This window comes from Cricetulus griseus, chromosome 3, assembly GCF_003668045.3.
Source record: "Cricetulus griseus strain 17A/GY chromosome 3, alternate assembly CriGri-PICRH-1.0, whole genome shotgun sequence".
In the NCBI taxonomy this organism is placed as follows: Eukaryota; Metazoa; Chordata; class Mammalia; order Rodentia; family Cricetidae; genus Cricetulus; species Cricetulus griseus.
In genome coordinates, this window is record NC_048596.1 from 246047973 (window position 1) to 246108920 (window position 60948).

Below are 60948 nucleotides of genomic sequence, written 5' to 3' on the forward strand. Positions count from 1 at the left end.
GCTCTCCTCAACATGGCTAGAGACTAATTCTGTCATGAGACCCTTTGCTTCTTCCTTTTATACCACTCAAATCCTGAGATTAAATGCACATGATCCCAGGTGCTGAGATCACCTTTGTGTGAGCTGTTTCTCTTTAGGACTGGATCAATTTCATGTAGCTCAGTGTGGCCTTGAACTAACAGAGATCCATCTGCCTGTCTTCTGAGTTCTGGGATTAAAGGTGTGTGCCACCACTGCCTAGCTCTATGGCTGCTGGTATTAAAGGTATATATCACCACTGCCTGACCTCTATGGCTTGTGGCTAGCTTTGCATTCTGAACCCTCAGGCAAGCTTTATAAATCATAAATAATATGTCACCACATAGATGTACTAATACATTTTTTTCTTGGTACCCAGATGTTTTTTTACATGCAGCCATGCTATGAATTTACTTTTAGTTCAGATGATGGAACCAGATTGACTGGGTTTAAAACTCATGATGGGTTTGGTCTGGCTTGGTCTTGCACAGGTATTTTGTGTTGCAATGGCTGTTTAATTACATGACTCCAGATGTTTCCTTGTGTTCATCTACTGCCCCTAGCTCTTACCCCCTTTTTCCACCTCCTCTTCTGGAACGATCCTTGAACCTTGGGATGGGGTGCATTGGGTATGTATATTCCCTTTAAGGTTAAACATTCTGTAATTTCTTCCTCTTTGCTCTTTAACCAGTTGTAGGTCTGTGTTAATTACTAGCTATTGCAAATAGGAGCTCTTCAGGGAGTTGAGAGATGCATTGTTTTCTGTGTTTTCCAAATGAAACAAACATATTTGAGGCTCTTTTTGTATTTCAAATGTGCTTGTGTTTAATGTCCATATATGCACAGAGGCCAGGGGCCAGTCTTGGGTGTCATTTCTCAGGAGCCATGCACTTAAAAAAATTTTTTTTAAGATTACATTTACTTATTTACTATGGCAGGGGCGGGGGGTGGGAGGGAACTGGCAGAGATTCTCCTGCCTCTGCTTTGTGAATGCTGGGATTAAAGGCTTGTGCCTGATTTAATAGTTTTTGTTGTTAGTGGTTTTTTTTTAAAGATTTATTATGTTTCCTGTGCATCTGTGTGTAGGTGGGTGTACATGAGTGTCCAGTGCGATGTAGGTCAGAGAAGTCTCTGTGGAGCTATAGCTATAGATGGTTGTGAGCCACCTGAAATGGCTGCTAGAAAACAAACTTATGTCCTCTGCAAATTAAGAACAGTATGTGCTCTTAACAGCTGTGCCATCTCTCCAGCCACCAGCAGTACCTTGTTTTGTTGAGGACTGTACTTAGCCCCCAGAAGTCACTGTGAGCTAACTATGGCATAGCTAGTCTGTGTTCATTTACAGACATCTCTCAAATCTAAGAGTAGCCGGTCACAAGGCCAGTAAGCTTTGAGGCAGTGTCTACTGTCCCCTGAGAAAAACAGCCCCCAAGGGACTCCTGTTTTCTGCCTTTACACTGTGATGTTGGAACTATTGCAACTATTTCAAAGTCATGAAGCACCAGGAATAAGAACTGACAGAGCAGGAGGGAGGAAGGATGCCAGTTAGCAAGTTGCAGTGTGACTCACATTGTGACTCACATTCTCACTTCCAACTTTCATTTCTTCCTGTGGTCTGCTCTGCAGAGAAGTCATGATTAATCTGCTTTGGCACAACATTCCTCTGCAAAGCCACTCACTGTCTTTGTAGATAGTTTAGATATTTCACTTAGGGCAAAGTGCGTACTTGATTTTGTGCTAAGAACCTTCCAAACAGAGAACCAACCGTACAGGCTTCCTTCTCATCATATAAATGATCCCACTGTTGGGTTTGTGGCACACAATTCCAGACTACTGGCAATGGTGACTCAGTGATAGGAAATGGTCCTGAGATTCACAAGTCACAGGTACTTCGTGTCAACTGCTGCCAACAGTCCTTGATTCTTTGTTCCTGTCCATGTTCCAGCTTCTATTTGTGACCCACTAGTACCATTCCTTGGCATCTCTTACTGCTTCCTTATGGACTTCTAGGAACCCTTTCCTTTTTCTCTCTCTCTCTCTCTCTCTCTCTCTCTCTCTCTCTCTCTCTCTCTCTCTCTCTCTCTCTCTCTCTCTTTCTCTCGCCTCTCTCTACTTCTTTGTCCTTATCTTCATTGATTTTCTCCCTGTGTCAATGACTCTAATATTCTTTCTCCATCCCTGGGTCTTCACAACCATCTTCTTACCTTCTGTCCAGGTTGCCTGGTTGCCTTAGCTTCCATTCTGTACCCCCACTTTCTCATCCCCATTTATTTTTTCCCAGTAGTGCTGAGGATCAGCCTAAGGACTCAGGCTCTACTTAGGAAGTTGTAACCTCAGCTCCACCCCCACTCCCCACTCCCTGCACTCTCTGGGAAATTTCACATCTGTAAGGCTTCCCCTACTCTACTGATTCATTCTTCATTTATTTTCAACTGTGCAACAGGATCTCGAAGGGCGGTCATCCCTGGTCTGCACTACACACACTCAATGGGACTAGTATCATTTCAAAAGAATGAGCTGTGTGTTCTGAGGCCCCATCCTTTCTGTCAATGTTCATAACTGCTGCATACCTAACATCAAGTTTCCATTCCTGTAGCTACCCTAAAACTGTTCTCTAAACAGTCAGTAGTGACTTCTGTTTAGCTGACTTCACACATCTTTTCCAGCTTCCCGTTCTCTTTTTAGTGATAATTAGTAGTAGTATTCAGATAGGTCTCACATAACCCAGGCCAGCTTCTAACAACATGTAGATGGAGATGACCTTGACACCTATGCCCACCTCCCAAACGCTAGGATTACATGCATGCACCACCATATCTAGCACTTATTTTTCATTTTCTCTCCTTTTCTTCTTCTCTGCCACAGGCTCTTATGCTATGGATCAAGATGGCCTGGCACTCACCAAGCACATCAGGGTTGTCTTGAACTTGTGGCAATCTTCTTGCCTTAGCCTCCCAAACTCTGGTGTTACAGGAGTGGGAACTACTATTCCTGGCTCCAACCATGTATATTAAAAAACAAAGTTGTGGATTGGGCAGATTGTGAAGGAGACAGCTAGGCTCTAATCCCCACAGCTCTAATCACAGGTAGGTTTGGGCTATGTGACAGTGGAGGCTGAACTCCTGAGAAGGCTCCTCACATGCATGCCTGGCATTTGTCTGGGACTTCATGGATGTTAGACGGAACACCTCAACATATACATTCCAAGTGTATGAATACCCTTCATCCTGGTGGCTGGATTCCAAGAGTAAACATCTTAGGAGACAAAAGGGAATGTTACCAGTTTCTAAAGGCCTGGCCTAAAAGTTGACAGTTGTATCTATGGATTAAGCTTTCTATTGAGTCAACATTCAGGAGCAGGGAATAGGGCCCCACTACCTGTTGAAAGGAGTGGTGGCCAAAAATTGGGGGGCTATCATTAAAACTGCTGAAATCTTTAACGACTGGGGTAGACTTCATGATCCTCCTGCCTCTAGCTCTCAAGTTCCGGGATCACAAGCATACCCACCACTCCTGATTTTATTTGGTACTGGAAATCCAACCCAAGATTTCTTGTGTCCTAGCTACATCTCCAGCCCTGTTATAGCATAATATGTATCCCTGTGTAATAGAATTGTTTATTTTAAACTTATTTTTCAGACAAAGTCTCACTTTGTAGTCTATACTGGCTTATAATTTACTATATAGCCCAGGCTGGCCTCAAACTTGAGGCAATTCTCCAGCCTTGACTTGCAGAATGCTAGAGTTCTAGACATGAACCACTGTGGCAGGGATGGTAGCAGCAAACGCTCTTTGAAGCTAAATGTAGAGACCCTGTCTCTGAGTAAATATATCAGTCAGCTCAACTATCATCCTGCAAGTATTGTAAACACCAATTTCTACAGCTTGAGATGGAGAAGTTAGGGTGAAACTGAATGGAGAAACCCAGGTTTCCCAAAAGGCCATCGAAGGTCTCAAAGAGAATTTAGTTATTCTTTCTGCCTTCTGTTTGGTAGTCATGTGGTCATAAGGAGCAGGGAACATCACTGTGTGTTAGAGAACTTACTAGGATTCACTCTTGTTCCTGTGATTCCACTGGGAAATATTCTATCACTCTTTCACACGGAAAAGCTCAGGGTTGCCATCTGGAGACATGCTGGCACTGATGCTTTTGGGACCAAACTTTGCCGTCTATAAGCAAGTTAGTCTGTGCCTAGACTTGTTTTGAATAGATCTTTATTGCTCTTATTTAACTGTTAATCATAAATAAGGTCCTGCCTGATCAACTTCAGATAAGAATGAAGGGACAATGCGTTTGGGTGTTCCTGAACAATGTGGTAACTGTTGATCATAAATATGAAATGGAATGAGAGTATTATGAAACCCAGATTCTGTAAGAGGAGAACAAATATATGTTTGAAAGGTGACAAGGCTGTAAATACTTTTTATTTCCTTTTGTTGTTGGTCTTTGGTTTTCACTCTGTAGGCCAGAGCTTCAAGCAGTTCTCTCAAGTGCTGGATTAGGGTGAGCCTGCTGTTGGTAGTGTGGCTGTCATGTATTTAGTTAATGTAAGCACATGCAAGAGTAACCCTTTCTTAATTTGGTATAAAATCAGGAGACTGGGCTATCCAGTGCTGGTGTTCCACTGGGTCAGAGGGGAACCTAGGAGTGCTCTTTTAGATTGGTCTTAATTCTTAAAAAAAAGAAAGAAAGAAAGGAAGCAAGGAAGGAAGGAAGGAAGGAAGGAAGGAAGGAAGGAAGGAAGGAAGAAAAAGCTGGTATAGAATCTTTACAAGGTGTTGCTACAAATGTAACTTCTTGAAGCCTAGAAGAAAGAAAGAAAGAAAGAAAGAAAGAAAGAAAGAAAGAAAAGAAAAGAAAAGAAAGAAAGAAAAGGCTGGTATAGAATCTTTACAAGGTGTTACGACAAATGTAACTTCTTGAAGCCTGGATATGATGGTACTGCTAACACTTGGAAAGCTGAAGTAGGGGGACACTTGAACCCAGGGGTCCCATGACCCCTTCTAAAAGAGAAAGAGTAACCCCTTTTTATGCTATCTTCATTTCCACCAAGGAAATTTCACAGTTTATCTGGTGTTATAAATGAAAACTCTGAGGATGTGGCCACACACTCCTTTAATCCCAACATTAGAAAGGCTGAGGCAGGAGGATTACCTAGAGTTGGAGACTACCTAGGCTTCATAGTAAGACTCTATTACTTTAAAAAATATATTATTTTATGTGTTTGTTTGCCTGCATGAATGTCTGTGACCAGACACCAGAAAAGGGTATTGAATCCCCTAGAACTGGAGTTAAAGATGATTATGAGCCACTGTGCAAGAACAGGCCATATAATCCAGATAAGCCATCTCTCTAGCCCCAAGACCCTGTTTCAAATTTAAAAAAAATTATTTTCTTTTGCTTGCCATGTCAGTTTTATAACATTTGTATAGTTAAATAACATGGGCCATCTTATCTAAAAAATATATTCCAGAAGATAAACAGATATTTTTCCTTTTCTTATTTTGTTTGTTTCCTTTGGTTTTTTAAGACAGGGTTTCTCTGTACATTCCTGGCTGTCATGGAATTAAATTACTCTGTAGACCAGGCTAGCCTTGAACTCACAGAGATCCACCTGCCTCTGCCTGGCTAAACAAGATGCCACCATTTTGCCTTCACCAATCTTGTTGTTTGAAACATCCTCAAAATAGGTGACTTCTAACATAATGAAGTGTACTTTTTTTCATAGTTGGTGAATCTAAGTCTTTGTTGTTGTTGTTTTTTTTTTCATCATTTGAAGTGTGTCTTTCATATAGTCCTCGATGACTTCAAACTCATGAGGAAGCTAAAGATGACTCTGAACTCCTCAGCCTCCTGTCTTTACTTCTCAAGTGATTAAAGTACAGGCTTGAGCCATTCCTACCAAATCTTATTTACTAACTTATGTGTGTGTTGGGGGGTATATGTAAGGTTACACATGTTTCAGGTGCCACTGGATGTCCTGCTCTGTCAATCTCTGCCATATTCCCTTGAGATGATGTTTATCTGGAGCACAGCAAGCCCGATGCTGTTTGAAGCCACCACAGTGCTAGGGTTATAGGCACACTCAGCCATGCCTACATGATGGGGATTTAAACTCTGGTGCTTGTGTGTGGACAGCAAGCATTTTACTTGCTGAGCCATCTTTCCAGATTCCCTAGAAATTTTTGAGTTCTTAGCCTTTTAATTTCACTGGAGAGCATTATGGTCAGAGATTTCATTTCTTTTCATTTCCCTTGATCACTCTTTCTATTTAACTGCCTATCCAAGCTTCAGAGAAAATTGAACCAGAATGGCTTTCCCCCTTTGAGACACATTACTTCTATTCTGTGGTTCATTTCACTAAGAACTGGCTGAGTTGCACGGCACAAAGTGTAGAATTTGTTCAGCTTGTAACCAATTACCTTTGAAGGAACCAGCTTCCTTTTGGCAGCCATAACAGCCGAACACGTGCTTGCCATAAACCTGCCTTGGTCACGTAGAGGTCAGATGCCTGTCTTGTGACAAGGAACCAATCAGAAGTTAGCTGGTGGCGCTATGCTTTACGACCCTGGGTGTGCTTTATGGACAAGCGCACAGCAATGACTTAGAGAGCATAGCAACCACCCTGGGAGGGCCTATGGGCCATAACAACCAGTTGACCAATCAACACAGGGCAAGCCCTCCAAGCCTGGAAGCACACCAATCGTGAGCCTGTGCGTACCCCTAGACACTCCCCTTACGCTGCCCTATAAGATCTTTTGGGAGACCCAAGGAGCCATCTTTTCTAGCCGTCCACCATGGCAGGTGGTTGAAAGACCCGAGCTAACATAGGGTTAGCTCGTTAAATTACAATAAAGCCTCGTGCAGTTTGCAGCAAGCTCTCGAATCCGCCTGGTGATTGGGGTGACCGCGAACCTGGCCTGAGACCCCGGATACTTGAGTTTTCGGGGGTCTAACACCTTCACTTCTGAAGCTAAAAAATAAATTTTTCATTAACATCTCTTCATCTTGACTTCGTTTTGCTTTTGATACAAGGACTCTATATTGACCTCACTTGCTTCAAACTCTTGGGTTCTATGTGATCTCCCTGTCTCAGGAACCTACCCAGCTGGCTCTCCCTGTCCATAATTATTACAGCAGCATAAAAATTCTTCATTGTTCTTAGATATGACACCCAAAGTACAAATATAAGAAAAAATAATGAATTTTTTGTACCATTAAGGATGTCACCAAAAGAAAAAATACAGGAGAAAATATTTGCAATGTATTCCTATACTTCAATAAGAAATTTTAAATAGGTAAATCTCTGAAGAGACATTTAAGACAGAAAAATGACCCATAAATACATGAAAAGTACACAATCCAGACATTCTACTTGACTACTAACCAAGAGAATTTGAAGAGCCATATGTATTTAAAACTCTTAAGCAAGCATTACTAACAGTGGTATAACAGCAAAAGCAGAAACAAGTTTAATGTTCAACAGTTGAAGGGCAGGCCAAAATAGAATATCTGCCTTAGAATGGAGTATTATTGATCAACAAAAAGAAGCTAAGTATTGTTAAATTATGACTAGATCTTAAGGGGGCTGAAGAGATGGCTCAGGAGAAGAGTGTGCACTGTTTTTAGAGAGGACCAGAGTTAATTCCTAGCACCTACATCTGGGGACTCACAACTGCCTTTAATTCCAACTCCAGGGAATAGGACATCTCTGGTTTCCATAGGAACTCGTTTCTCGTGTGCACACATGCACATACACATTTTTCAAAAGTTTATAAACTAATTACAAAACATCACATCACATACTGCATTCCATTTATATGAAATTCTAGAAAGGACAAACCTAAAGAAACAATATAAATTGGTGGTTTCCGAGGGTTGGGAAGGGAAATGACTAATGAATGGGGACTAGGTCTTCTTGCAATGAGACTGTGACGGTTACTCTACTCTGCAAAAATACTAAATACCATCATTTCTATAAAGGCCTTTAAATTCTTCCATGAAAATGATGTGTATATATTATTGCTAATATCATTAACTCTGAAATAGTTTTACTCAGTTATGTGATTGTGAGGATAAATAAGCAAAGGAATATTGCATGCTTTACCACATATATATTTTTTAATTGAAAATTACATTTATTGTACATAATGGTGTGTGTGCTCATGACATGACTCGTGTATGGAGGTCATAAGACCTCTCACTGTGTGAGACCTGGGATCTAACTCAAGTAGGGTTTGGCAGCATGTGCCTCTATCCACGGAGCCAGTTCCCCTACTTACATAGTCCTGGTTGGCCTGGAATATGTTATATAGACTAGGCTGACCTTGAACTTGTAGCAATCCCCTTGTGCCAGCCTCCCCAGCTCTGGAACCTGTGTTTGGTTTTGTTTTAGCGGAGTTGGAGGTGGAGGAGGTGGTGGCAGAGACAGAGTTTCTATGGTATTCCAGGCTGGCCTTGAATTTTTGAAGGAGGGTGACCTTGAGTTTGCAGCAATCCTCCTACTTCTACCTCCCGAGTGCTGGCATTACAGCCACTATGGCCGACTCAAATTTAATTTTGTAAAGGTCAGGAATAATTTGGGAAGACCAGGACTCTCATCCTTGGTTTGGAAAACTGAAGGATGGGCCTTAGTAATTTCTTGGGCTTAGGGATAAAGGTGATTATAGCTCGTACATCTTGATTTCACAAAGTGAAAAGCAGCTACTTAGGAAACTGGACTTCTAAATTTTCATCCGAGTAGCCAGAAATGGGGCACCCAGGCTTTGCTCCGCGTGGAGTATCGACCCTTCGCTGATTAATTACACAAGTTTTATCACAAATCGCTCCCAGAAACCGAGTCAGCGCTCTTTGAGGTCAAGGACGGCGTGAATCAGCGGTAAATGTTCCAGTGTTCTCTGTACTGTTGAGGACAGAGAACCAGAAGAGGAATGGGATGTAGGTCTGTCTGAGGTGCTCGGGGATCCCTGTTCTCACCGGGGTGGAGAGTCGAACTTCGACTTCGGCTGCCTCTCCGATCCCAGCAGCAACCCAGACAGGACGTCTCTTACCTTGCTTAAAGCCTGTCTGCGCTAACTCGAGACTCGCTGGGCTGTAAGCAAGCTCTATTCCAGGCACTCGAAATGGAGTCTTCGTCGTTGCAAGTTACCAACAGGCCGACTCCCAAGAAAAATACAATGAACCTAACACCATCTCGTAATCTTCCAAAGCACTACCGGGTTCTTTCCTCACCCAGCCCCTTCCAATGCCCATTTTCCCGCTCACTTCCTAGGCTTTGGCTCTTGGGATTCTCTAGAGCAGTGGTTCGCAACCTTCCTAATGCTAATACAATTTCTCATGTTTGGTCGTCCCAACCGTAAAACTATTTCCGTTGCTATTTCATAACTGCAAATTTGCTGTTAGGAATCGTAATGTAAGTATCTATGTTTTCCGATGGTCTAAGGCCCCTGCGAAAGGTCCTTCGGCCCCCTAAAGAGCCCCTACCACACCACACAAGTTGAGAACCTCAACTCTGGCGGAACTCAGCCTCCAAGTCCAACCAACGCTGCCCAACAGAGCGCGAAGGGAGAGCGACACTTCCCCAATGCTTCGTCATGAAGGGCGTAGGGGCGTGTTTTTATGACGTAAAAGGGGCGGGGCAGAGGCCAACGCCGGAGACCGGGACAGCCTGACCGAGGGGCGGGGGAGGCGGGGGCGGGGGGAGTGGCGGGAGCCCCTTTCCACGCCTTAGGACTTTCCATCTTGAGGAAGAGGGGAGTGTCTGTTCTCAAATCTCCTTAAGGAAAGAAATATTACATGGAAACCTTCATTTCACAGCCAACTACGATTGCAAAAGAGTTTTATATATCGCATCTTACTGTATATCTGCACTCTAGCTTCATGATTGTGAAAACCCTCACACTTCCTTTCCGGTTCTCCCCCCCGCACTGCTGCACGTGTTAGCGCCCTGAGTGCGCGCAGGCGCAGAGCGCTCGGGGCGGTGCCGCTGAGGGGCGGGTGACGCAGCGGCCGTGCTGCCATTTTAAGTTGTTTGTTCTTGTTTCTTTTCCTCAAACGCGACTCAGCCCCGGACCCGGGAGGTTCCCGAGGCAGCCGCCGCTTCTGCAGCCACTCCGGTGCGGGGGAAACGAGGCTGTGGCCCCGCGGACGCTCGCCATCCTCCACGTCGGCTTTTCTACCCCATTCCTCGGGGCTCTCTTGGACTATCTTCCTGAACCAGACTGTTGGGCGACGTAGGCCTCGGGAGCCGACGCTTGAACTGAGACAACTTTGCCGAGCTCACTCCGCGGACAGGCCGTAGCGCAGGGCTCCCCTCCCTTCCCCGTCCCTCCCGCACGCTTTCCTCCTTCCTCGCCGACCCCCCGCGCCGCGTCCTTCCCTCCGTCCTCGCCCGGGGCGCCGAGCCCGACTATGGGGCCCAGGTGGGGGCTGAGCGGCGGCAGCAGTGCGCGCGGCCCGGCCACAGAGCGCAGCGCAGCGGGCATGGAGGGGCTCCGTCGGCCCGTCGTGTTCTCTTGACATGGCTCCCGCCCGTGCCACGAGCAGCGCCCCCGCCGCCGCCGCCGCCTCCTCCTCCGCAGCCGCCGCTCCGCCCGCAGGCTGCGGCTAGACGGCCCTCCGACGGTCGGCCTACGAGTCCCGCTCTCCTCTCCGCGGGGACCCCGCCCTGCCGCCTCGATCCCGGCCTCTGCCCCCTTGGGAAACCACCCAGCCGCCCCCCTTCGGGAAACATGGGCTGTTGAACGGGAAAAGCGAATCCAGAACCCGGGAACTTCATTCCTTTCCTTTCCTTTTTTTTTTTTTTTTTTTGTGGGTGGGAGGGTGGGCTTCCTTTAAGAAGTAATTCTTATTAACACGATTATTTTCTTCTTTTCCCCTCCCTACTGATTCTTCCCATTTAACTCTCTTTCCGCCTTCTCTACCCGGGCGGGAATTGTTTCCACGGTGAAATGAGTGAGAACCCGAGTGATCCAGTGTCTCCCGTGGTGCGAGTGAGTCGCTGCCGCTGAAGGCGAGAGGTGGGGGTGGGAGCTGGGGGTCGAAGGCAGGTGATCCCCGGGCCCGGCCTGGGACGTGGGAGAACCCGCCACCTTTGCCTCAGCCATGCTCACACGAAGATAATCGAACTCCCCACCATCCCGAACCTGAACGGGGTCAAATTTATACAGAGGGCTCCCCGGGGAATGTAGAACCCACCTCAGGGCTGAGGGTGCTTGGATCCCGGGCATTAATCAGGGCTAATCACAGAGCCGGAGTAACTTAATATCGTTTAATAGATCCCCCTTTCCCTCTGCCATCATGGTTCTCCTTGGCAGCAGCGTTCGCAGCCGCCTGAGGGTGAAAACGTGGGTGATGGGGAAGTTGGTAATGACTCCGCTGTTTTTTCTCTTGGCTCCTTTGGGCAACAGCTGTCCGCCCCCGGTATACACTGTAGTTGATTGCAGGGAAACCCTGTACCTCTCCCCTTTCTCTGCTGATTTTGCACTTTTCTCTTTGCTCACCACCAAGTGTAATCAATAGCAAAGCACTGACAGTACATAGCAGTAGTGAAATCTGAAATAACTAAGAATTAATCAGGTACTACAGCCATGGATTTGGCTGGGTAAAATCCAACTGGGGATTTCAGTTTCATTCACCTACCCTGTTTTGGTGGTTTTCAGTTTTTTTTTTAATTTTTGTTTTTTTTTTTCTTTTCTATATTTGGGAAGCAACATCACAATTTTCCCTTCTTTTTCCTTAATCCCTTTAAAAGGGGGAAAATCCGGATGGATTTCAAGGATTGGACTGGTGTCAGCTGTGTTTTATTGCACACCTAAATCCTGATGATAGGTTTTTCATTTTCCCCTCAAAGCCTTTTATTTTGGCAGTTTAGCCAAATGTGTTTTTCAGAAAGTTAGTTCGAAGTTTTTTCTCCTCTTTCTTTCCTTCCTCGCCTTCCCCTTCCCCGACTCTTCCCCTAAACATTATTGTCCAAACATGACTGGACAGCAACTTTTGTTTCTTGACCCTGTGGTATGACAGTCTGCTAATATTGCCAGAAGGTGCAGTTTGGGGGTTACAGTTGTGATTTTAGCTATTCAATCATATTAGCAGGAAAAAAATGACTTGTTTCTGTTGTACTTGAGTCTTAAAGAAAAGTGCCCATAGTTTAGTGACAATTTCCAAAGGCTTTAGTACCACCTGTATTTCAAAATGGGGGACCCAAACTCCCGGAAGAAACAAGCTCTGAACAGACTACGTGCTCAGCTTAGAAAGAAAAAAGAATCTCTAGCTGACCAGTTTGACTTCAAGATGTATATTGCCTTTGTGTTCAAGGAGAAGGTAATTTAAAGTTCTTAACAATTAGCACAGTGATTTTTGTAGGTGCATATTTGTTTTGTGAATATTAGGTTTAACAGTATGTGGAGAAAGACTACTTTGGTTTTTTTGCCCTTGGGGTGATTCTGTGAATTGAGTCCTTGCAGAAAATGGAGGGCCTTTCTATATTAATTGACTTTGAAATATTTAATTTAGAATACAGTTTTAGTTGATATGGAACTGAGTAACTGTAAAACTTTAATGTGGAACAAAAGAGGGAACTTTGTAAACTTAGAAGTAGAACGTCTTAAGTGTTATATCAGGATCAAGTGTTAATAGGCTAAATTAGCCTATTTCTTCAAATCTTAATGGTTTCATTTCTGATGATATAGTTAGTGAAACAATACATTTTGATTTTTAGGAGCAATTAAATGGTAAATTTTTGTTTAGAATTGCTACTTTTTTACAATTAAAAGTGACCTAAGAGGACTTGGAAGTGTGTGTGTGTGAGAGAGAGAGAGAGAGAGAGAGAGAGAGAGCCACTTGACAGTTAAATATCAGATGAGAATGCCATGAAAGCCAGGTTTTTTTTGAATTCAAAATGGACATTCATCAACAGCTTTTGACATAAGATTGGGTTATGAATAAAGGAAGTACAACTTTTGACTTTTGCACTAAAAGTGCTAGTCAGAAATGTAATCTTAGTGTAATACCTGTTTAGTATTTGGAGTTTCCACCGGTATTACCCCAGTCTTAAGTATTTTTGTATTGAAGAACCTTCAGCTGTTAGGAGTATTGCTGAGTGGTTTCAGAGTAGTTTGTGCTGAAGTATTGAGGATGAATCATTTTCACATTTTTTGGGTGTGTGTGTGTGTGTGTGTGTGTGTGTGTGTGTGTGTGTGTGTGTGTGTGTGTGATGCCATATTTGATAAGATCTGATTATCTTTTAGTTGATGGTATTGCTGTGTAGGTTCTCTGAATGCAAGCTCTTAAGTGTCAAGACTAGGTAGGTCTTTGCACATAATTCATAGGATGCCCCAAGGGCCACTATAAAGTGTTGTTATATATGCATTGTTTATGCAGTTTTATAAGTTAGATTGGTAATGAGCATTTTATCTTAACTAATTTGGAAACACAATTTACTATACATTTCCCCTTTTAAACATTAATAATTGTAGTCAGATAATATCCAGGAAAGGCAATTAAACTTGATACCATTTCAGGGATAAAATAGTTAATTTGTTTGAATACTTTGTGTTTTAAACTAGTGAGATTTTTAATTTAGTTGCCTGTAGAAACCAGTTAAGTGAATTTATGTCAGCACTGTATGTATGTATCACTGAATTTTTTTTTTCTCTAGAAGAAAAAGTCAGCACTTTTTGAAGTGTCTGAGGTTATACCAGTCATGACAAATAATTATGAAGAAAATATTCTGAAAGGTGTGCGAGATTCCAGCTATTCCTTGGAAAGTTCTATAGAGCTTCTTCAGAAGGATGTGGTACAGCTCCATGCTCCTCGATACCAGTCTATGAGAAGGGTAAGTTCTGGAAGTCTTGACTTAGGAAATAAGTTTGTATGAATTAAAGTTTGCAGTTTCCCCCTGAAAGTGGGTAATCATCTTTGTGCTTAGAGACATCAGATGTGTAATGGATGTAGTTTTTTGCCTTGACAGTTCTTAGCTGGATAAAGCATGTAAAGGTTAGGTATTTTATATAAAATTGTTTTTAAATACCTTGAGTACTTTTTTAAATTGACTTCCAATAAAAGCATGGGTCACTTTGCTTAGATGGAATGATAATCATGTATGTGATTACTGTGAATAATACATTACTATTTGTTGGATTTCTCTTTTTGAGTAGAGAACTAACATGTAATGAGAAATCTGTTAAACAAAATATTGCTGCCAACCTTCAAAACTGAATTACATTGAAGTTAACCTGGTATGTAAAATTAGTTAAAGCAGAGGAAGCCTGGAGGTAGCTATCCTGGTCTGGAAGAAGTGCTTTGGCCTTGGGAAACAACGTGGAATATGATGCTGGGAACAAGAATGGAGAAAAGTAGCTGTCTAATTATAGCACATCAAAATATTTTATGTAATAAGAGTGCTTCCTAGAAATTTGGGGACTTTTTTGCCAAGTACATTTGGTTTTGAAAGATGGAAATAAAGGCATGGGCACTAATAACATTAACTCTTTAGCTGGAATTTATCACTTTTTTTTGTATGAGGAACATTGAGCTAAATGACTGGATTCTACAATATAAAAATTAGTATTAGAGCAGTAAATAGATTGTATGCAGTCTGTTATCCCTGAAGGTAGAAAATGAAAAATAGTGGTCTTTACACTGAGAGGGATTCTGTAGTCAAGCCCTGTATTTGTACCTTTTGTCATACCACTTTGCTTCTTTAAAACTTAAAAAAACAAACAAACAAAAAACCTTTGTTGTTGTTTTTCTAGGATGTAATTGGCTGTACTCAGGAGATGGATTTCATTCTTTGGCCTCGGAATGATATTGAGAAAATTGTTTGTCTCCTGTTTTCTAGGTGGAAGGAATCTGATGAACCTTTTAGGCCTGTTCAGGTATTTTATTCTAAATAAAGTAGTGAGCACTTCAGTGACAACATCTGTAGTAGGGTTTAACTTAAATTCCTTGGGAATATGCTTATTTCATAAATTTTCCTGGTCTTTTTAAATATATCATTGGAGAAGAACAGAATTTATAGAATCTTTTATTAACATCTTGCAGACTTTTTTTCCTACCTCTGACAAAGTCTCATGTTGCCTAGACTAACCTCAAATTGCCTGTGTACCCAAGATGATCTTGAACCTCCTGATCCTCCTGGTTCCGTGCTTGATTTATGTAGCTGGATATAGAACCCAGGCTTCATGTATCCCAGGCACTCAATCTACAGAGCTACAGGCCCAATCCTCTTGCCTGACTTCTGCCGTTTTGGAATATTAAGGGCATTTATCAACTGGGCAGTGGTGGTGCATCAATGTGAATTCAAAGCCAGCCTGCTCTGCAAATCGAGTTCCAGGACACACAGAGAAACCCTGTCTCAAAAAACCAAAGGGGAAGAGCATTTATCTATGTATTGTTCCTAATTTTGTTCATAGTGCATTTTGAACACAAGAAAGACAAAGGAAATGTACTAAAATGCCAGTTATGGTTAGTTGTAGGTCTAATGAATATAGATAAATACCAGTATCTCTCTCTCTCATATATATATATATTTATCTATCTATATCCATATCCCCATTACTTTAAAATTAGAAAAATGGTGATGTATCTGGTACTATTTTAGTTAAGCATAGAGAACTAAATTTTTGAATTATTGACTATAAAAATTGTCATAACATTTTCTTACTGTTATTGGGATTATTTTTCTAGATGGATGTGAGATTAGTACTTAATAAGAAAAAAAAATCCATAGATTAAATATTGGCAAGAGAATTACTTTTTTTTTTTCATTTTTTTTCTTTTTCTTTTTTTTTGGGGGGGGGCTAGCTAATACCTAACAGCCATGAATGTGCTAGCACAGCAGTTCTCAGCCTGTGGGTTATGATACCCACAAGTCACATAAAGGATATCCTACATATCAGTAGCAAAATCACAGTTGGGTCACCACTACATGAGGAACTGTATTAAAGAGTTGAATCATTAGCAAAGTTTAGATAGAACCACTGTGCTAGAAAATAGTACTTGGTTCAAGTACTATTATTTGAAGTCATGTCTATATTTGAAATCATGTCTAAAGGTTATTAAAAGCCAGTGTATTAATCTTTGTCCTAAATATTTAATATTTATATACACATTTAACCTAATACTAGTGATAACTAGATAACTCCTTTATGCAGAAAAAGAAATGAGACAGTTAAAAGAGAGGAGTCCAGGGTTGTTCAGCTAAGAGCACTCAAGACAAACTGTAAGCCAAAATAAACCCTTTTTAAAAGCTAGGAACTAGGGAGCTGGCTCAGGGGCAAAGAGCACTGACAGCTCTTCTGGATCTGGTTCAATTTCTAGTACTCATGTGGTGGCTCGTAACCCTCCATTTCCAGGGAATCCAATGATTTCTTCTGGCCTCCAAGTGCACTAAACATATACATGGTGCATGGGCATACATGTAGACAAAACAGCCATATACAAAAGACAATAAGTAAATTAATAAAAGTGAAAGTAAGGTAAAAGTAAGTTAAAAGCTTATACTCATGACTCACTGCCTACTATGAGAAGTTCCTTGAACTAAATTATAGGTTCCTTGAACCTTCAGGATTAATTATAATATACATGTAATAACTTTGCTAATTTTATAGCTCATCTGCAGTAAAATAAGCTAGTAATGTAATTTATTCCCTTAAGTAATTTAAAACAGGCATCTGTGTGTTACATATCTTATGGGGATTGGCTCTAAAACCTCTGCAAATGCTCACTTTATGTTAAGCAGCATGGATTTGCATATAAATTTCTGTATACTGTGAATCGTCTCTAGCTTGCTTATAACACTTGATGAAGAGCACATAAATAGTGTTACACATATTGTTTTGGAAATAATGAGGGGTGGGGAGTTCAGTACTGATAGGGTTTTATTTTTCTCACATTTTCAGTATGGGATATTGAAGATAGATAGTTGGTCCATTCTGTATTCTAACCGAACAAGGCCATGGAGCTGCTGGCCTTCCCAGCTGTGAACCACTTCCTTGGAAATACTCTTAGTAAACTAACTCTGCTTCTCCCATTAAAAAAAAAAAAAATACGGGGACTGGAGAGATGCCTCAGCCGTTAAGAGCACTGGCTGTTCTTCTAGAGGACTCAGATTCAATTCCCAGCACCTACATGGCAGTTCACAGCTGACTGTAACTCTTTCCAAGGGATCTGACACCTTCACACAGACATATGCCAGCAATACACCAATGCACATAAAATAAAAATTATTTCTAAAAGTCGGAATTGAGAGGGCTTAAATATAAAGACAAATGAAAACAAAACTAACTCAGACTTTAAAAACCAAAAATTTGAAACTTGTAGATCTGAGTATATCTGTAGTGATATTTAGTAAGAAGTAAAGGCTATTAATGTGTCTTTGTCATGCTTAGTACGGTGACGTGCTGGGAGGGATTAGAGTATTTTCATTACTTAAGAGAATTCCTTTATATCTTCCTTATGCCAGTTTTGTTTGGTGTGGAACATTCCTTCCCCAAGAAGAAATTTAGTAGTATATAATTGAAATGCTATGGAACTATATGGTGAATCTGACTGCTTTTCGTTTCAAGTAGTGGCTGTTTTTACCAGGATTTTTTTTTTTGGTTTGCTTGTTTGTTTTTTGGTTGAAATGGGGTCTTACTATGTAACCTTGGCTCACCTGGAACTCAGAAATCTGCATGCTTTGCCTCCTGAATTGGTGGAGGGGTTAAAGATGCGTGTCACCACACTCTAGCCCAGATTGCTAGATTTATAGTAAAAGCTATTGGGAGAGCTGCAGTCATGGCTTAGTGGGAGTACTCTCCATGTACTCTAGGCCTGGACTCATCCCTAGTGTCACCTAGAGAAAGGGAGAAATGAATAGTAAAATAGGAAAGAGTCCAGAATTCTTTTTGGAGTTTCCAAGACAGGGTTTCTCTGTGGCTTTGGAGGCTGTCCTGGAACTAGCTCTTGTAGACCAGGCTGGTCTCAAATTCAGAGAGATCCGCCTGCCTCTGCCTCCCGAGTGCTGGGATTAAAGGCATGTGCCACCAACGCCCATCGAGCCCAACATTCTTTCCTTAGTACTCTAGCGCAGGGTGGGGTTGTTAAAAAATACTTGATAGTAAAAACTAAATAGCAGCTATTCATGATTTTACAGTTCTTGGCAGCAGAAATTGCTTAAGACAAATGGACTGTAATAGTTTACAATTTTGAATTCTCTTTTAAGCCTGGTCTTTTGCCCAGTATTTACTCCCTTCTACTGCCCCGACATGTGGAAGGATGAAGTCGACTAATTCCATAATAGTAACTTTGTTTTTGTCTTCTATAACAATTTGCTTTTTCAGAAGCCCATTTGTAGAAGTGGTCCTATGTTGCACATTGAAGGCTTTGCATTTATTTCATTTGGTGCATTAGGTTTGCTTTTCCTCTTTAACTCTCTGGTGCAGTGGGTTAGAGCCTTTATGTATGGCAAGGAAGCTGAAGTTTCAAAAATTATTTTAAAATTACAAAATTATGTTGGAGCATTATTAGTAGAATTTTTTTTGTAACAAGGAACATGTCCTGTGTTTCAAGAGATCAAGATGGATGTGATTTGGGCATTTGAAATGGGACTGATGTTAACTGAAGTGAGAGAGAGGGTGTGTGTGTGTGTGTGTGTGTGTGTGTGTGTGGTGTGTGTGTGTGTGTGTGTGTGTGGTGTGTGGTGTGTTGTGTGTTGTGTTGTGTGTTTGTTGTTTTGAGACAGGTTGGTTATCTTATTCTTCTGCCTCAGTCTTAGGACTGCTGGAATTACAGGCATGTGCTACTTATTATGCCCAACAAAAACATTTTAGTTTGATTTTCTTTAAATGAACTGTTTTCTGTTGTACACAATTTAAAAAATTAAGTACCTATGTGTGTCTCTTGTTTTCGTATTGGTCAGCATACACATTCATATGAAAGCAGGGCAGTAGCGTGTAACTACATAAAATGTTTGTATTTTGTAATTAGGCCAAATTTGAATTTCATCACGGTGACTATGAGAAACAGTTTCTGCATGTACTGAGCCGCAAGGACAAGACAGGAATTGTTGTCAACAATCCTAACCAGTCAGTGTTTCTCTTCATTGACAGACAGCATTTGCAGGTAAAGAATTTTTTTTAGGACTAATTTGGGATTCATTTGAAATTAAGAAACCTGTCTTAGGCCCCTCCAGAGAAGTTCCCAGACTTTGTACTTTATGAACACTTCCTGCAGAACAAGCTTTACAAGTCCCTGCTCAGTGGATGGCCATCACCTGGGAGCTCATTAAAAGGAGATTCTCAGTTCTCCACTTCTAATTGATCAAAATATGTATTTTAAGTAAAAGCACTTGTGTGTGGGAGGTGAGGGGTGCAATTCTGCAGGTATGTATGCCTACTTGTGGGTGTGGTTCTTCAGTCAATGTCCAAGCCCTAGGGGTTCTTCTGGATCTGCTTTGTGAGAACTATGCATGCCACTCAGATCCTCAGACTTGCTGTAGCAACCACTTTACTGACTATCTCCCCAGGGCTAGTAGACCTTTTAAATGTGAATCTTTTTGGTTTTTCAAGGGTTTCTCTGGCTATCCTGGCACTCACTCTGGAGACCAGGCTGGCCTTGAACTCACAGGGATCTGCCTGCCTCTGCCTCCCGAGTGCTGGGATCAAAGGCGTGCGCCACCAACACCTGGCTTTTAAATGTGAATCTTAAAAAAATGTATAAGAACTATTTCCCACTTGATCAGCAATCCATGTATTCATAAAAAAGCTTCAACAGGCATTTTGCAGTAAAAATTCAGGCTGACAAATGGGAGGGCTAGCTAAGGCTGTTACTTGTCAACAGCAAGACATATCCAAAGTAGAGAACTAAGACATCTAAAGAGACAATATGTCCTGAGAGACATTCAGTGCGGCTGTGTGCCTCAAGTCTATGGCACAGGTGGGTAGATGTGCTGAGTAGATCTTGACTTCAGAGAATGCGTGTCTGCTGGTGTTAAATTGCACAAATCATACTCACAAAGTTATTGTGATTTAGATTTTGTGACATTTTAAATTTTTCCTGTTTTTGAGACAGGCTGTCTGTACATAAGCCTCTAAGAAACTGAAAGAGATCTGCCTGACTCTGACTCCCTGAGTGTTAGGCCCTTTCAATTTCTCAGTATCTACTATATAGAAAAGAAAAGGTTCAGGACACTTGATTTCAAAATTGGAGTTTCAGTGATCATTAAGAATAGAGTGGAGAGATAATAAAGCAACTTTAAGTAAACTTGGAAATCAAGTTAAAAGTTGGTTGTCTCAAAATAAATTTTAAACAACAAACAAAAACAACAACCAAGTTGGCTATTTAGAAACAGATCTGCACACTCCCCATCTGAGAGCAGACAGGAAACTTAGATCTTGATTCCCTGCTAGAGGGACCCGATTGTGTGTTCTTCTTTGGCGCTGGTTCCAGGGCTGGAGGTCAGGGCACAGGACTGTTCTAGTGACTTCCTAATGTTTAAAATATGCATAAATTGTCTATGCATTTATTTCAAACATCTCTTATTTTCTTCCATATCCTGCCTAGATAGGAAACCACATATCTCTTGCTATGTACCCTTTATTAGTGTGCCATGGGCCTTAAATTGTGAGGGGCTGACAATTTTAAAAGCTATTACAATTATTAAAAATTCACTTTCTTCTAGACTCCAAAAAACAAAGCCACCATCTTCAAGTTATGCAGCATCTGCCTCTACCTGCCACAGGAACAGCTCACCCACTGGGCAGTTGGCACCATAGAGGATCACCTCCGTCCTTATATGCCAGAGTAAATAAGAGCATTGACCAGCAAAATGGAGAAGACCAGAGAATGCAGCAGCGATTTTCTTTTCTTGTTTTCTTACCACTTTTCTTTCAGAGTTTAAAGAAAATGGACTCATGCACAGAACACTATGCATTTTGAAACTTGTTCATCCTGGATTTATTTTAATCATTTGTATCACAGAACTTTAAAAAAAATTAGATGTCTTCTGCACGGACTGTGTGAAGGAAGGTGCTTTGCAGATTGCTGCACTGCATCAGCATCTTACTAAAATGTGAAGGAAGGACTCTTGTACACTGAAATGCTTAATGTATCTGAAAGCACAGGTGATGCTCAGTGTTGTGGTCTTCATGTTTGTGCTGGTTTTTGCCTCTGACATCTTTCATCAGTATTGAGGGTGAGAGTGAATGTAACAGGTATAAATAACACTTAAAAACTTAATAGCTTTGCTATAATCACCGTTGTTCCAGAGCACTGTCAGATTCATTCTAATGACCAGAATGGTTGTTACAAAAAGAAATTACAACCATGGGAAAGAAATCTTAATGAAAAAAAGCATCTCATTGAGGTATTTCTGCCTCGTGTGCACTGGGCCATGTTTGTTTTCTTGGTACTCATTAGTACATGTATTTTTTCCCAGATCTCTTTCCCCGAGTTGCTGTTATAGAGTACTCTGCTGTGTGCAGATGCATTTATACACATTAAAGCAGATCTGGAGTCTGGCGTGGCTAAATGCAGCTATAAAACAGGAACATTCATAGCTGCAAAAACCATCATAAGTAGAGGACTTTTTGGTTTTTCTTTTGTTTTTGGTGTTAGAAAATTTAATTACAAATAAAATTCCAGTGAATTTTGCAGAAATACTGGTTTCTACACCATCCTAAAGAAGTTGAGTGTTTGGAATAGAAAAAAATATTAAAAGTGGGGATCTTACATTGTAAAATTAACCAGAGTGTCAAGAGTTCTAAAAGCAGAACTCAATTGTGCAATGAACATAAGGAAAGACTACTGTATAGCTTTTTTATTTTTACTTTTTTGTTTTTTGTTTTTTGTTTTTTTTTTTTTTTCTTTTAAATGAAGAAAGGCTTTGCTTAAGGGTTGCATACTTTTATTGGAGTAAATCGGAATGATCCTGCTCCATTGGAGTAAAACTAGTGCTTACTGGTTTCCATTTGTATTTAGCTTCTGGTTGGAATTTGGAAAAAAAAAATGAAACCTAAATAAAATAGGTGAAAGCTTCCTGGCTATTCAGATGAATATATAAAATCTGCAATGTTAACTTTTTTATCCCATGTCTTTCATCACTTAAGGTTTATTCAGAAAAAAAGAACTGGCAGTTGTAACTTGAACAAGAACCTAAGACAGAGTTGGTCAGCTTCAATAGCTCCCTGCCCTTTGCTTTGTTTCATAGAAAAGGAAAAAATAACCATTCTTAATGTAAAAGGGCATTTTTACATGTTCTCTGATTTTGTTCTCTGACTAGTTCGAAGGTAGAATCAATTTGATACAACATTTTCAAAGTTTCCTTTTTTTGTTGTTTTTCCAGACAGGGTTTCTCTGTAGCTTTGGAGACTGTCCTGGTACTAGCTCTGTAGATCAGACTGGCCTCTAATTCAGAGATCTGTGGGCCGAGTAAGGGAGTCCACAGATTCTGAATGAAAGAAAAATATTTATTTGGCAGAACATCCACAATTTAAAGATATGAGGAACAGGATACTGCTATCAGATCACTACCACCCAAGAGAGCTAGAGGTTGCTCTCAGTCCACACATAGCACCTGAGGCCCTGCCCTGAAGGGACTGGTACCTATTGGCTGAATTGAATTTCCATAACAAATCCACCAGCTTGCTTCCTGAGCACCACCACTGGTTTTGAAGGTTCCCTAAGGCCAGGCATTGTTCTACAGCTGTCTTTAACAGCTTGGAGTGGAAGTAGACATCCAGGTTGAGAAATTTGCCCAAGCTCATATAAGTAGAGGATTTAAATCACCAGATGCCAGTGGCTTTTTAAAATCCGTTTTACTGTTACACTGTTACTGTTGAACATATTAGGTAATTCAGTAGCCATTTTAACTCGGGATGATCAGAAAAGTTGGCACGAACAATATGGGATGTTCTGGTGTAACACATTAAGATTTTAACATTTTGCACATACTTTTCTCTTTGCACATATTTGCCCAACCATTGCATTTGTTGCACACATTTACTTTTTGCCCTTTGGTACTTATGGCCATGTTACAAGTAAGTATAGGATTTGGTGATGGAGGGGTGTTCCTGGTTACAATATCTTACAGTATTATTACCAAGCTTCCAACATGACAGTATACCATTCATGTTCTAGTTAACTGTCTCAGAAAATTCAGTTTGTCTATGGTTAGCTTGACTTTGTACCCTTCAGGTTAATATCCAGAAACATGCCATCTGCTCCTTAAAGCTAACTTTGGTTTATGCACTATGTACTTTACTGCTAGTGACTGATGGCAGACAATATGAAAATGTCCATGTTCCCCCCCTACACCCCCAGTTAATGATGAATCTTAGTGTTCAACCAAGCCAATCTTTTGAAAGTTTTTCACACTTTGTGTATAGGTGTTTTGCCCTGCATGTATGTCTGTATAATGTAAATGCAATGTGGAGGTCAGTGCTGGGACTCAAACTCAGGTCCTCTGGAAGAGCAGCCAGTACTCTTACTTGTGCTATCTCCAGCCCCAACCAATCTTGATGGTTGCAAAACAGATTTTTCAAATTACTCTCAACGTGTTTCAACATTAGCTCTGCCCACCATCCATAATATGCAAGATTCAGGTTTCTAGCACTTTCATGGATAAATCATCCCTGAGTCCCAGCCTACCTGTCCTTTTAGCAGGAAGGGATAGAAATCAAGATGTAGATTTCCTGTTTGTTCATGGCTGAAGAGTCTATAGAGATTTGGTATCTAATATAGGTAACTTTTGACCTCAAGTGTTTTCAAGTCTACTGAAAGCTACTTTGTCTTTCCACTCTAGATCCCTGATAATGAGGAAACCAAGAGTCCTCTTTATTTTTTACTGTTTTTAAGACAGGGTTTCTCTGTGTAACAGCTCTGACTGTCCTTGAACTTGCTTTGTAGAGCTCAAACTCACAGAGATCTGCCTGCTGAGTGCTGGGAGTAAAGGTGTACATCACCATGCCTGACCTGAGTTCCAATTTTTGAGAGCTTTGAGAAATCCACTAATTTGCTAACTTTTGAATACAGTACAGTAGTCTGGGAGGTTGAGGAGGCTCACATGTGCCCTGTATACAAAAAAAGGTGCAAAATCTAATAGTGTCAGCGGCTTCTCAAGATTTTTAGGCCGTGTATCAGGCTCTTTAATTTCCCAGTATGACTGTGGTTTTCTGTTTGGAAGTTTAATAGTCATGTCTCATAAAGGATATGGAAATGTGATACCGCACAGGGCTGGGAAAGACCTAAAATTAGGGATTGATTATTGCTATGTTTGAGATGCCTGTATCTACTCTTGGGCCCTCGGGTTTTTGGAGGTGGGAGGCCCTTTTTTGTGTTAATTCCTGTGTCCCTTTGCCATGTGAAGAAGGCACTATCTGAACTAAGAAGTGGCCCCACCAAAGAGTATGGTAGAAACTGGCCTACAAGTCATTTCTGAGGTTTATATGCTATCCAGCCTATGGTACTGACTGACATCTATCAAAACATCTATCAACCCATCTTTCTCTCAATACTAGACCAGTTTTAGAGTAATCTTAAAGTGGGTCTTCTAGCTTCTTTGCTTTACTTCTTATAAAAACAGTGAACTAGCCAGGCAAGTTAGAACATACCTATAATCCCAGCATTCAGGAGGCTGCAGCAGAAGATTGTGAATTAAGAGTATTCTAGGTGCCAAAAAGTCAGACTCTCAAACAGCAAGTACTCCTTCATCCAACTATCATGCACCTGACTTAAAACTTCAAAAGATACTTCAAAAGAAAAGACACCCCAGCTAGACTTGGTGGCACACACTTAAAGCACCAGGGAGGCAAAGAAAGGTGGGTCTCTTGAGTTCAAGGCCAGCCTGGTCTATACAGTGAGTTCCAGGATAGCCAGAGACCCTGTCTGGGAAAGGAAAGAAAAAAAAAAAAAGACATTCACAACCTTCATACTATATATATTTTGTGGGGTTTTTTTTTTTGTTTGTTTTCTTAAAGACAGGGTTTCTCTGTGGCTTTGGAGGCTGTCCTGGAACTAGCTCTTGTAGACCAGGCTGGTCTCAAACTCACAGAGATCCACCTGCCTCTGCCTCCCGAGTGCTGGGATTAAAGACATGCGCCACCACCGCCCAGCTGTATTTTGGTTTCTTAGTTTATTTTCTCCGAAGAAAATGCTTCCTTAGTTACTTCTGGTTTAAATATTTATTTTCAGAAGGTTGTTTACAAATCATACTCTTAATTGTTATTGGGCTTTTTCCGGTCACCCTGCTGGTCCCTCAGTTCCCCAGGTGTTTTGTGTGTCTGCCTTGTGCTATTAACTTTCCTGTGGTCTTGTTGGTCAGATCCACCGAGGCAAATGCAAGTGTTTTTCCTTGCTTCAGAATATGTGCTGTGATCACTATTTCTTCTCCTATTTTAGCAGGTGACATGTACCTTGAAAGAAAATATTTAACTATAGTTAGTGGTTAAGTAACTGTTGAAAGTTTGTGGCAAACGTCTACAAGTTTTCCTGTGTACCTTAACCTACAGATAATTTCAGAATACCATTACCAAGCTTTTGGTATCAAATTCAAACAGCTGGTCTGAATGATGCGCTTCCTGGCCCATCTTTTATTCATCCATGTGTTTGTTTTTGCATAAAAATGGGATTTCCTGGAGCTGGAGAGATGACTTAGCAGTAACAGACACAGGTCTGTTCTTACTGACCTGTGTTCAATTCCCAGCACCCACATGGCAGCTCACAACTGTCTATAACTCCAGTTCCAAGATTTCTGACACCCTCATATGGACACACATGTAGGCAAAACACTGATGCACATAAAAAAAATAAGGATTTGTCCATTTTTTTTAAAGAAAAAAATGGGATTTCCGACGGGCATTGGTGGTGCACGCCTTTAATTCCAGCATTCGGGAGGCAGAAGCAATCGGATCTCTGAGTTTGAGGCCAGCTTGGTCTACAGAGCGAGTGCCAGGATAGGCTCCAAAACAATACAGAAAAACTCTGTCTTGAAAAAAAAAAAAAGGGATTTCCTTGCTTTTTCTTTTCTTTGGTTTTGTGAGACAGGGTTTCTCAGTAGCTTTGGAGCCTGTCCTAGAACTCACTCTGTAGATCTCTGCCTCCAGAACACTGGTAAAGGCATGCTCACCACACAAGCTAAAATAAGGACACACACACACACACACACACACACACACACACACACACACACACACTGGCTCATTAGCATAGTCTCTTTTCAGTCTATCTGATCTTCTACATTTTGTCCTGTGATTTGATTACTGAACTCTCAATTTCTTCCCAGGCTTACGAGAAACTGACAAGGTTCTAGTGTTTTGAAACTGGGTCTTGCTTTGTAGCCTAGGCTGACCCTGAACTGATAATCCTCTTAGTCTCAGCCTCCCAAGTGTTGGGATTACAGACATGAGCCACCATGCCTAGCTTTAGAACTCAAGTATGCCATTGGAAAGTCGACAGTGGGAAAGTGGTTTCTACAGACATTTTCACAATAGTGACAGGCTGAGGTCTATGCCACAAACTGCTCTCTGATCCTGTCATTTAAACAGTAGTCATAGGAGAAATTCCGGACCCCTTTCTGGCACCTGTGTTCACCTTGTTTCGAGGTTTTGGTAATACATGGGAGATGATCAACAACTTTCCTCCAAATGTCATTCACACTTCTTTGGGGGGAGGTGGGAGTAGGGAACATAAGGGTTCAAATAGCTGAGGCTGGTCCTACAGTCTTTACCAAGTGTTGGGATTATATCACCACATCCAGCTAATTAGTGATACTTTAATATTTTGAGTTTTTTGTTTTATTTTGCTTTGCTTTGTTTTGTTTTAAAACAGGGTTTCACTATGTAGGCCAGGCTGGCCTGGAACTCACTAAATAGACCAACCATACTGTATGGAGCTCACAGAGGTTTCTTGCCTCTCCTGGTTCTGGGATTAATGGTGTGTCCCACTATGCCTGGCAGAAGTGATACGTTTTTTGGTTTTGTTTCTTGAGACAAGGTTTCTCTGTAGCCTTGGCTATCATGGAACTCACTTTGTAGGCCAGGTCGGCCTTGAACTCTGGAGATCTTCCAGCCTCTGCTGAGATCAAAGGGATGTACTAGTTTACAATAGATATTTTTAAGGACTGTATGAAAGTTACAAATCATGAGTTTAAATAACTGTGGATTGAAGATATTTGAAAAAAAGGCACACATGTCCCCCAAATGTATAGATTTTTGTTATTATCCCCTAAACAATATATGTAAGTTATTTGAAATGAGTATCAGTTTTTTAAAAATCATCTAGGATGGTATCTAGATACGTACGTTATGTTCATGTCAACACTGACTCCAGGTGCTCCTCTTTCTGTGCACATCAGAGCCACAGTTGATATGCTATCTATTAAGGTTGCTGTCAAGCCTCCATGGAGAGTACCGAACTTATTAGCATGCTGTTCTTCCACTTTCATTTCACAAACTAATTTTTCAGGAGCAGCAGAGACAAGTGTCACCTAAATAGTAAGCAAATGTAAAAAAAAAAAAAAAAAAAAAAGAACATTAATTCCATGGTATTTGAATAGCTCAAATACATCAGCACAGCAAAAACAATCTTGAAGCTGGAAGCAGAGACACACACTTGTAATTCCAGCATTAATCCCCTCTGTGAGGCACTGAGGGAGGAAGACGTGCGGTTTCTAAGTGCCAGGGCTACATTAGTAAGACCTTAAAAGATACTGTATTTTAAATTATGCTTATGTGTGTGTGTAAGTATATGCACATGGCACACAAATTCTGAGCCCAGAATAGGATGTAAGGTGTTTTGGAGATGGAGTTACAGACAGTTGTAAGCCAACCTCTCAACCTGAGTGCTAAGAATCAAACCTAGGTCCTCTGCAAGAATATTATGTGGTTTTAACCACAAAGCCATCTCTCTATCCCCCACAGTGAGATTTTGTCCTTAGTTAAAAATGTGTGTGTGGCCGGGCGCACGCCTTTAATCCCAGCACTCGGGAGGCAGAGGCAGGTGGATCTCTATCAGTTCGAGGCCAGCCTGGTTTCCAGAGCCAGTGCCAGGATAGGCTCCAAAGCTACACAGAGAAACCCTGTCTCAAAAAACCAAAAAAAAAAAAAGAGTGTGCCTGGTGCCCACTGAGGTAAAAAAGGTTGGATCCCCTGCAATTGGGTTACAGATGGCTGTGAACTATCATGTGGAGCTAGGAACCGAACCCTGATCCTCTCCAAGAGTAACAATCTAAGCCATCCCTCCAGCCCCTCCCAGCATCATCTTGAATATTTGTTTTGAGATAAAGCCCTGGTTGGCTTTGAATTCACTGTCCACTCATGTGTCAGCCTCCCAAATAATAGGATCACAGGCCTGCATCCACGGGTCTAGCTCTCTTTGGACCTTTTCAACCAACCAACCAACTAACCCCCACAATCTGTCATCCTCGAGTCACTACTAAAAAGGTTTAAACTGGGTGTTTTCTAGTTTTTATACAAGCAGGGTAGTTTTCTACATGAATTAGTGAGTAGTTCAAAGCAGCTTAAAAAGCAGGTGGGGAGCTGGGCAGTTGTGGTGCATGCCTTTAGTCCCAGCACTCGAAGCAGAGGCAGGCAGAAATCTGTGAGTTCCAGGCCATCCTGGTCTACAGAGTTCCAGGACAGCCAGAGCTGCTACAAAGAGAAACCTTGTCTGGAAAAACCAAACCAACCAACCAAACAAACAAACGGAAAGGAAGCAAGTGTTCTTTCTGAGGATTGTCTATGGTGGCAGGCATGGTTTGTTTGCCTTCATCTCCTGGTGCAGGGACTGCAGGTAATGCACCACCACTAACAGGCTTTGTTCCCTGTGGTGGAATATTATTTTAAGGTGTGTGACTTGTTAACTGTGAAGCTGTGATTCTTTGCCTGTTTAAAACGCCTGATGGTCTAGTAAAGAGCTCAACGGCCAACAAAGAAGCAGGAGCAAGGATAGGTGGGGCTGAGGAGAAAGAGAAGAAATGAGAAGAGAGGAGAGCAAGAGGAGGAGAGAGTGTCAGGGGCCAGCCATCCAGCTACACAGCAATCCACGGAAAAGGCAGTGGCAGAAGGTAGACAGGATAATTTAAGTAAAGCTGGCTAGAAACAAGCCAAGCTAAAGGCTGGGCATTCATAATAATAGGACTCCTCGTGTGATTTATTTGGGAACTGGGTGGTGGACACCCCAAAAGACAAAAAAGCAAAAACATCACACAACGGCCCCCTTTTCTTCCTGCCTCATATCACAGAAATGCTTGCAAGCAGGTCAGAGGCTGTGAACACGCCTCATATTAAAAGTTTTCACTACTGAGATTTTGTTTTGTTTTGTTTTCCAGAAAAAAATTTGTAATGACCTCTAACTTCTTTCTGATCTTCCCATAAAATCAGAATGTAGAGGCCTTTAGACTTCTTCCTGAGTCACAGCTACAGCTTTAGTGCTTCTACTAGTTTTTATTCTATAGAAGGCCACGAAGAGGGGCAAACTGAAATAATATAAGCCACCTCAAATGTAAATCGAAAGGAAAAAAAAAATTCCAGGGTTGCCTGTTTATAGCTATAAATGGTCCAGCCACAAGATGTCCTTACAAACTAAGAGTACATAGCAGGGAGGCCCAGAATGTAACCCAGGGCCTTATTTTGTGTACTAAGCAAATATTCTATCACTGAGCCACACTCAACATGAGTCTTTAAATGGAGGATTGGCAGGGGGGAAAGAATCAGTTTCAATTTTGTTTGAAAATTAGGTCTCAATCTAGTAGTCAAGAGCTGAGGGTAACCTTGAAGTCATGATCCTCTTGTCTACCACCAATGTGCCACCACCCCCAACCACAGAAGTATGGTGATTTATTATTTCTGATTTATTAAAGCTTGCCTGAGGATTCAGAAAGCAAAGTCGGGCTCAAGCTATAGAGATCAGGGAGTGTTGATACACACCTTTAATCCCAGCAGCCAGAAGCTAGGAGGTGGTGGTACACACCTTTTTTTTTTTAATTTATTTATTTGTTATGTATACTCTGCCTCCATTCCAGAAGAGAACACAAAGATTTCATTACAGATGCGTGAGCCACCATGTGGTTGCTGGGAATTGAACTCAGGACCTCTGGAAGAGCAGTCAATGCTCTTAACCGCTGAGCCATCTCTCCAGCCCCGGTGGTACACACCTTTAATCCTAGGACTCAGGATTAGGAGGTAAACGGATCTCCGTGAGTCCAAGGCCACCCAGATCTACACAAGATTGATCCAGTCCTAAAGAGAAACAGCTCACATAAAGATGATCTCAGCACCTGGGATCGAATGCCTTTAATCCCAGCACTAGACAGTATAAAAGATAGGAGCAGGGTCTTCAGTAGAGTATCAGGTATTCATTCTCCAGCCACACTGAGGATAGGAAGACACTGAAGTCTCAGGATTCTCTAGGCACGCTGAGGTGAGCCTTCAGTCTGAGGTTTGGGAGAGCTCCAGGATCAGCCATTGCACTCGGAGGAAGTGACAGCCTAGCTACTTTGCTTTTCTGATCTTCAGCTTGAAATTGAAATCCAATATCAGTCTCTGGGTCATTTATTTTTCGTGTTACACACAAGTGAGATTTAAATAGTGCCTGCCCAGTCAGGGTATAGAAACTAGCAGTGGAGGAGGTTACTGGAGACAGTAACTCAAGATCAGCTCTTGCAGTCTCCTGAGCATGAGATCACAGGGGTGGCTGCCACCATGAGCAGTCTGACACAGGTTTCTTGACATAGATACTTTTAAAGTAAAGTGAGCCATTATATACTTTTTACTTTCAAAGCCATGTTTTTATGATGAGGGATTAGGAAAGGCTTAAAGGAAAATGATACCTGAAGTTCTTATAAAGGCCAGACCGGAAAGCTAGAGAGCCAGGTGGACACCAAAAGTAGTGTTTGGTGTTTTAAAAGTTACCATTACGTACGTGTGTGTGTGTGTGTGTGTGTGTGTGTGTGTGTGTGTGTGTGTGTGTTCGAGCGCGTTCCTGTGGACAACTTGCCACTATGGTATGTCTTTCCACTATAAGGGACCTTAACTGTTGAGCCTCCTTCCAGCTCAAAAGCTTAGTCCTTAAAAGTTCCCTTTGGGGGAAAAAAAAATCCCTTTGATTCTGGAACTTTGGTTAAGATTTTCTACTTCATAACTTAGCTTTGCTTATTTTAAGACAGGGCTTGGCTTTTGTTTGTTTATTTATTTATTTATTTATTTATTTATTTATTTATTTAGAGAGAAGATTTCACTATGAAGTCCAGGCTGGGATTGTAACAATCCTCCTGCCTCAGCTTGCAGCCCAAGTCTGTTCCATTCCCAAGTTGGAATTGACTTCAGTAGGTTGGCATGAACTCAGTCACCTCTGACACACTGGACTTCTCAGTTTATCAGAAACACTGTTTTAGCTGGGCTTAGTTGTAAACACTATTAATCTCAGGAGGCAGAGGCAGGTAGAACTGTGAGTTCACAGCCAGCCTTATAAATTGTCTTATACATTTGCACAGGCACATGCAGTCTTCTGGTCCTTTCTCTGTGGCCTTCAATGCCTTGTCTCTTGCCAGCATCTTATGCATTCAAATGGGTTATGAACATGGGACTCACTGTCACATCATTTTTGACCCCTCCCATCTAACCTCAAATGCTATTATAGATAGCCATGTTCTGGGTGACAAGTACAGCCATCTTTCCTCATGTGCTTTCCCAGTGATCTGCCTAACTACATCAATGCTTGATTCATTGACTTAAGAAATCCCTAATTATGCTGGGCATGGTAATTCACCTATAACCCTAGTATTTGGAGGTGAAGGGAGGAGGATCTAGAGTTCAAGGTCATCCTCCGCTACACAGAAAGTTCAAAGCCAGGCTGCATGAGACCCTGTCTCAAAAAAAAAAAAAAAAAAAAAAAAAAAAAAAAATTCAAGTAAAGGGCTGGAAAATGGCTCAGCTGTTAAGAATGTAAATTGTTCTTCCAGAAGACAAGAGTTCAGTTCCGATGTTGAGTGCTCACAACTGCCAGTAACTCCAGCACCAGGGGAGCCAATGCCCTCTTCTGTCCTCTATTGGCATCTGCACTCACAAGTACATACACAAAGACACTAATCCATATAATGACAAAATAAAAAATTTAAAAACCTAAATAAAGCATTGCTTGCTTTAAAAAGTCTCTAGTGGGGCTGGAGAGATGGCTCAGAGGTTGAGAGCTCCGGCTGCTCTTCCAGAGGTCCTGAGTTCAATTCCCAGCAACCACTTGGTGGCTCACAACCATCCATAATGAGATCTGGTGCCCTCTACTGGTGTGCAGATATACATGGAAGCAGAATGTTGTATACATAATAAATAAAATCTAAGAAAAAAAAAAGTCTCTAGTGTTATCTAGGTAGTGGTGGTGCATACCTTTAATCCCAGCACTCAGGAGGCAGAGGCAGCCTGGTTATAGAGTGAGTTCCAGGACAGCCAGGACTACACAGAGAAACCCTGTCTGGAAAACAAAAGAAAAAGTCTCTAGTGTCACATTTAGATAATCAGAGAGGCAAAACTTTTTGTATAAAATACTAAGATGGTCCAGGGGGGTCACATACCAGTTAACAAAAAATTTAATAAATTTATTTATTTATTTGTTGGTACTAGAATTGAACCCATGGTCTTATGTGTGCATTTTACCCCTGTGTTACACCACCACTCCTTAGATAATAATTGTTAACTGGAGATTTAGAGGAAGGTTACACTCTCTTATGTAACAACATATGAGATGTCTCAAGGTGAACCAACAATTCCAAGTTCAGGGCAAGGACACAGTATATATTTAGAAAGGACAGGGTAGTGATTTTTTTTTTTTTTTTGATTTTTTGAGACAGGGTTTCTCTGTGGCTTTGGAGGCTGTCCTGGAACTAGCTCTTGTAGACCAGGCTGGTCTCGAACTCACAGAGATCTGCCTGCCTCTGCCTCCTGAGTAAATTAAAGGTGTGCGCCACCACCGCCCGGCCAGGGTAGTGATTTCACTAGTGTGGATGAAAGATAGAATATTTAATTATCAGAACAGTCAAGGTTCCTCAGCCTTTGTCCTGCTGCCATGTGGACAGGGTAATTCTTTGTGATGGAGGCACTATGGTACAAAGTATACAGCATACAGAAATACATCCCCTCCAGCTGTATACTGTAGGTTACTGATTAGCACCCCAGTCTCTACCCATTAGATGCCAGAATATCTGCCTCCTATTCTATTAAAACTGTGGTAAAAATGTCTCTAAAGTAAGTGTCTTCCAAACAGGACAGAGTCCATATACTCATGAACTCAGTAGCTGTGGTTACCAGAATAAGACCTTCATTGGGAGGCAGCAGGGAGTGGATCTGGGAGACTTATGGGGAGAACTAGGGAGTAAGATAAAAATACATTGTATGTATTTATGAAGTTCTCAAAGAATAATTCATCATACAAAAAAAGTTCTCAGAAAACATACCGCTTCATAGGATGAAATAGTGCTCAATTCTAGAATTGAAAAGGCCACCTAGAATCTATGAATTATTATAAGTGTGTCCTTGGATAGGTCTGACAACCAAAGGAAGCAGCCAGAGATGGCTGGTGAAAATACCCAAGCCTCTGGCAGCAACGTAGGAGAGGCACTTCTGGCCTTTTAGAGGGCTCCTGCCTTCCTTGTGGAGCGTTGAGAGTTGTAAGCACTTAGAGGCCACTTATTGGGGAAAAGAAAAAAAAGAAAAAAATCAAGTCATTTATTGTAGTACTCTTCATATTTCAAACATCCCTATAAAGAGGGTATTTAAATAAAGTACACTATTTCTGCAAGATGGGATAATCTTGAAAGAAAGGCCTAGGAGTTCTTGCTCTGTAGCTGGCTGGAAGCTCTTTTGCAGGCTCTAGTATGAATGCATTGTGAAGTTCAGATTCACTCACCAAGATGTGGTGGTGTGTCTGAGCTCTACTAATGGGGTATTCAACCTGTGTGCCCTCGCAAGTGATTTTCCAAAGCTGCCTAACAATTTGAGAGTTTATTAGGAAGATAAAATTGAAAGATTTCTTTTTGGAAGCAATCAAGACTTGCAAGGCTGGAGGGAGGACACTTTTTGTTAGCGGGGCTGCTGGCAAGTATGGAGCTTCAGGGATGCAGCAATATTGAGTTCCCACTCATGCTGGGGTGGGCTTTTCAGTGATGAGGTTGCCTTCTCATCATCTGTGCTCCAGTACTCTCACTGGTTCACTATGTTAGCAGGGTTACTGTTGGTACCCTGGCCCGGTGGGCAGATGTCTGTTCATTTCTCCCCAGGGAAAACATGTTTCACCTGAATGTAATTTTTCATCTTTTTGAGACAAGGTCTCTTATAGTTCAGGTTGGCTTTGAAGTTGAGGATGGACTTCTTATCTTTCTGTGTCTGCCTCCTTCGTGAGTGTGGCTGGGTGTACTATCACACATAGTTTAATGTGGTGCTAGAGATGTAAGCCAGGGCTTTGTTCATGCTAGGCAAGCATTCTACCAATTAAGCTACATCCCCAGCCTCCATGGGCACACAGAAATGTTAAGTGGTTTGTTTTTTGTTTGTTTTTTCTGGGACCAATGTAGTTAGACTCAGCCAGGATGTCAAAGTCCCTGCAAAGTTAGTAAGTATAACAATCTTTTATGAATCACTAATCAGAAATACATTGGGTATGATGGTATATACCACATGAATAATACCAGCAGCACTCAGGAGACAGAGGCAAGGACGTCAATTCAAGTTCCAGACCAGCCAGGATGCTGTCTCAAAAACAAAACAAAGGAAACCATAAAAACCACATTATATACATACACAAACCACTATACACACATATATACTTTAGTCTTAGCTTCTCTGCCTACGTAAAACATAACCACTTATCTGTTGTAAATCAAGTTACCAATCACACAACGACTATTATCAACCTGTATGGCTGAACAGCCACTTGCTGCTACCTATAAATACTAAACTCTTGCAGTGTGGTCATACTGTACATGTGAAATCTATGCTGATTTCCAAAGATTAAGCACTTAAACCCCCCAGGGTGGGGTGGGGGCTGGAGTGGGGATTTGGTTAACTAGCTTATAAACTCTCCTGTATCAGCCTCCCTCATGCTGGAATTACAGGTAGGCACCACCATACTGGACTAAGGTATAAGAATGAGAATTTGTTTTTGTTTTTTTCAAGACAGGGTTTCTCTGTGGCTTTGGAGACTGTCTTGGACCTAGCTCTTGTATATCAGGCTGGTCTCGAACTCACAGAGATCCACCTGCCTCTGCCTCCCGAGTGCTGGGACTAAAGGTGTGCGTCACCACCTCTAGGCTAGGTATGAGAGTTTTAACTAATTACTCAAAGGCAACCAAACCAATGGCAAAATTATCTCACACAATATAGTCAAATATGGTGGCACATACTGTTAATCACAGCACTCAAGAGACAGAGTCAAATGGATCTCTTATGAGTTCCAGGCCAGCCTGGTCTACACATCAAGTTCAAGAACAGCTAGGGCTACATAGAGAGATCCTGTTAAAATAGAAAAAGAAAGAAAACAAAAAATATATATTACAAAGTACTATAATACCCATAAGGGTGATGATGAAAGCTTAAGGAGGAAATTGCTATAGATCCCCAGTAATGGAGGGCTTCCAACCTGTAAGTATGCTATTAACTACATGCCAATTCTCACAACAGATTTTTAAAAAAATTCTAAAAAAATAATAATTCTTTTTATGGATAATATTATCTTTTAAACAGTCACTGTCAAACGATGTCTTTGGATTTTAAATATTTCTTATTTGAGCCAGGCGGTGGTGGCACACGCCTTTAAATTCCCAGCACTCAGGAGACAGAGGCATCAGGAGACAGGTGGATCTCTGTGAGTTCGAGACCAGCCTGGTCTATAAGAGCTAGTTCCAGGACAGCCTCCAAAGCCACAGAGAAACCCTGTCTCGGACCCCCCCCCCGCCCAAAAAATTTCTTATTTGAAAATATTAAATACATTTATCAAAGTGTCATTTCCTATTTTTTACAAAAGCCCTGACACTTATGGACATAGTTAAAAGGAGAAACATTTCAAATGCCTGTTGGTGATCAATATTTAAATTCCACGCTCAAATTCTTTGCAAATTTCCAAGCATTCTTTCTTAATCGGAAAAACAGATATCCATGCAATAAAACATTTATCAACCTACGTTACAGAGTTAAGATCCAGTCTCAAAACCAAGAAACACAACATAAGAGCAAGTTGTCCACATTCACTTCGGTACCTCAAACGTACTTCGCGTTCATACTTTACAAACAATTCCTATATACTAGTCCTGCAGACTCCAGCGTCCCTTAAATGATACACAGACTTTTCTTGGCTCACTCCAACAATCTGCTGGTGAAAAGACCAAACCTGTGACAGTCATGCTTATTGACGATTAGATGAGGATCCACATTCCCCGCGGCGTTTGAGAAGCCACTAAGGTGCACTTTCAAGAACACCCCACCAAACAGAATCTAACTCGGGTGTTTGATTAGGTTCGTCCCCTTCACCAGAGGCATCGCCTTATAATACCTTTTCCAAAACTCTATCAAAACCGGGAACTCTGAACAAGACCTTCATCAGCTCCCGTATATTCTGAGTCATGCTGCTCATCGTGGACGCAACTCAAGATTCTGGGCTCTGCGGGAATGAACTCTGGAAGAGACAGACTCTTGTGAAAGCACAAGAACATGGAAGGTCAAATCTGCTAGCCCAGCCCGTCTCGCCGCGCGTTCCGGGTGGAGAGTGGCGCGCTCCCGCTGCCCAAGTCCTCGGAGCGCGAGCACTAATCGCCAGGGCTCCACCGCGCATGCGCAGCCTCCCTGCCCCACCCGCCCCGCCCCGCCCTGCCCTCTCCCCACCTCCCCCGTGGTGTCGGCGCCTGGCTTGCTGCGCAGACTCGCCTAAGCCCTAAGAGGGCGGTCCTCCCGCCGGAAGGCGGATGCGGAAATACTGTCACTCGCGCGCAACGCGCCTGCGCAGAGCCTGGCGTTTACCGCGAGTCGCGCGGCAAGAGCGGCGGCGGTGATGGCGTCCGGGGGCGGTTCAGATGCGGCAGAAGCCGCAGGGCCGGCGGCGGCGCCCGCAGAAGCGGAGACAGAGGAGGAGATTGACCACCGGGTGAAGAGACGGCGGCTTCAGTGCATGGGGTTTGCGTTGGTGGCGAAATGCGACACCACGATGGCCCACAACTTCCTGTCCGAGAACGACTGGCAGATGGACGTAGGTTTGAGTTTCCCGCCTCCTCCTTTCTTCCCAGCTGGGAGGAGCGTGCCCTCCATCCTTGTGCCTTTGCTTTTCAGAAAGCGCTGAGCGCCTACTTCGAACCGCCGGAGAACGACCCCGCGTGGCCACGCCAGCCTCCGATGTCCTTCAGATCCGAGGCCTAGTAAGCGGCGGGGGTCGCGGGCAGCTTGCTGGGGCGGGGGCTGCGTGGGGCATTAGAAGACCCCCCCACCTGGAATGGCTGCCGGCGCCCCCGCGCTGGCAGTCCGAGGGAACGCTTTTCTCCGAGGGTCCACGGTCACTTCCAACGTGACTAGCTTTTTTGGGTTTGTTGTTTTGAGACCGGGTATCCCGGTGTAGCTCTGGCTGCCCTGGAACTTGATCTGTGGATCAGGCCGGCCTCAAACTCAAATCCACCTTCCTCCGCCTCCTTAGTGCTGTACTTAAAGGCACGTTCGCACTACGACTGGCTTCTGACGCGGTTTTTTATTTTCTATTTTTGCCAATAGAGGAGGGAAAGAAATATGAAATGTAGATTATTTTACTTATTTTGAGGCAGCCTCACCCTGTAACCTTGGCTGGCCTGAACTTGGTAAGTAGAACAGGCTGGCCTCAAACACAGAATTCTGCCTGCCTCAGATTCGAAAGGGCTGGGATTAAAGGCCACCACACCGATGAAATGGTTATTGTTACTGTTATTTGTTGTTTTTTGAGACAGGCTTGCAATACACCTGACCTCCAGCTCTTGATTCCCCGTACCATCCTCCCTTTTGCTACCATTAGGTCTAGTTCCAGCATCCCCCAGCTGAAATGTAATTTACTATTTGAGACGTGTGCCCAGGTTGATTTGGAACTCCTGTGGTCAAGGCTTGACTTCTGCCTTCCACTTCCCCAATACTCGGATTAAAGGTTTGTGAAACACTACTGGCTATTGAAAGACACTGACTTATATTGTGACATGTAAACTAGGGATTTAGAAAAAATTGAGGTAGAAAAATCTCTACTGAAGAATGGTAACCTGCAAGTGTCTTTGTTTCTACATTGTTTATCTGTTCTCTTCTTGCCAATGAACAAGTTTTGTTTGTTCTTTGAGACAGGATCTCTCTCACAAGTTCATCTGGAACACATAGTGTTGTCCAGGCTGGTATTGAACTACTGGCAATCCGTCTGCCTCATCCTCTGGGGTATTAGTAGATTTAGTCACCATACTGGGCTCAATACTTGTTTTCAGTGCTCTGACTCCAGTTTTTGTGCTACTTTTTGCAGAATAAAACTAAGGTCCCTTACAGGGGGATTAATTGTCCATGCCAGTCAAAAGAAATCCTCATAAAGCAGATGTGCTGAAACTACTCCCCAGAGATAAATAACTAAGGAGATATTTTGCATTTTTCTGGGACAATGGTGTGGGAGGAAGCACCTGGGTGCTTTCTCTGCTTTTCTGAGCTAGCAGGTTTTCACCCCAGCATCTGTCTCCTGAGTCTTTATTGATAATGCAAAAACGATAGAGAATTAGTGAAAAACTGCACAGTTCCAGGAACTGAACCAAAGTTCTCTGCAAGAGCAAGTGTTCCTAACCTCTGATCCATCTTTTCAGAAAATGAAAAGCCTAATATCTTTGACAGGGTTCTGAAATGACCTAGCCCTCTCTCTTTGGTAAGGCTATAGAAAAAGTATAAAATTGAATGTTGAGTGAGAAAGATTTTTCAGGTGGGTAAAACTCCAGTCTGACACTGAACACAGTTTTTTGTGCTCTCTAATACTATTTTTAGCCAGGAGAAGCAGGTAAATCTCTGTGGTCAAGGCCAGCCTGGTCTACAGAACTGAGTTCTAGGACAGTTAAGACTGTTACACAGTGAAATCCTGTCTCGAAAACCCAAAAATGAATTAATTAATTAAAATTATTTTTGTGCATACCAAAGATGATTCATACTGGATCTGGGGCAGGATTGCCAAGGGTTTGAGGCCAACTTAGGCTGCATGGTTAGTCCTAGTACAGCCTGGGCATTTACTTAGGATGCTGAAGGAGGCCTTAAATTTTGAAGTCAGCAGGTATATATAGTGAGACTCTGTGTCAAAAGAGGCCATTGTCACTATATTTTCTTGAGAATTGGCATTGAATTATCCTGGCACCAAGTACTTGGCTTCCAATATTCTATCTAAAAAGAACAAGATGACTGATTATAGAGCAGGAGTAAGGGAGGTAGAGAATGAAATTGGAATAATCTACAGTGCTAGAAAGAAAGGGAGTAGCCCCAGAATGTTGGAACTATTCCAGAAGAACATAGGAACAATGAGCAGTAGGGTAATTAGAAATAAATTGTAGTCTGCACAATAAAATAGGAATCCATATTTACTTAAGTACCAGCGATTCGTGGGATAAGTGATTATCAAAGTAGTATCCAAACTGCTAAGTTGCCAAAGTTTGAGGAATAAGAAAAATCCTTTGAGAACTACCAAATGACTTTTAGATAAGTACAGTCAATAGATAAGTCATAACAACATGCTTCCATAGTTAAAAACCCACAAAATACTGAGTAGAAAGAGGGAAAAATGAATACTTTGCACTGGGGAAATTTGGTCAACATCTTTTGTTTTTTTTCTGTTTTTCGAGACAGGGTTTCTCTGTATTGCTTTGGAGCCTGTCCTGGAACTAGCTTCTTGTAGACCAGGCTGGCCTCAAGCTCACAGAGATCAGCCTGCCTCTAACTCGAAAGTGCTGGGATTAAAGGTGTGTGCCACCACCGCCCTGCTTGGTCAACATGCATTGGGACAGACACATGGTTATGCTGTCATTTCTGCCCCAAAGTCCATGGCTAAAGTAAGAAAATATCAAGCTTAACTGAAGCATGTTCTGGAAAACAAGTGGCCTGCATCCTTAAAAATGCTGCTCCATGAGAGAGACTAAAGGAATGTTGCAGTTAAAAGGATATTAAAAGAAATGATCCGTTTGTGGATCACTGCAGTTCACAGTGCAGGCTGTAGGGTATGTATGTAAACAAGTCTTCAGGAAAGGATGGAAGTAGGTGGGTTGGAAAGAGACTAAGGTAAGTAATGGCTAATAAGAAAATGTTAGCATTTGGAGAATTTGGGCTCATAGTTGGTTAGGGATTCTTTTTACTGCTTTTCAGTTTTGAAAGGAGGTAACTGTTGTAAGAATCAAAAGTTTACCAAGTGCCTGAAGCTGATAACTTGTGGCTGTGTGTCAGGTGGATGGTTAGTGTACATGTAGGAGGGTCACATTATGCAACAAGAAGCCAGAGTGACCATGGTCAAGCTTTTGAAACAACTCTCTGGGAGAACAGTGTTCCCTCTAAGGGCAGACACTTGCCAGGATATGGAGGCAGAGGACAACTTGCAGCTCTCCACCATGTGGATTCTGGAGGTGGCACTCTGGCCACCAGGCTTGGCAGCATGCACATTTACCCAGATCTTTATCTCCAGCCCAACTTTGGCTTTCAGAGAGGGCACAGTAGGAACATCTGTTTAGAAGCCAGAGGAGAGATTTGGGTTCTTAGGAGTTGTGCTGCTCCTTGCTTCTTGAGACAGTCTCCCACTGGACCTTGGACTCATCATTTAAGATAAAACAGGCCTCTGAGGTATCTATTGGTCTCAGCCTCCCAGTGTTGAGATTATAAGCATGCCACAACTTCCAGTGTTTAACATGAGTGGGGGCTCCAACTGAGTGCCATAGCCCCCAAATACAACTCATAATTTGTAGGTTAAAAAAACCAAAACTTTATTTTGATCTTGCCAGTGTTGATCTAACCGACGAGGATGCAAATGATACCACCATTTTAGAAACCAGTCCATCTGGACCTCCTCTAGAAGATAGCAGCATTATCTCTTTCATTACCTGGAATATTGATGGACTAGATGGAAGCAATCTGCCAGAGAGGGCTCGAGGGGTGTGTTCCTGCCTAGCTTTGTAAGCATTGTCACTTATGTGGTGGTGACTGTGATCAGTGTTTTAATGGTTCTGTGAGCAACAGTTCAAATTTACGTACTTTAAGTTCAGCTCAAGAATAAATATCTGACTGTTGGGTGTTTGGGTCTGGAGAGGGCCTCGGGGTGGATTGGAACACCAATTTATATTAGATGTGCTCTAGAATTAAGTTTTACATAGTAAGTTTTGTCTATAATTACTTCTATGATATGAGAATTACCTAAAAGATATGTTTCTGGCCTTGAGCTTTGTGACCAGGTAAAGCACTGAAGTTCTCTGGAGCTGTTGTCACTTGACAGCTTTTTAAGAGAATCTGAAGAGGTAACAGTGTTGACGTATGTATGACCATTGAAAACTGAGAGTGTAGTGAAATAATGTTTTCTGTTTTAATTCCACTGGGGTGATGTGTAGTGAGGTTGCTGGAATTAAACCCAGCCTTGCTAGGCAAGTATTCTGTCATCCAGCCCATTTTTAATTGGTTGCTATAGTATTGTGTAGTACAAAGGTCAGTATAAGCAATGAGTGCTGGGGGCCTGGAGGATAACACTTTTCTTATTCTTGAAATTTTCTCTAGCTGAAAATGAATGATATGCTGATGTTTTTGTTAACTTGATCTTTTTAATTAGGTACAGTCCAGATGTGGTATTTCTACAAGAAGTTATTCCTTCATATTGTGCCTACCTAAAGAAGAGAGCAAGCAGTTACAAAATTATTACAGGTAATGCTTCTCGCTTCTATCTGAATTGCCTTTTTCTTTGAAAAAATAGATCAATGAAGGAAAAGAAATCAAAGTTGGGCTGTTACAACAATAAAGGACACAAATAGTTTGAGACATGATACTTAAAAGGTTTATGGATTATTTTACAGTTTATGAGTGGAAAAGTGATTGAAATGAATATTTTATACATATACATATACATATACATATACATATACATATATATATATATATATATATATATATATATATATATATGGTTCTGCCTTTATGCCAGAAGAGGACAGCAGATCTCATTATACATGGTTGTGAGCTACCATGTGGTTGTTGGGACTTGAACTCAGGACCTCTGGAAGAGCAACCAGTGCTCTTAATCGCCGAGTCATCTTTCCACACCCCTCCCCTTTAAAAAAAGATGTATATGAATATTTCTTTTTAGAAAAGCAGTTCTAAAATTTCAGACTTGTGTATTTGGTAAAATTGAATTGCTAAAAATTCTGTTAGTGTTTTGTTTTTCCCAGGGTTTTATGTATGATAAATATATGATCTGCTGCCTTGCTACATAAACATACCCATCTCAGTTGTTAAGAATATTAAGTGTGATAACCACATTGTGGTTATATTCTCAAAAAGTCTTTAATTCTTTTAATGTTTTTGTCCCTTTTCCAGTACAATTTTTGTAGTTATTTTTCTCTCATTTTTAGTTTTATTAAGTATGTTTGAAATAATAGACCACATCTCATAATTATTATACTACGTACTTTTTTTTTAAGGGATTTCTTTTTTTTTTAATTTTATTTATTTATTATGTATATAACATTCTGCTTCCATGTATATCTGCACACCAGAAGAGGGCACCAGATCTCATAATGGATAGTTGTGAGCCACCATGTGGTTGCTGAGAATTGAACTCAGGACCTCTGAAAGAGCAATCAGTGCTCTTAAACTCTGAGCCGCCATCTCTCCAGCCCTATACTACGTACTTTTGACTTTCAGTTTTACATAGCCTTTGATTTACACTTGATTTCTAGGTGCTAAGGAGAAAGCTCTCTTTATATGTGCCCTTTGTTGGATTTCTTTCACGAATGCCCTTTGGGATTCTTTCTGCCTCTTATCTTGGATCTTGTATTCTGCATCCTGTGCTTCTCCCCTTGTTTTTTTCTCATTTCATCACAGCCTTTTTTGTTTGTTTTCTTTTAAACAGTGTCTCACTGTGTACCTCTGGCTTTCCCTTTCTCACTATGTAGATCAAGCTGGCCTTGAACTGACTGGGCTCTATCTCCTTGCTGTGCTGGGATTAAAGGTTGTGCCACCACACCCAGCTAGAGCCATTTTCTGTTTGGTTAGTACATGGGTAGTGGAGTGAGTTTTTGTTTGTTTGTTTGTTTAGTTGTGTATTTTTAATCCTGCCATATTTGAAAATACCTGTATTGGAGCTTTGTAGTGAGTTGAGTGGACATAAGTTTCTAGATAGTAAGCAGAGTTTTCTGAGTTTGGAAGCATTGATTCAGTGACTTTGGTTTCTCAGAATGGTTAGTCTGCTGCCATTGTGATCCTGCCCTTTCCCCCTTCTCCATTCTCTGCAAGTTTGAGGACCTCAGCTTTAAACCCTGGTGTTGTTTCTACCTTTTCTTCATTTATTGTACCCAATGATTGTAGGCGGGTTTGGTTGGAGGTTGGAAGGTTTTCCATTTCCCCTTCCCTCTTCGTCTACTTTTCCTTTTTTCGTTCTTTTTTCCTGCCTCCCCCATTCTTCTTTTCTTCCTCCCTTTTTCGTTGTATTTTCTCCCCTTCCTCTTTTTTTTAAAGCCCTCTTATGTTATAAAACTCCATAAATCCTGTGTCTTCCATAGTTTTCATAAATTTTCTTATTTTATTTCTTAGGTCACTTGTTCACAGTTTGTGGCGTGTGTACTTTCTGGTTGTAGTATCTTCTCTGAATGCATTGCTCTTTTTCAGTTTTAGGTTTTAATGTTTTTGATTTGGTGAGCCACACTTCTTCATTGTGTGTATAGGTGTTCTACCTGTATGTATGTATGCATTCATGTACACTTACGTGCCTGGTGTCCATGGAAGGCAGAGGAGGGTGTTGGATCCCCTGGAATTCGAATTACAGATGGCTGAGAACTATCTTGCTCTTCTCAGTCTTCTAGAAAAGCAGCCCTCATTTCTGTTGAGCTGCCTCTCCAGCACCTGCTAGGTATCTTTGATTAAAGGAGAGGAGTTGAGTGAGCTCCAGAAGAGAAGAAGCTGGTTTTACAGTGTGCAGTATGAATGAGGGGTATTTTGTTTTTGAAGTCTATTAGAAGGCCGCCCACCCTGTTTTTGTGATGTCCTTTCTTCCTTTTGAGAAGCTCCCTGTGTTCTTGAACTTGGAAGTCTGCCTGCCTCCATCCTGCAAGTGCTAGGGCTGCATGAGTACGCCACCACATCCAGCTTCATTTTCTCCTTTTTGTTCTTTTTAGTTGTGTTATGTTGGTATTTTCATGTCACCATAAACCTGCTCCTCATGTACAGGGATTTTTCACTCTTGCTTCATATTTAAATTCCTGGTCCCTGTTAAAATTTGTTTATTATTCCCAAGGAAGGCAAAGTACTGCACTTTACTAATATAAAGTATATTTTTGTGTAGCCAAATGGCCTGTTCTGTGGTGGAAAGACTTACTGTTGTCAGTGCATGAAACACATAAAAGCCTTTAATCTGAGGCCATTCTATTTCCTAATTTCCTATTTCGTAAGTTGGGTATGGGGCACTCAACTGAGTTCTGCCACACATTCCCTTTTCTCTGCCAAACAGCTGAGCAGCAGGTAGTGGGGTGTATTCATTGTTTTGGCATTGAAATATGTCATCTACAAATGTGTTGGACTGCATGGCTATCCTGGGACTCACTTGGCCTGCAGGTTTGATACAATTGATAGAACCTCTAAAACTTATTTAAGAAAAAGGTAATCACTTGGCTATGAGGAACTGGGAAGACATGCGGGCATGTTTATTCTGTATCCAGACCTGAACTGGCCCTCCTGTACTTAGCTCTCAGGCTCTTGCCTTTGTGGTGATTTTTATGATCCAGTATTAACCAGACTTTGCTTGAACACAGCCTTCTTTTTGTGGTTCTCTGCTGTGTGTACTCAAGTGGTTTCTCTCTGTTCCCATAAACGGTCTTATTACTTACCACCTGCTTTCTTTTAAAAAAAAAAAAAAAGTTGAAAGCTTTGAATCACTGACCTTTTGTTCCTACTCTCTTGTGAGCTTCTAGCTTTTCAATATTCTCAGTTTTTCACAGGTAACAGCTAGTTACTTTTAGTGCCTGTACCTTTCTTCCCACCCGCCCCCTCCTTTTTCTCCACCTTTCCCTGTCCCTGCTGGGTATATATCCCAGGGCCTCGCACATACCAAACAAACATTCTTATACTACTGGAGGCATGTCCTGTCCCTATTTGTTCCTATCGAAATATCATTTGTGTCTCTTGTTAAACTTTGATAAGGGACAGAGAAACATACACTTGGTTGATCTACTTCAAAAAGGAATCTCAAAAGATTTGATCCCTTTTAAATAATGTTGCTGCTTGTAACAGGGGAGCTTGTGGTAAAGTGAATATAGTCCTGACCTCCCTTAAATTCTTTTCCTTAAATTCTTGAAGGTAATGAAGAAGGATATTTCACAGCTATATTGTTGAAGAAAGGAAAAGCGAAATTTAAAAGTCAAGAGATTGTTCCTTTTCCAAATACTAAAATGATGAGAAACCTTCTGTGTGTGAATGTAAGTTTAAGTTTGAGGTGGGTTTTTTGTTTGTTTGTTTTTGTAGGTTTACCTTTACATATACTTACGTAGATATTTTTTAGTATTTGTGTATGTGTGTCAGTGGTATGGTGTGTCAGTCAGGACTTTTGGACTCAGTTCTCTCCTTTTACCACAGGTTCAAACTCAGATTGTCAGGCTTTTATGGCAGGGGCTCTTTCTTACCTGCTGAGCCATATCACTGGAACAATTCTTTAAATCCTATTTGTATATGTCTGTCTATAAGTGTGGGTCTGGATGTCAGAGGACAACTTCTGGGAGTCAGTTTTCTCTTTACACTGTGGTTCTGTGTGTTGATCTCAGATCATCAGTTTTGTGACACAGGTGATTTACCACTGAGCCAGCTCATTGGCCCTTTACATATATATTTTAAATACTTAGATTTCTGCATAATTTTAGATGTATCAAAGTTATATTCTTTACTGATGAAATGTTTTCTTAAGACTATTGCAACATTTGGCCGATCGGGTAATTTATTACAGCAGTGAGAAGAATGATCAAACCCTGCGCATAGCTCTAACGAACACTAGCACTTTGGTTCATGGTTGAGGAAAGGCCTGGTAGTGGAAGTGTGAAGTAGCTTGTCTGTAGGTTTGGAATTAGGAATTGGATGAGTGTGGTACTCAGCTTGCCCCCCCCCCCTTTAATTCAGTACATGCATGTACACTGTGGAACTGGAAACACCTATGACAGACCTTTGCAAGTTGCAGCAAGGGGTTGACCTGTGGGTGTGAGTGAGCTTTATGTTCATGTTAATGTGATGGACACTTACTAGTGTGACACTATTTGATAAAAGCAGTCTTAAGGGTTTATTTTGCCGGGTGTTGGTGGCACACACCTTTAATCCCAGTACTCGGGAGGCAGAGGCAGGTGGATCTCTGTGAGTTCAAGGCCAGCCTGGTCTCCAGAGCGAGTGCCAGGATAGGCTCCAAAGCTACACAGAGAAACCCTGTCTCGAAAAACCAAAAAAAAAAAAAAAAAAAAAAAAAAAAGGAAGGGTTTATTTTGGCTCATAGTTTGAGGATACTGACGCCATTGTGAGTGACTAAGGCAGGATCAGCTAGCTAGTCACATTGTATCCACAGTCAGAAAGCAGAGCAAAGATGGCTAGTGTTCATCTCACTTTTCCCCTTTTATTCAGTTTGGGCCAATGTCACACTGGTGCCTCTTACATTTAGGGTGGGTCTTTCCACCTTAAGTAACTTAATCTGGAATATTCCTCAGACATTCCCAGAGATTTTCTTCTAGGTGATTCTAGATCCTGTAAAACTGGCGGTCAGTATTAACCATCCTAGGTATGGAAAGGCAGTGGAGTATGACAGGAGGTTGAGAAGTAGGCAGAATCCAGATTATAGGTTTGAGAGAATTGGATGATTCTGCAGACGTCTAACAACTTACTAGTATCCTAATTGCAAATGGTTTTTGTGTATCTGTGCCAGGCCGTTAATGGAGCAATAAGAAGAATTATCTTTGCTTGCAAATAACTTTTGGCTTCATGGAAGGGTGAAGTAGCTGTCCTTTTACTTCAGTTTGGGGCCTTTTTGTTTTTTTTGAGACAGGATTTCTCTGTGTAGCTTTGGAGCCTGTCTTGGCACTTGCCCTGTAGACCAGGCTTGTCTTGAACTCACATGGATCCGCCTGCCTCTACCTCCTAAGTGCTGGGAGGTGTGCACCACCACTGCCTGGCCAGTTTGGGGCCTTATATATTGGTCTTTTTTACTTTGCAATAGCATTTTAGAGATGTGTGAGCCTTCAATGGCTCAGTTACTGGGGAAGGGGCACGGTTGCGGTATTATTATGTGAATAGTTCTTCCTTGCTAAATAGTTATCATGGGTGGGGTTGGCACCTTGTGCTTCTCTTCATCTAGGATAGTGCTAACTGTATGGTTTCAGTTGAGTAAATAAATCTTAGCTGATTGACTAGTCTGTTATTAGCACTAGTAGTCAACTAGTAGCCTGTTGAATTTTAATTATCCTGTTGTAGGCGAGTGTGGGTGGAAATGAATTTTGCCTTATGACATCCCATTTGGAAAGCACCAGAGAACATTCTGCGGAACGAATAAGTCAATTAAAAATGGTTTTTCAGAAAATGCAAGAGGCTCCAGATTCAACTACTGTTATATTTGCAGGAGATACAAACTTACGAGATCATGAAGTAAGTAACAGAGTTGGTTCACTGTTTGTGGAGAGATTATTGCTGTGAACACTAATTTGGGTTCCTTTTATCAAAGGTATGGACTTGGAAATATGCAAAAGTGAAAACACTGTTGTAGTATTTGTATAAAAAAGAGGCCTTTACACTACCAAGGGGAATCCTACTACATGTGGTACAGACAATATAAAACAATATATATGTTGGATAAGTAAGTATTAGAATAAAGTAATAATTAGAAGGGCTTTAAAAAAGATTGAAGGTATTTGTAGCATCCCTTGGTACAAGAAGACAAATCTTCTGAGTTGAAACCAACTTATTAAACTATTTTTGTTGGTAGAACCTAGGGCCTCCTACATGCTAGGCAACACTACTGTCCTACACATCTGTGATTTTTGTTGTTGTCGTTTTTATTCTAAGGGTTTTGTTTGTAGTTTTTTTCCAGACAGGGTTTCTTTGTGGCCTTGGAGGCTGGAAATAGCTCTTGGAGGCTGGAAATAGCTCTTGTATACTGGGTTGGTCCGGAACTCACAGAGATCCCGCCTACCTGTACCTCTGCCTCCCGAGTGCTGGGATTAAAGGCGTTGCGCCACCACCGCCCAGCTTATTCTAAATTTTATTTTGCATATTTAGATTTTCAGATAAAAAGTTACTGGAATTTAATTTTTCGTGTGTGTACATGGTAGTCAGCACAACTTGTGAGATTTGGTTCTCTCCTTCTACCATGTGGTCCCTGGGATGGAACTGAGGTGTTAAGGTTTGGCAGTAGGAGCCTGTACCAGTTGAGCCGTATCATTGGCCCCAGATTTTTGAGATTTTAATAATGACAAAAGAAATGCAGTCATACTAATGGTTAACAGAATATAGTAGTATATTACCTGAGCAAAAATTTTGCTGGTGTGTCATGATTCATCACCCTTTCACCCCATACTCCTGACATTACTGTGTCAATTCTAAAGCAAAATCTCTCATAGTTTAGACACATTGGGACTTTTCAGAAACTCGGAAAATTAAATATAGGATTACCATGTGATCCAGCATTTCCTACTTTCAGTAGTAGATCCATAGTGAAATCAGGGATTGGGAAAGATGTTTGTACACGTGAGTTCATAGCACTGTTGTATACAAGATCCAAATATTCTAGTAACCATTGCAGGTGACTTAGAAATAGTATATGTACATAGGTTGATGGTGCACACCTTTAATCTTGGCACTCAGGAACCAGGCAGCGCTGATGATATAATATTGTCAGTCTATTGGAGGCCCTGAAATTGTGCACACAAATGATTAAAGTGGTTAGGTTTGTGTGCTCTGCAACACATAAAAACTTGGAGATTGAACCTGATGTGTTACCAATGCTAACCCTGTACTTGACTGGTATCCTATCATAACAGCCCACAAGATTTTAAATCATGTAATGTGGGAGGGGAAAGAATATTATTAGGGTTTATTAAGTTTGTGGGGGCTTTTTGTTGTGTTGGTTTTTGTTTTTTTGGGGGGTTGTTTGTTTTTGTTTTGTAGTGCACACCTTTAATCCCAGCACTTGGGAAATAGAGGCAGGTGGGTCTCTGTGAGTTTAATACCAGCCTGGTCTACATAGTGTATTCTTGAAAAACCAAGAAATATTTAAAAATAAAATAAGTTACATTGTAGATTATAATATCAAGCACCTTTTAAATTGGCAAGGGGAGTTGTAAATATATAAACTTTACATGGTATTCTTTCTCTTCCAGGTTATCAAATGTGGCGGTTTACCTGACAATGTTTTTGATGCCTGGGAATTTTTGGGCAAACCCAAACATTGTCAGTATACATGGGATACAAGAACAAATACTAATCTCAGGATTCCTGCTGCTTGTAAGCATCGCTTTGATCGAGTATTTTTCAGAGCAGAAGAGGGCCACCTTATTCCCCAAAGTTTAGACCTTGTTGGGTTGGAAAAACTGGACTGTGGTAGATTTCCTAGTGATCACTGGGGTCTCCTGTGCAATTTGAGTGTAGTATTGTGAATAGCTTTCCAAATTTGAGCTTTACATGTTTGCAGTAGTTCTGGACCCATACAGATTTCAATCTTTCAGGAAAGCTAGGTTTAACACAGAAGAATTAATAAACTGGATCATTAGTACATCAAAAGTAGTTACATTTTTACTTTGTAGCTTGTGTCCTAAGAATTAAGCATTGGTGTGTGTAATCAAAGCATGCTTTTGTTCAGAATGTGTCAGCTGTTGTTAAGAGGACACAGAGCCACTCAGCTTGTAACAGTGCTCATTGCTGCCATTAGAACTTCAAGTAGTGGCCACATTGTCTCGGGGCTAACATTCACAGTACTATTGCTAGGCACCAAAATAATAGTAAACCATTTTATTTATTAAGAGAAAAAGCAAGCTACTGAATTCTTCAGAATGCATTGTGTCTTTATGTTTTGTAAGTTCAGAAACTTAAGTGACAAAGCCATGAGCATCTGCAGTAAAGTAGATGACAGATGTATATCAGACAAATCTTGTCCGCTGATGGTATATAATGACTTCAGTTATGAGTCAATTTTGCACTTTGAGTTCCAGTAACTGTTCTGATTATAATGTTTGTTTTTTTGTTTTGTTTTGTTTTCTTTCTGGTAAGTAACAAAGTTAAGCTTGGTAATGATTACACCCAGCTTAAGCCATATGGAATTTTTTTTTTCTTAGAGAAAAGTAAGAAGAAAAGTAACCTTTTGGTTTTGTTACTGGTAAGATGGAAATACTTTTCAGGAAGTGAGTAAAGAATATATTTTTTAAAAATGTTCTGTAAAGAAAACAATGTACTGTAAATAAAGTATTTTCCTTGTTTGTAGACTGAGTATAATTTCTCTGTCCATGATGGGATTTGTTGTTCTACTGCCATTGGGAAAACAGCCTCACGTGTTGCTTTTCAGTGGGAATCAACAAGAAATCTGTATGGTTTATTATATTAAATCTCTAGCACTATGAAAGCTGTCACAGGAGGATTGTTATGTAGGTGCATGAAATGCTTTCCTTATCACTTTTGGCAAAATAGAAGGAAAGAAGGACGCCACTGTAGTTTTTTGTTTTGTTTTGTTTTTAAGATTTTATTATGTATACAGTCTTCTACCCACATGCCAGCAGAGGGTACCAGATCTCATTCAAGGTGGTTGTGAGCCACCATGTGGTTGCCGGAAATTGAACTGAAGACCTCTGGAAGAAGTCAGTGCTCTTAACCGCTGAGCCATCTCTCCAGCCCGCCACTGTGGTTTTTAATGGACAGTAGTTTTCAAACAAAAAGATTGGAGGACCTAGTAATTTGAGTGTGATTTGAGTGTTTTATTTGGAAATTAGACAAAAACTCTTACCGTTAGTGAAATTCCAACTCGCAAGTGGTGGCGGACACATGTTCTGCAATTGAGCTACATCATGAGGCCAATGGTTTTAGTTGTTCCTCCCCTCCCCACCTTTGATAAGCACAGTTTTTGCCATCCATGTACAATGTGCAATTTATTTTAACCTTGTTGAACTTGAGTTTGTCCCTTCAAAATAAGATAGTTCCATGCTTTTATTGTGAAGAATGTTGTAGCAAACATATATGTGAACAGTCAGGAAAAAGAAAAAACCTACAGAAGCTTGAATCATTTCTCTTTGAACCTTTCTGGCAGTTAATGGGAAGTCAGTGAATGTCCACCCAACACCAGGCCAGAGATGCGACAGAGGTTTCACATCAGTCTGAAGGAGACTGGCACACATTTCCTTCAGTACTTTCATGGTGTGTGTAGGGTGTGTGTGTGTGAAGAGAAGCTGGGTTTTTTGTATTTGGTTGTTTTGGAGAGGGAAAGGAATTGAAAGTATGTCCTCGTTTCATAGTGGTCATCTGTAAGGATATATGGTTGATTTACTCCCAGTATCTGCTGGTTATGTCATATTACTGTTTGCTCTTAAGTTTATTTGTCATGGGAGGGGTATTGGGATGGGGGGAGTTGTATACTCGAGCCATTTCCATATTTGTCAGAGACTGCTGCCTGGATTTCTTCACTGTATGACGACAGGAGGAAGTGTCTTCAGTAGGTTTGCTGTTACCCTTCAAGTGTGTTTAGTGACTGAATTAACTTTTCGTATTTATTAGTCCTTGCTTTTATTCCTTCCCAGTTGTAATTTACTTACTGGTTTCTTGAGACAGGGTTTCTCTGTAGCCCTGTCTGTCCAGGACTCCCTCTGTAGACCACTTTGACTTTCAACACTTGAGAGCTGAGATCAAATGCACGCACCTTTCTAAGTTTTACACACTAATCCCACCTCCGAAACAGTTCATTGTCTTCTCTTGTTCCCACTTTTATACTGTGTACGGTGCTTTTAAATTTATGATGTCTGTAAGTTCACATGGAAGCTTGGGGTTTGTGGAGTCATTTCCATTTTTATATAGGTCTCAGGGATCTAACTTAGGTCATCAAGCTTGGTAAAATAAGTGCCTTTACTCACAGAGCCATCTCCCCTCTCTGTCTACAGAGTGTATTCCAGGGCTGTTACATAGAGAAGCTGTCTCGAAAAACCAAAACGGTAGTAGCCTGAACTGGCCTAGAACTTGCTAGATGCACCAGGACAGCTTCATACTCTAGCCCCTTTATCTTTTGCCTCTGGGCTTGCTGTGTACCTAGGTGACTGGCCCCTTGAGTGTTCTCACTCCTAGATCTTTTTTTCCCAGATTTTTCCTCCATTTTCTCTACCAGCCCTGCCTAACCTTTCTCTTTCCTGGCTAATGGCCGTCCAGCTATTAGACCAATCAGGTGTTTTAGACAAGCAAAGTAACAGCTTCGTAGGTGATCATCGTGACTGCCTCCTGTCTGGTGGGTTTTTTGTTGTTGTTTTTTTATTTATTGTTTGAAAGGGCGTCTCAGTATGTAGCCATTCTGCCTCAGCCTGGTATTACTAGAGTACTACTGGAAACAGGTTTGTAATTTGTCCGAGGTATCTCCACATAGGTGCCAGTGGAGGCTTATTCTTGTGGTGTGCAACTCTGTCTTTAAGCCACAATGGGATGTATAGGGAATTCTCTGCCCTTTGATCCCAGTTCATAGATACTTAGATGCCCTTATTATAATACTAAAAATTAAAGGAATAGTGTTCCACCGGTTTCCTCTGACTCAGATTCTCACTGTAAGACACATGGTCGAAATGTACGGCATCCATTTAGCCTTGCAAAGTACAGAGTTGATCTGTGTCGACAACGTAGCCTCAGGTTTTCCGTCCTTGATTGGAAAAGCGTCACTCAAAGGCAACCAAGAAGGTAAGTTATATTGTGGCGGGTTGGGGATCGCAAAAGGCTCGGCTGAAAACAAGACTTGAAAAGCCTGGTGACTTGACTTGGAGGGGGCTGAGCCAGGCAGTTGTGTGCTGCCCGGGTAGAGCATTTTTCTGGAAGACTTGTCCATCCCCCTCAACATTTTGGAACCATGGTTGGGAAGAGGTGGGTGAGGGGGAACCAGAGCAGGGAAACGAACAAGTCCCTCTGCTCAGTAGACTAGTGCAGGCTGCGGCACAGGCCATCCCTAGGGGCGTGTGTGCGCGTGCGTATGCGTCGCCCTGGTAACCCGGGAGGCAGAAAGGCGCTGAATCACCAGCGTCAGTGCAGTCGCAGGGGCAGGCAGGTGTCGCCTGCAGGTGTGCCTCGCAGGTGTCCAGACTGAACCACAACTCCTGGGTGGTGGGGAGCACTGTGGAGCTTGGAGATTGGTGGGGATGGAGGTAAGAGTCGCACCCCTGTGGCGGGTCCCGTTTTGATTGATGGATTCTCAGCAGGGTGGAGTCAGGGAGCCTTGGTTGTCTAACAAACCTCAAACCCAAGAATCTGTTTCTTTAAAGTTCATTCAATGCTGTCATTTGCTCAATGCATTTCGTATCTGCTCTGTGCAGTAATCAGAGGCTTTCAATTTGGGCTCCGGGTCCCCTGATTTCTAGTTGTGGTTCTGCATTATCTCTGCCTAGGGATGCAGGTTGTGATGAATGTGTTTGTGAGGCTGGGCGGCGGGGTGTTAAGTGAAACTCCAGTGAGCCATCAGTGCCCAGCGTCAATGTCCTCAGAGCCACCTCAGGGGCAGAACCTCATCTCCCAGGCCAGCTGGCTGAGAGTCAGCAAAGGAAGACAGCAAGCAGGTAGGTGATGCCAGTGAAAAACATCCAAGGGGTGGACTTCTCAGGGTTCCTCTGAACACCTAGGAAAAGCAATCCTGGATAGCCGCATGATCTGATGATTTCCCTGTATGGTGGAGGTGGGAGACTTGGCAATTTTTCCAATCTTTCAAATTGCATGCCTTAGATTTTAGACAATTCTTCAGAATTGTTACCTTTAAATTTCGTTTAGTGCTGTTGATGTCGTCCTTGCTACCATCTGCCAAATGCATTCATTTATCTCCTCTCCTTACTGGTGTTTAAAGGCGTTCTTTTCTGCTCTTTGAATTCCCTCCAAGGAATGCACAGATTTACCAGGAGCACGAAGCTGGAACCGTTAGTCATCATTCTTAACACCATTTGTTCTCATAATTGTATGAAGGGAGAACAGTGCGATCATATTCGTGCTCATGTTTATTGCTCGTTTTCCTGAATATTTTTGTTGCTGGGTTAAATGTTGATATTTTCCCACTGCTTGAACAGAAAAGTTGAATGATGTTTTTGTTAATAATGGACAAAAATTATAGATCACATTTCCTAAAAACAAGAATTTTTGAAGTGGATAAGTGTATTACTTTATTCCTGAAATGCACAGTGCCTGTGAAAACTCTTCAGCAACACGACTGAAGTTACGCCACATGTAAATTTTTACTTTGTACTCATGATTTTACTTCTTTCTAATGCAGATGGGGCAAAGTGGAGGTATCCATTCGGTTCTAAACTTAGAACTCATGGAGAAAGCTAAATTCTCTGCAATTTGAAAAAGATATAAAAATCATGTGGCAAGAATTTTTAGAACCACAGGTAACAGGAACACCCATCACATGTTTTCTATATAAAATGCCAAAGCAGGGCACGCATTTCCTTTCAGAAAAATACAAATAATTCAGCTAACATCCTCACAATTTAGAAAGCTGAAGCCAGCAGTTCTGATCACAGTGAGCCAAAGATGACAGTCTTTAACAATGTTTAACATGCTTACCTCTACTCCAGCGTTCCAGGGAGAACTGAGTCCCTCCAAGCTTCACAATCTCATAACTCGATCTTTTTATTTTTTAATTTTTGCTTCTTCCAAATTCTTGTAACTTTCTATTACCAACTATATATTGAACTGTTTGTCCCTTTTTTAAAAAAGATTTTATTTATTATGTATACAACATTGTGTTTCCATGTATATCTGCACACCAGAAAAGGGCACCAGATCTCATAACAGATGGTTGTGAGCCACCATGTGGTTGCTGGGAATTGAACTCAGGATCTCTGGAAGAGCAGCCAGTACTCCTAACCTTTGAGCCATCTCTCCAGCCCCTGTTTGTTACTTTATGGTTTTTCCCCAACTTTTTATTTCTTTGAGTTGCATTTGGGTTACTTCACCAGATTAACTTTCATGTTATGTGGTCTCAGCTTTTTGGCTGAAATCAAGTGTAGATATTGTTTCTATTCTAAAATCCAATGGCTGGGTTGCTTGCTTGTTCTTTCTTTTTTGCTTTAAACATCTATTACTTAAAGATTTTTGTTTGTTTATTTATTTATTTATTGAGACAGGGTTTCTCTGTGTAGCCTTGGCTAGCCTGGAACTCATTCTGTAGACCAGGCTGGCCCGGAACTCACAGAGATCCACATGCCTCTGCCTCCTGAGTGCTGGGATTAAAGGTATGTGCCGCCACCACCATGGGGCTCATTTAAAGGGTTTCTTTTAGATTATGGTTTTGTGGATTGTGTGTGTGTGTGTGTGTGTGTGTGTGTGTGTGTGTGTGTGTGAATGTGTGTGAATGTGTGTACATGTGTGAGTCCCTATAGAGGACAGTAGATCTCCTGGAGCTGTAGTTACATGTGGTTGTGAGCTGCCCAGAATAGATACTGGGAACCAACCTTGAGTCCTCTCAGAGCAGCAAGCACTCTTAACTCCTAAACTATTTCCACAGCCCTATAAAAATGCTTACTACTGTATCTGTGCTGCATTTAATGTGGAGAGACTTCTAAGTTAGTTCTTTACTGAGTTTCCAAAACAAAGTCTAGTAATGAACATACTTTGACAGTCTTCCTATTTGTTTTCAATCTTGCAATCTACGGCTCTATTTTTTCTAATTCCTAGTAATAGGACTCATTACCCCTTCTTAGCCTGCAGTGGTATTTATGAGACTTTTCATAATATTGTAAAATATCCAAGTCTACCCACTTGCCTCCTGCATTAGTTTGATGTTGCTGTGGAATAAATTATTACAAAAATAGTGACTTAAAATATCACACGTTTGTTTGAATTCATAAAGGTCTCATAAATTCTATGTAGTTTTTTTTTTTTTCCCCCTCTTTCTCTTTGGGGGCCTGCCACCCTGCTGCCAAATAAACACATGGAGACTTAGTCTTTTTTTTTTTTTTTTTTGATTTTTCGAGACAGGGTTTCTCTGTGGCTTTTGAGGCTGTCCTGGAACTAGCTCTTGTAGACCAGGCTGGTCTTGAACTCGCAGAGATCTGCCTGTCTCTGCCTCCCGGGTGCTGGGATTAAAGGCGTACGCCACCACTGCCCGGCTTATGGAGACTTATTCTTACTTATGAATGCCCGGCTGTTTCTAGCCAGCTTTTCTTAAATTATCTCATCTACCTTTTGCCTCTAGGCTTTTCCCTTTCTATATTCCATATAACTTTCTTTTCTTCTTACTCCGTGGCTGGTTGTATGGCTGGGTAGTTGGCCCCTGGCACCCTCCTCTCCTCCTTTTCTTGCTCCTCCTTCTCCTGTTTATTCTCTCTACCCTGCAGCCCTGCCTTTCTCTCTCCTGCCTAGCTATTGGCCACTCAGCACTTTTATTATACCAATCCTGGTGTCTTAGACAGGCAAAGTAATATATAGCTTTACAGAGTTTAACAAGTGCAACACAAAAGAATGCAACACATCTTTGCATCATTAAACTAATATTCCACAACAATTCTAGACTCAAATCAAGTTTCCATTGCAGTGTTCTGTGTGTCTTTTCCTGGGGAAAATAGAGAGCAATGATACTCCAAAAATACAAGTGTGTCAAAGTTCAACTGAATAAACCAATGAGTTCACTGGCATTACTTACAGGAGCAACTTCATCACCAAAAAGCCTACCCCAGCTTGGCTACAACACTAGAGTCACTTGAGACATTTGCAGGCAGCTATACCACTAAAGAGTCTCCTTATCCGTAACCTTTTATAACCTAAGGGAGGAGCCTTAAGAATCTTGTAAGTTTCATGAGTTTGGGCGCTTCCCTCCCTCATGCAGTGAGGGAATGTTTCAATCTGGATCAGACAGTTACTTAACAGCTTGCATTCTCATCTGGAGGCTCTGGGAAAGAATCTGCATGCAAGCTCGTTCTGGTGGTTGTATAATTCAGCTCTTTAAGACTGTAGCATTGGGGCTGAAGAGATGGCTCAGAGGTTAAGAGCACTGACTGCTCTTCCAGAGGTTCTGAGTTCAAGTAATTCCCAGCAACCACATGGTGGCTTACAACCATCTATAATGGAATCTGATGCCTTCTTCTGGCCTGCAGGCAGAACATTGTATACATAATAATAATAATAATAATAATAATAATAATAAAAGACTGTAGCATTTATGTCTACATGGATTGAAGACATTAGTAATAAACTCCAAGTCATCAATAATTCATTGGTATCACATTAAGGTAAGAGATCAAAGGACTTACCCTTGGTGTCATTTAACTAAAAGAGCCTGAATTTGAATTCTCTGCCTTTCCCTGTGTCTTCTACCTTCCATCTGTCTGTTGCATGAGTATGAATTTGTGCCTGACTGAAGGCTGTCTTGGACTCTATGTCTGTATGCATTTTGTGGTGATATATTATTTATAATTTATTAAAGCTTGCCTGAGGATTCAGAAAGCAAAGCCAGCCACATTGAGATAGGAAGGCATTCATTCTTTAGCCATGCTGAGGAGAGACAGCAGTCTGAGGCTTGCTGAGAGCTCATGGAGACAGGATCAGCCCTTTCAGTCTGAGATAGAGTTAAGAGCTAGTGACTGGCTGCTTTGCTTTTCTGATATTCAGCTTGAAACTTGAACCCCAATATCTGAATCTGTGTCTTTTATTTTTCATGTTATAGTGTATGACTGTGTATGTCTGTCCTTCACAAAGGGCTTTGCTTTGTATTTGTTTGTGTGGAGACAGGGTCTCTCTATTATATAGCTCTGTCTGTCCTGGTCTACTTGCTATGTAGACCCATCTGGCCTCAGTTTCACAGAGACCCACTGGCCTGGGATTAAAGTGCTGGGATTAAAGGTGTTTGCCATTACCCCTGGCTTTGCTCTTATGTATTGAACAACACAAGAGTCATCACATGGGGGATGTATGAGGGATACTTTATAGAAATCTTTAACAGAGATTAACAAGGGAATAAGTCACTGACTCCAACTGAACCCAACTGACCCAGACTATAAACAGTATTACAAAAATCACTGTATATCAACCAATATTCAAATGTTGTGCTCAATATTTATGGTGGAAACTCATTTTATAACATTGCTTTCAAGCACGACTTTTGCTTCTTTCAGCAAATGATATACATGTATTACTCTGGGTCAGGGGAATGGAAGAGTATGTAATTTAAGATTACAACTATGCATTAGTTTAGGTTGTAAAAGTTGACTACATGGGAAATCCATGGCAAGTAAGGTTGGTTGTTACATTGTTGTCTTAAAGGCAGATTAAATAAACAGGCTGAGTACATAGTAGGATAGCAGCCTTAAGTCTTAAGTGACCTCAAGGTGTATTATTAACTCTAGCTTTGAGGTCCAGCAAAAGTTCTAGACAAATATTTAGAATGAAAGGGATATTTTTATAATATTGCATTACTTTACCACACATACTGTGTTCCTAGCTGGCTGTTGGCTAAGGGCAGCTCTCAGAAACCCTTCTTCCCACATGGTCCCCTATATCCAAAGCCAGCAGTGAAATAACATTGTTACTTGGTAGTCTTGCAACTGTACCTTGGCCTGCCCTTGAATATAAAGATCTGCAGGTGTTCAAGTTTCATATAAAAGGGTGTAGTATTCACATGTAAACTAGGCCTACCCACACACATAATTTAAACCATCTCTAAACTATTTATAATTCCCAATTATATGTAAATGCCATGTAAACAGTTGTTATACTATATTATTTTGGAAATGATGACAAACAGTTTGTAAATGTTCAGTGTAGGTCCTTTTTTCTCCCCCGTTGTCTTCTCTTCCCTTTGTTGGTTTTTTTTTTTTTAGATAAGGTCTCGTTATGTGGCTCAGGCTGGCCTTGAACCCCCTCCCTCGGGCTCCCAAATGCTGTGCATGTACCAGCATGTGTGGCTTTGCTTTCTGTTTTGTTTTGCTGAGATGGATTCTCATTCTGTAGCCTAGAATCACTGGAAACTAACTGGCCCAGGTCAGCCTTAAATTCACACCAATCCTCCTGCCTCAGCCTTCCAAATGCTGGTGTATAGGCATGTGTCACCACTCCTGACTACAGTCATCCCCCCAACTCCCTGCATGTTTTCAGTTTCAAGGTTGGTGTGAAACCTAAGGTGAGAGAAAATACTTGAGAGACATAGCTATCAAGGTACCAAATTAGCTTGTCAGTTTGAGATTAGGAAATGAATAGAGAGTGAAAGCATACAAAGCTGAGCCTGGTGGCACGTGCTTGTAAACCCAGCATTTAGAAGGTATAGGCAGGTTCATCCAAAGCTCCAGGACAGCCTCAGCTATATAACAAGTTCAAGACCAGCCTAAACATGAGCTCTTGTCTCTATAACCAAACAAAAAAGATACTTAGGAAGTAGTTGAGGAAATTTCCCTTTGAATATCAGAAGCTTAAGCCCTGTGGAAGCTTAAGACAGCAAGAGAAGTTGGGAGAGGTGGCACAGGACAAAGAGCTAAGGAAAGAACACATCGAAGAGGGTAAATGAGAGTTTTCAAGGCTAAAGCGTTTACTCAGCATCAATAGCTACCGCTGGGGGTCCCAAATGAGTCAAGTTGGACAAATTTCTTTTATCCTGAAACATTCTCCTCAACAGACTTGCAGATCTCAAAGGCATCCTTGCACACCTGTGAGAGCCCACAGTGCCTGTTCCAGCAAGCAGAGTCAGGAGGGGGTAGGTGTTGGTGTGGGGAGGTACCCAATGGGAAGCGTCTTGCTCATGGCTGTGCTCATACTGCTCATCACCATTTTAAGCCCAGTCTTGATGGGCTAGTGTGAAATGCATTATTTTTTATTTTTTATTTGGAGACAGGGTTTCTCTGTATAGGTCTGGCTATACTATAACTCACTTTGTAGGCCAGGCTGGCCCTGAACTCAGAGATCTACCTGCATCTGCCTCCTAAGTTCTGGGATTAAAGGGGCATGCTGGTTCAGGGTTAGGGTAGTTAATGTCTCTAGAGTTGTTTTGGAAGGTGGATGTGTTACCAGGATCCATGATTGGTTAAAGATCTACTTCTTGGACCTAACTTTCCAAATCCAAGTCCACAACTTAACCTTACATATGAGTTAGGTTTACAACAGTTGTAATATAACCCGTTACCATATTGCTCCCTGATGGACCCATTCAGTCTTTTAAGCTGATCTTCCCTTGTAATTGGACTTTAAAATGTTATTTGGCATTTCCATTATACAGAGATGGACCCAGAAACAGCATAACATTTTGTCAGTGTCTAATGAGACTACTCAACATAATTCTAGTAATAAAGGGGTGGAGTCTGTCTCCTCAGCAATTCTGAGTCAGGCCACCACCCCACATCACACACAGAACCTTAGGAATGATCTCAGCAAGGTTGGCCCCATGAGCCAGTTTTGTCTCACGTGAAATGATTTCTTTAAATCACCACCAATCAGATCTGTTGCCTTCTAACACAGATGGGATGAGTCCTCCTGGATCTGTCACCTTCTTTAAAGTCCCTAATTCCCAAGCTAAGTTAGTTAATCCTTGACAACCACTTAGCCCTTGATTATGTCTTAGTA

General features: G+C 41.5%; 3 protein-coding genes across 3 annotated transcripts; 2 read left to right on the plus strand and 1 right to left on the minus strand.

The window, feature by feature from the left end:
* The first annotated feature begins 11476 nt into the window (after positions 1-11476).
* C3H6orf62 (chromosome 3 C6orf62 homolog) lies at positions 11477-22037 on the plus strand. The gene is made up of 5 exons (XM_027409335.2): positions 11477-12340; positions 13677-13853; positions 14773-14895; positions 18989-19123; positions 20682-22037. The coding sequence occupies exons 1-5, from the start codon at positions 12212-12214 to the stop codon at positions 20805-20807; spliced, it is 690 nt and encodes a 229-aa protein (XP_027265136.1). The 5' UTR covers positions 11477-12211; the 3' UTR covers positions 20808-22037.
* A 3123-nt stretch (positions 22038-25160) lies between these two features.
* On the minus strand, positions 25161-36795 carry Acot13 (acyl-CoA thioesterase 13). Its single transcript, XM_027409334.2, has 3 exons — positions 36530-36795; positions 27298-27482; positions 25161-25410 (listed from the first exon to the last, which is right to left on the minus strand). The coding sequence occupies exons 1-3, from the start codon at positions 36608-36610 to the stop codon at positions 25254-25256; spliced, it is 423 nt and encodes a 140-aa protein (XP_027265135.1). The 5' UTR covers positions 36611-36795; the 3' UTR covers positions 25161-25253.
* A 179-nt stretch (positions 36796-36974) lies between these two features.
* On the plus strand, positions 36975-50664 carry Tdp2 (tyrosyl-DNA phosphodiesterase 2). The gene is made up of 7 exons (XM_027409333.2): positions 36975-37219; positions 37300-37385; positions 40977-41147; positions 41792-41883; positions 45526-45644; positions 47668-47838; positions 49569-50664. Exons 1-7 carry the CDS (start codon positions 37025-37027, stop codon positions 49842-49844), a joined length of 1110 nt encoding a protein of 369 aa, XP_027265134.1. The 5' UTR covers positions 36975-37024; the 3' UTR covers positions 49845-50664.
* Positions 50665-60948: the final 10284 nt, after the last annotated feature.

Bases quoted from the DNA above. Each gene is read 5' to 3' on its own strand.
- C3H6orf62 (XM_027409335.2), top strand. From the start codon at position 12,212: ATGGGGGACCCAAACTCCCGGAAGAAACAAGCTCTGAACAGACTACGT. The intron at 12,341-13,676 runs GTAATTTAAAGT...TTTTTTCTCTAG, and splicing joins CCTTTGTGTTCAAGGAGAAG to AAGAAAAAGTCAGCACTTTT. The intron at 19,124-20,681 runs GTAAAGAATTTT...ACTTTCTTCTAG, and splicing joins TTGACAGACAGCATTTGCAG to ACTCCAAAAAACAAAGCCAC.
- Tdp2 (XM_027409333.2), top strand. From the start codon at position 37,025: ATGGCGTCCGGGGGCGGTTCAGATGCGGCAGAAGCCGCAGGGCCGGCG. The intron at 41,884-45,525 runs GTAATGCTTCTC...AAATTCTTGAAG, and splicing joins CAGTTACAAAATTATTACAG to GTAATGAAGAAGGATATTTC. The intron at 47,839-49,568 runs GTAAGTAACAGA...TTTCTCTTCCAG, and splicing joins CAAACTTACGAGATCATGAA to GTTATCAAATGTGGCGGTTT.
- Acot13 (XM_027409334.2), bottom strand. From the start codon at position 36,610: ATGAGCAGCATGACTCAGAATATACGGGAGCTGATGAAGGTCTTGTTC. The intron at 27,483-36,529 runs GTATTATAAGGC...CTTACTATTTAG, and splicing joins TTGATAGAGTTTTGGAAAAG to GTGACACTTGTCTCTGCTGC. The intron at 25,411-27,297 runs GTACGTATCTAG...TTTTCTTTCAAG, and splicing joins AGTGTTGACATGAACATAAC to GTACATGTCACCTGCTAAAA.